The sequence below is a fragment of the Mesocricetus auratus genome, unplaced genomic scaffold, assembly GCF_017639785.1.
Source record: "Mesocricetus auratus isolate SY011 unplaced genomic scaffold, BCM_Maur_2.0 Super-Scaffold_100008, whole genome shotgun sequence".
Classification (NCBI taxonomy): domain Eukaryota; kingdom Metazoa; phylum Chordata; class Mammalia; order Rodentia; family Cricetidae; genus Mesocricetus; species Mesocricetus auratus.
Window position 1 is genome coordinate 71,020,620 of NW_024429192.1, and position 72,089 is coordinate 71,092,708.

General features: G+C 39.4%; 4 protein-coding genes across 5 annotated transcripts in view; all 4 read left to right on the plus strand.

The window, feature by feature from the left end:
- The first annotated feature begins 3,796 nt into the window (after positions 1-3,796).
- Lamp3 (lysosomal associated membrane protein 3) lies at positions 3,797-31,109 on the plus strand. 2 transcript variants are annotated; one of them, XM_005077577.4, is made up of 6 exons: positions 3,820-4,097; positions 11,721-12,415; positions 13,265-13,393; positions 17,858-17,915; positions 19,914-20,084; positions 29,405-31,109. In XM_005077577.4, exons 1-6 carry the CDS (start codon positions 4,049-4,051, stop codon positions 29,536-29,538), a joined length of 1,236 nt encoding a protein of 411 aa, XP_005077634.1. In that variant the 5' UTR covers positions 3,820-4,048; the 3' UTR covers positions 29,539-31,109. The 2 variants fall into 2 exon arrangements, with proteins under 2 accessions (XP_021087175.1, XP_005077634.1); XM_021231516.2 differs by lacking the exon at positions 13,265-13,393 and having other exon boundaries at positions 3,797-4,097.
- Positions 31,110-45,160: 14,051 nt separating this feature from the next.
- LOC121141799 (olfactory receptor 2L13-like) lies at positions 45,161-47,582 on the plus strand. The gene is made up of 2 exons (XM_040750329.1): positions 45,161-45,306; positions 45,438-47,582. Exon 2 carries the CDS (start codon positions 46,266-46,268, stop codon positions 47,202-47,204), a length of 939 nt encoding a protein of 312 aa, XP_040606263.1. The 5' UTR covers positions 45,161-45,306; positions 45,438-46,265; the 3' UTR covers positions 47,205-47,582.
- A 9,469-nt stretch (positions 47,583-57,051) lies between these two features.
- LOC121141800 (olfactory receptor 2L13-like) lies at positions 57,052-58,016 on the plus strand. The gene has a single exon (XM_040750330.1). It carries the CDS (start codon positions 57,052-57,054, stop codon positions 57,988-57,990), a length of 939 nt encoding a protein of 312 aa, XP_040606264.1. The 3' UTR covers positions 57,991-58,016.
- Positions 58,017-70,676: 12,660 nt separating this feature from the next.
- LOC101828384 (olfactory receptor 2AJ1-like) overlaps positions 70,677-72,089 on the plus strand; it is a 1,454-nt gene continuing 41 nt past the window's right edge. The window contains exon 1 of the mRNA XM_005077576.3: positions 70,677-72,089. This exon is cut by the window's right edge and continues 41 nt beyond it. Coding sequence (XP_005077633.1) covers positions 70,682-71,623 — 942 coding nt within the window. The 5' untranslated portion in view covers positions 70,677-70,681 and the 3' untranslated portion in view covers positions 71,624-72,089.

Below are 72,089 nucleotides of genomic sequence, written 5' to 3' on the forward strand. Positions count from 1 at the left end.
GTATTTGCATTGCATTACACAGTATCAGTTATATTGGAGAGATTTCTTAGGTAGAAATTGTTATCATTACTATATCACTACTGCTACTATGGTTTTCTCTAAGGAACTGGGATTCTCTGACCTTCGAAGACTTTACAAGGTTCACCCACAGAAAACTCATCTATGACCAGTGCATATTGTGGGATCATCTTTTTGTACACTGTAAAGATGTGTCTCTGCCAAGGCACCTTCTTATTGGTTTAGAAAATAGCTGTATAGCCAATAGCTAAGCAGGAGAGGATAGGCAGGACTTCCAGGTAGAGATAGGAACAATAGGGTTACAATAGAGATAAGGTTACAATCTGGCACAGTGAATTCACCAGCAAGACACAGGGGAAGCTGGATGTATAGTATGGAGGAGAGGTAACAAGACATGTGACAGAATGTAGATTAACATAAATGGATTAATTTAAATTATAAGAGCTAGTTGGTAACAAGCTTTCATAATTAATAAGTCCCCATGTCATTATTTGGGAGTTGGTAGTCCAAAGAAAATCTGACTATAATTTAATTTTTTTTTCCGAGACAGGGTTTCTCTGTATTGTTTTGGAGGCTGATCTGGAACTTGCTCTATAGACCAGGCTGGCCTTGAACTCACAGAGATTTGCCTGCCTCTGCTTCCCAAGTGCTGGGATTAAAAGCGTGCGCCACCAACACTCGGCTTTTTTTTCTTGATATAATTTAATTCTTTAGGTAATATTACGGTAGCAGAAAATTGCTGGGTCATTTTGTCTGACACTGTTTCTCAGCTAGGCAGCAAAGAACTTGAGACCAGGTACTATATGTTAGGCTGGAACTCCTCTTCAGCAATAGAACACTCTAGACTGTCAGTCCTGGTTTCATTGCTCAGCATTTTCATTTCTGTCTAAATGATCCTGGGCAACTCATTTACTTCTCTACAAAATGAGAATAGCAATGATAACAGTAGTGTCCACATAGAGTACTTGTGGGATTCAGATGAAGTAGGGAGAGTACCCAGAACATAGTTTATTGTCTGCTGAAAGAAATGACCCACAGACCAGAAAGAAGATAGTTATTTAGGCTCATATGATGAGTACAAAGCTACATTTTCAAACCTAGTACAAGTTTTGGGACAAATACTTGATTGGGTCTTTTGGTTAACAAGGTATAGAATAAAATAGCTGTGACAAAAATTTATTCAGAGAATAATGTGATTGGGTTAAAAGCTCAACATCAAGTCATCAGAAGAGCATGCCCATGCTCCTTATCCAGCCCTCAGCCCACAGTCAGACCACTGGCATCTTTTCTAGCTAATAGAGAAAGGAAAGATGTCAGGAGAAGGCTGCCTTTCAAAGACTATGGATACTTTCTGTGTCCTTGGAATGCTTGTTTTGCAAAACTGCATGTGAAAAGATGTGATTATCTTTACCATACAACACAAGAAACCGAGACTTAGAGAGTTGAGATCAGGCTGTGCCCTGCTCTAAGATACTCCAAATTGTGTAAAAGCGTGGTATTTCAAACTGTGCCTTGCTCTTGAGAGACTCCCTTTCACAAGCAGCCTTTGAGTCCATTTTCAGGATAGGTGGTGATGGCACCACCCATGTGACATAGACAGATAAATGACTTATTCCTGGGAATAGAGAGGGACCACACTACATTTATTGTGAACTGAGATGGTAGGGTCACATGGGCATACTGAAATAATATCAGGGAAATTATACCCAAGAGCTTATTTAAAAATGAGGGAAGAATTTGACTTCCTTTCCAAACTCAATAAATAGGTGAACTTGTAGCACAGGAAAAGCTCTGTCCCATCAACCTGCCATATAGCACTGTGAAGGTGCTATTGTGCTCACCTGCTGTCTGATAACCTGCTGTGTGTGTGAAGGATTGGTAAGCAGAGAACTCCCAAATGTCCCAGGCCTTCAGTTTATCTCAGTCCCCATTGTTGATATGGCTTTCTGTCTGTCCCTCTGCTTGTCCACTCCTCTGCCTGTGCTCTCTGTCCATCTCCTCATTCCTTTCTCTGGATTTGGTCCTGTCCTCTCACTTCTGTAGCTGCTCTCGACTTCTCTTCCATACCCATGACACTCTCAGCCGCCGCCGAAATGTCTCCATCTTCTTCCCTGTGTTTCAGTTGGGTCCCTGTCTTACCAATAGGGACTTTTTACATCCCTAAAATTTACATATAGTTTAGGACTTTGGTCGTTTCCGGGGTTATACAGTTTCGTTTGGATCTAGCTTTAGAGGCTTCTACCATTACCATGGAACCATCATAGACATTTAACCTAACCACAAACTCAGGATTTCTTCAGGTGTCCTGAGAACAAATTTTCTCCAAAGGTCCAGAAGGCCCACAGCCAGAAATGTTAGCAAAGGCCCGTGAAAGCTGACCCTCAACTCTAGCACCCCGCTTTCTTCCCCTCCACCAGAGCAGTGCCAGACCCAGGAAGGAAGTGCAAGAATCCTGGGTGAGGTTGAAGTGCCTTTCCCAGGGACAAGGTCTGGACATTACTGTCAGTGCAAAATGAACCTATGCAAAGGTGAAAATACTTATGTGGGTTGACAACAAAGAAGTTCGGTCTTAATGGAGACCAGAATGAAGGAGGAAGGACTCCACTCGGATGCACCTGAGCTTTTCCCTGTATCATGGGTGGGATCCTTCTGAGAATGAAAATTAAGGAAAAAGGACAGAGTCAAATTAGGCATAAATCTCGAACTGTGTTTTACCTCTGATGATGCCAAGCAGCATATGCGAAAGCTGTTTGTGAGATTAAACTGTACGGCAGTCATTTTGAATAATCTGTGTGTGAGTTCTCTGACACACTTAACTTTCTTCACCTCTCTGGTGCTGGGATCTGTTCCCAATTTGTCCCCAGTAATCTGTATGGAATCTGCAGTTTGAATGCATGTGATTTTATTATACCTTCATGTTTTTATTTGACCCAAAGAAGAACAGGTGACTTTAGAAGTATTTTGTGACTTTAGAAGCCTCAAGTTTGAGATGAAATTCAAGAACTGAAAGGATATGAATAGAATTTAGGGTAATTTTGGTTAGGAGGTAAAAAGAAAAGTATCTTATGGGATTTTGTAGTTTTCAGAAATTTGCAGTAAAGGCAGCTTTGCCATTTTAATTTTTAGTAATTAATATATAGAACTGATTAAAATGAGAAAAATCATTCACTTCCAAAAATTCTTTAACTCTGATGTGACCTCTTAGCTTTTTGTAGATATTTTGTAGTCTACACACACACACACACACACACACACACACACACACACACACACAGTGTGGTGTTTGAGTGATCTGATTTAATTTTAATAATTAAGACTGGAATAATAGAACCTGTGTTCTCTGCCAAGCAAAACTGGAGTATTTGGTAAATAGCTATCATTTGTTGTTATTTAATAGACCCTAACATCGTGAGAAAAGAGATGTGTTTGTCTATATTTTTACATTAATATACTCACAACAAAAAGTCACCAGTGTAATTTATCTGGAGAATGGCCAGAGCCAGATTCAACTCCCCGTCTCCCTAGTTCCCACAAGACAGCAAGTGCAGCAGCTATGGACATTACACCGACACGCCTCGACTCATACTCAGAGTCAGTGTTATACAACTACTGCTTAGCCCTGTACCCGAAGGTCTGGCTTACAAGGGTTTACAGAAACGGAGGGAACACAAGTTATAAGGGAAGGAGCTGCCACCTTTTTTCGAGAAATAGTTTCTGTTGCCCTTTGTCCTAGCCAGTCCCCATCCATACCTTCACCTCCCACAAACACTCCAGGAAGCGGCAAGTGTTTACTTTCCCACCGTGAGCTGCCTGTGGTTTCCCTCGCGGTGCAACACACTATTTAACTCTACTAGCTACTTCTCATCATGTAAGTGAGGTCGGCGTCTCTGCCATGAGTGGATGAAGGGCAAGGAGTTTGCTGTTCCTGAGGTTCGTGTTTCTGCTCTGAAACTGACTCCATTCCTGCAGCTCAGAAGGCCCATCTGTGCCCAGCCAAGCACACAGCAGCAGTAGACTGACCTTAACTATCATGCCTGGGCGGCTCTCTGCTGTGGCCGTGCTCTTCCTGTCCCTGGCTGGTAAGTGACATAGCCCATCTTCTGTGGTAGTCATGCTTTATCTTAAATATAAATGCTCACTTGTGCCCTGGACCTAAGGTGAGGCAGGAAGGGCTGTCGATACGGCTTCTGTTACTCCAGGTATTTAGTGTGGGGACATTTAAAACCATAAGGTTTTAATAGCTTACATAGTTGGGGACCACCTTCTATTTTCCCCAAGGACCTTCATGATTTGAATGGAATTTCTGTGTGTTAGAATGGGTATCAGCCCCAGAAGACATTGCTTCTGGCATCCTCACTAGTCTGGATACCATATATCAATGTGAGTTTATCAAAATCGCCTTAATCTAGGAGAGCTGAGTCAGGGTTTAGGAATCGTTGTCTAGTCATATACTGCCTTCTTTGTTTTTCTTAAATTTGAGTGCTGTTTATTTTATGTAAATAGTGACAATTGTAGATACACAAGCTATCATATGATCAGTTACACCATTTCACAAAGGTGTAAATTGAGGCATCCAAAAGGTTGTTAAAATACTGCTGTTGCACAATTGACTCAGAAAGGTTACCTGGGAGGTCAAGCTTAGAATAATTACTGTCTGCCTTAAGTACCTACTCTCACTTGAGAATTTCATACACAAGATATTGAGTTCTATTGGGTTGTTGTTCTGTTCTGCTAGCAAGTATACCAGTTAATTTCCAATTCCTTCTAGAGCCACTGAATTTAGTTTATGAGAGCACTGACTCAGTCTGCATGCACTGCTAAAATACTCAAGGGGAGATCACAGGTGCCTTAGTTGTTAGATTAATATTATGGAAGCTATGTGAAGGGACATGGCAGCTGCCTTAATTGAAGTAGATTTGTTTGTGCCATTCTTTCAGGATTGTAATTTCATGTTCTCAGAAGTATGGAAAAGAAATGACTTGGTTTGTGGATGTAGTGCAATAGTAGTGTTGGTTTAGCTTTGGATCCACTCACTAGCACAATGGGAAAAAACCCACAGCTTATCATTTTAAGCTAATATAAAAAGTAAAAATTTCTGCCTATGAACATACTCTCACCAAGATAGAAGTGTAAGTAGGATGAAGGATTCTTTACTCTAAAAATCACAGGTTCAGCTTACAGTCAATATTTCATTGCTGAGGAAGAAGAGACTGGATTCCATAGACATCACCTTCCCATCTTTTGCCTTGTGAACATATTAGTAAACATTTTGTCTTTATAATTACCATTTTGTTTTTCCTCTGTCTTGCTGGGTCCTATTGGAATTCCCACATCATTTCATGTTCCCTTTTCTAAGTGTTACACTGAACCCCCCCCCCCCCACATTTGTTTGCTTACATGTATACATTGTTGGCTGGTACTCACATATGAGGGATGTTTTTTCCCCAATAAATGTTTTATTTAAATTAGAAACATGCATGCTTCACATGTCAATCCCAGCTCCCTTTCCCACTCCTCCTCTCTTGCCCCTCCACCAGTCCCTCCCAACCCCCCAATCCCCACACCATTCCCCAGGGAGGGTGAGGCCCTCCATGGGGGGACATCCAGAGTCTGTCATTTCATCCAGGGCAGGACCTAGTCCCTTCCCCATGTGTCCAGGCTGAGAGAGCATCCTTCCATGTGGAATGACTCCCAAAGTTCATTTTGTATTCCATGGTAAACACTGATCTACTACCCAAGGCCCCAGAGATTGCTGAGGCCTCCTCACTGACACTATATTCAGGGAGTGTGGATCAGTCCCCTGCTGGCCTCTCAGCCAGAGGGATGGGGTTTTTATTCTTTTGAGATTGGGTGCCATCACTTTCTTCTTTTTTATTCTTTAAGACAATTTCTAAATTCAAATAAAGTTTGATCATATTCATCCCCTCCCCCAAGTCCTTCCAGATCCTCTTCCCCTTCCTACCCTACCAACGTTAAGTTCTTTCTAAAAAAACAAGCAAAAACCCCATACAACAACAACCCCCCAAACAAGTAAACAAAATAAAACCCCACCCAAAAAGAAAATAAAAGCAATAAAAACAACACCCCCCAACCGTAACCAAATATAAATAAGCACACTAAAAAACTTGTATTCCATGATATGATAGTCAACTACTCTTAAACACAAGGCCTGTCCTGGCATGGTTGATATACTCAATGTCACTCTAGAAGTGAAAACAGATTTCCTCTTTTCCAGCAGGTATAAGTAACAGTTCAGTTGTTAATATTTACCTGAATGGCTAGGTCTACATTCATTCATTAACTAAAACATATAAATATAATATATTTAGAGAAAACAAAAACTGCCACAGCAAAGTTGGACAAGATAAATCAACAGAAGGAAAAAAGCCCAAGAGAAGACACAAGAACTAGAGACCTACTTGTTTACACACTCAGGAATCCAATAAACCTGCTAAACCGGAAGTCATAGTATGAGTGCAAAGGACCTGGTGCAGATCCATGCAGGCCCTGTGCCTGCTGCTTCAGTCTCTGAGTCATATGAGCTTTGCTTGTGTTGATTTAGAGGCCTTGTTTCCTTGGTGTCCTCCATCCCCTCTGCCTCTTATACTCTTTCCATCTCCTCTTTCACAGGGGTCTCTGAGCCCTGAGGGAAGCGATTTTATGAAGCATTCCATTTAGGACTGAGTGTTCCAAGGTCTTTCACTCTCTGCATGTAGATGAGCTGTGAGTCTCTGTATTTGTTTCCATCTGCTGCAGGAGGAAGCTTCTCTCCTGATGGCTGAGCAAGGCACTGATCTTTAGTATAGCAGAATGTCATTAGGAGTAATTTTATTGTTTCTTGTTTTTTTTTTCCCTTTTGAACAGTAGTATTTGATTTTACCCTATGCTGTGTGGTATCTAGTTCTTGGTCATCCAAGAAGTGTTGGGTGTAGGCACCATTGTTTTGATATCTATCTATCTATCTGCTTTTTAAAATTATTTTAATTTTAAATAGCTTGTTTTACATGTCAATCCCAGTTCCCTCTCCCTCCCCTCCTCCTGTACCTTCCCACCATCCCTCCCAGCCTCCCACCCTATTGCCATTTCCTTCCACATAGGGGATATCTAGAGTCTGTCATTTCACTCAGGGCAGGGTCCAGGCACTCCCCTAAGAGTCCAGGCTGAGAGAGCATCCCTTTTTGTGTTATGGACACACAATGTCTGTTTGTATTCCAGGGATAAACACTGATCCACTGCTCAGGGCCCCATAGGTTGCCCAGGCCTCCTCACTGACTCTCACATTCGGGGATCTAGATCAGTCCCATGCTGGCCTCCCAGCTGTCTGGGGTCCAAGAGCTCTCCCCTGTTCAGACCAGCTGTCTCTGCTGGTTTTGCCAGCCCATTCTTTGCCAATTTGCTCACCGCTCCTCTCTCTCTGTCACTGGGTTCCTTGAGTTCAGTTCAGTGTTTAACTGTGTGTGTTTGCCTCTGCTTCCATCAGTCACTGGATGAAGTTTCCCGGATGGTTATAGACATCAAATTCATTATCAGGAATGGGCATTCGAGGTGATCTCTCCATTATTGCTTAGCTTGCCAACTGGGGTCATCCCTTTAGATCACTAGAGGTCACACTGATGCCTGATCTGTCTTCTAACCTATGATTCCCTCTTCCCCCTTACCTACCCCCCACTCAACCTTCCTGTTCCCCCATGACCTACTCTCTCTTCCTCTTCTCCCCCTCTCTTCTTCCCAGCTCCCACTCCCCCCCCCTCGCCGTGTTCCCCATCTGTTCAGAGGATCTTGCCTCATTCCTCTTCTCTTGGGTACCATGCATATCTCTTTAGGTCGTGGTGTATGGGCACCATTTTATGGAGTCGCCCTTAAGTCAAACAAGATGCTGGCTCATTACTTCCACTCACAGGCTTTATTCCACTATTCCCTACATATATTTCAGGAGGACAATTGTTGATCTAAGGGTTTGTGGCTGGATTGGCGTTTATGTTTCTTTTTTTAGTTTAGTGTGCTGAGTAGTATCTTGTACCAAAGACGCTAGCTCTTCCATGGGATGGAGGCTCTACATAGCACCAGCTTAACTTCTCCATGTTCAATTAGTTGTGCAGGTTTTGTCTTCAGCAAAGGGGCCTTGCAGTCAGTTTGCAGACAGAAATCTCTAGCCTTGACAATAGCTTAGATTTTTTGGAGTTTTCCATTGGACCCCTTTGACCAACAATTCAATCTTCATTTTGTGACAATGTCCTGTTGGGACTCTGGCTCTCCCATTATGGGTAATTTCATTCATATTGCCTTCATATATGTGTATTTTTGGAAGCTCTTATTGTACTAAGTGCCCATAATTTAAACTCTCTCTCACCAAATTCCCTCCCTTGTCCCTTTCTTCTCTCCCTCTCCCCACTTGATCCTCCTGTTCCAGCTGCCATCCATCCATCCATCCATCCATCCATCCATCCATCCATCCATCCATAACTATCCTATTTACCTTCCCTAATGAGATCTTTCTGCCCTCCTTAGTCCCTTGTTCTGTACTTATGCTCTGTGGGTCTATGGATTGTAGCTTAATTATCCCCAACTTAATAGCCAATATCTACATATAAGAATACATACCAAATTTGTCTTTCTGGGTCTGCCATACATTACTTGGGATGAGTTTTTCTAGTTACACCCATTTACCCATGAATTTCTACCCGTGACTTTCATGATTTTATCAAAAAATGCTGAATAATACTCCCGTGTGTACATGTACCACGTTTTTTATCCATTATTCTGTTGAGGGACATCTAGGTTGTTTCCGATTTCTGGCTATTATGAATAGAGTAGCAATGGCTATGGTCGAGCAAGTGTCTCTATGGTAGGATGAGGAAGAAGAACCTTTGGCTTCAAGCCACCATGTAGTAAGTGTCCAGTAATTGTGATGCTTTAAGGGTATGGAATACAGCTCAGGAGTATAATGCTTGCCTACTATAATCAAAGCCTTGAATTTGATCCTCAGTAGCATAAGCACCAAGGGTTTTGTCATTACCTATTAATGCAGAAAAATTAACCACTTAGAATGTATTGAATGGAAGACAGAAACCTAGAGATATTTATAGACTATAGTGACTGTTATGAACCTGCAGATTTCATAAGTACCAGAGTAAAGCCATGCTCTTTTTTCACTTTGCATCTTTTCTCAAGTCTCAGCCCAGAATCAACAGCTACAGCTCCTGTAAATGTCTGAGTAACTGCAATATAAACAAAGAATTTTGAAGAGACAGAGTGGTTTCCCAGCACACCCCATCAAAGAGTTTCCAAGGGCCAGTTTCAGAATTTGTCTAGTACTAGAGAGATTGCTCAGTGGCTAAGAGCACTGGCTGCTCATTCAGAGGACCTTGGTCCAATTCCCAGCACCCATATGGCAGTTCACAACTATAACTCCAAGATCTGACACCCTCACACAGACATACATGCAGGCAAAACACCAGTGCACATAAAATAAAAAAATAAATTATTTTACTTTGTTGATCCCCTATGTGAGGCCTCAGCCTTCCTGAGGAGTGAATGGAGGGTAGGATGGGAGTAATGGGAGGACAGGAGGGAGAAGGAACTGGGATTGGTGTGTAAAATAAGATTGTTTTAAATTTAAATAAAATTAATTAAAAAAGATTGGTCTTCTTTTCTGGGTTTATATGTGATTAAAAAGAGGCATGGATCCTCTGAATGGATGGCGAACACGGCGAGGGGTTGGGGGAGTGAGAGCTGGGAAGAAGAGAGGGGGGAGAAGAGGAAGAGAGAGTAGGTCATGGGGAAACAGGAAAGTTGAGTGCAGGGGGGGGGTAGAATAGGGGGAAGAGGGAATCATAGGTTATAAGACAGATCAGGTACCAGTGTGACCTCTAGTGATCTAAAGGGATGACACCAGTTGGCGAGCTAAGCAATAGTGGAGAGACCACCCCGAATGCCCATTCCTGATAATGAACTTGATGTCTATAACCATCCTGGAGCCTTCATCCAGTGACTGATGGAAGCAGAGGCAAACACCCACAATTAAGCACTGAACTGAACCCAAGGAACCCAGTGACAGAGAGAGAGGAGTGATGAGCAAATTGGCAAAGAATGGGCTGGCAAAACCAGCAGAGACAGCTGATCTGAACAGGGGAGAGCTCTTGGATCCCAGACTGACAGGGGGGAGGCCAGCATGGGACTGATCTGGACCCCCCGAATGTGAGTGTCAGTGAGAAGGCCTGGGCAACCTATGGAGCCCTGAGCAGTGGATCAGTGTTTATTCCTGGAATACAAACAGTCATCGTGTGCCCATAGCAAAAAGAGGGATGCTCTCTCAGCCTGGACTCTTAGGGGAGTGCCTGGACCTTGCCCTGAGTGAAATGACAGACTCTAGATATCCCCTATGTAGAAGGAATTGGCAATAGGGTGGGGGGCTGAGGGGGATGGGGGAGTGTGGGATGAGGGGAGGGAGAGGGAACTGGGATTGACATGTAAAACAAGCTATTTAAAAAATGAAAAAAAAAGAGGCATGGATAGAATCCGGATGAAAGAGAGGCAGAAGGCTTAAACTCCTTAAAGGATATCCTTGGAGACAATTTGTGACAACAGCAGACACTATATACCCAATGGTCCTGAAGGTTTTCACAGATACCAACTTGTTTCAGCTTTATAATAACTTTAGAATGTCTCTAAGGCTATTATCCTTCTTAACTCACTTGTCCAACTCATAACTGTTGAACACTTTCTATGCACAGGCACTTGTGGTAAAAACTGTGCACAAAATCCTCAAATTTAGACTTTTAGTCTACTGAGTAAGATGCATAACCAACACATAAACCAGCAAGTAAACATTTCTTCAAGGATGGAATTCTAATCATACTTACTGGCAATGTGATCACTAAATATTAGGATACTTTCCCCATATGTGAGTACAAGATGTGATAGATGAAGCCAAAACAATGAGATAGAGAACCATGGTGATGGGGCCATTTTATATAAGAAAAGGGAAGACACTCTGAAGAGCCAGCAGTTAAATCAAAACATGAAGGACCAGAGAAATTATACCTCGACTCTTTTCTTAGTTAATAAAGACTGTTGCTCGAAAGATTAAGCAAATAATAGAAATTGGTCTATATTTAGAAAAAATAATATGGAAGGGACTATCTTCAGAGAAAATAGTCTTTCATCACTAGGAGCAATTAAACATAGATTGTATGAATATATATTAATTAGGCACAATCTATCCACCAGATTATGCTTTAAATTAAATAGCTTGTGAGACTTATTTCAATTTGGAATTGTTTGATTTCTTGAAAAATATAAAACACTATAAATTTCTAATGCTGCTTAAGTCTATAAAATAATCACAACCACTGTTCACTCTATGTCATTTTATGACTTCTTTTTGATTTCACAGTTGAACATGGTCGCTTTGGCGTGCATTGGTACCAAAACTTATGCAGATGAAGGGGTTACATGCAGAATGTCTGACATATGGTCATAAACATACAAAGAACACATGTGCAAGTCAAAACATTACAGTGATGGCCTGGTACTAGTGTCTTTGGTGATCTTCATTTCATTGTTGAAACTTTTGAAAGGTTTCCCCAGCTATGAAACTGTGTACGCTGGTTTGCTTGTGAGCACATTAAAGTGGACATGGAGGAGGGACCTTTGAAGCATTTGGCCACTGCTTGTAACATTTCTGCTTTCTTAATTTGCAGTGATTTTACATGGCTATCAAATAAGAGAAAAAGAATTTCCAAAAAGCAGAGACTATCTTCAATATACCTCAACAGTCACAGGACAGACCACAGCAAAACCTCTCCTACAGCTGGTTAACCAAACACATCGTGTAACTTTAGCAGCAAGATCAAGGGATGGTCACATTCAAATGTCTGTTGAAGACTCCACCCCTGAAAACATAGCTCACACAACAACCAAAGCAATAATCCCAGTAACTACAAAACGCCTTCTACCCAGCATCCCAGTTAACTATACCTTTGTTACACCTAATAACTCACACGTGGCTACATTATCTACTGAAGGTACCATTGGCCCTAGCTCAGTTGCACATTTACCAGTTCATACAACTGGAACTAGTCTATCCACTGTCAACAATATAACTGGGAGAACTCCCCAACTTGGTGGTCAGACTACCTTCCACCAAACATTTTTCACAGCATTACACAAAACCACAACCAATCAGAAGCCAACTCCACCCACCTATGTTCCAGGAGCATCAGTACCTACACACAAGGTCAGCTTTGAATCTTCACCTGCCCCCATAGTTCCTGGGCCCACACTGGCAACCCAGTTATCACCAGCCAAGACGGGAACATATGAAGTCCTAAATGGAAGCAGGCTCTGTATAAAAGCAGAGATGGGACTAGAACTGATTGTTCAAGAAAAGGATTTGGTAAGTTGGGGGTCATAGGATGATAATGCTATCTTCAAAATCTGATTGGAGTTGTTTTGCTAAAATGAGCAGTTCTTGCTGGGTGGTGGTGGCACACATCTTTAATCTCAGCACTCACAAGGCAGAAAAGAGCAGTTCTCTACATCCTATCTTTAGGTGAGACAGGTATCTAGCTGTGGGTTTCTTTCTAGTGTTCTCCATAATAAAGGAATGTGTTCCGGAAGAAAAGTTAAAATAGAGAAAGCAAAGAGAACTTCAATACATACACTTCTCACTTGGAGCCAGCATTGGCAATAAAATGGATGGTGAGTGACAACAACATTGTCCTTTGCATGACTTCCCAGCCTCAATTCCTTTCTGACATGAGATGTTGGAATCTGATGTTCCCATTGTTCCAGTCCACTGTGATATTAATTCATAAATTCAAGTTAACAAGAACATTAGGTAAAGGGTTATTCAAAGCATTTAACTTTTGAGGGAGCCATCGTAAATTATTTTCTTTTTAGTTTGTAATCCACCCTCCACATATCTGTATTTGAGGCAGAAGGACTTTAGAATACAAACTCCTTCCTTATCACCTTTCAATAAATTGAACTGAACAAAAATAGATTTCCACATATTTTGCCTCCTATGATTTACCCATTAAGAAATCCCTATTATGGGGAAATTCTTTCTAAAAAGTCTTTTAAATATGTGCTTGGAAGTAAGAGAGTGCTATCCAGTAGGGGAGTTTGTGGTTTTCAAATAGGCATCCATTTATTTACTACTCATTAATGACTTGTACTGTGGGGTATCTGGCTTGAGTGTTCTCTGTTCTCTTACTGAGTGGGTCTATCTTATTTGGTTTAGGATTTTGCAACTCAGAGACACTTCAACATTGACCCCAGCCTAACCCATGCATCCGGGAAATGTGGCTCCCAAAAATCCAACCTCTTCTTGGATTTCCAAGGTGGATCAGTGAATATTACATTCATCAAGGTGAGGCATGAATTTGATCACACTGGCTCTAGCCCAGCTTGGCCTCTCCTTAATCTAGTGCTAGTATTTCAGTGTTAAATTTCAAGCTAGGGCCTGTGGCAAAAGTACCTAAGAACCTCTTGAGATGGGTTCAGATAAGAACAAAGAGCTTGGTAGGGAGAGGAAGGAAGTGTTGACATCGTGTTTGCCTTGTCCCCCTTGGCCTCCTCTGACCAGTCCAAGAAGGGCCTCAGTGTCTCTCAGGAGAGCCTTAGCTTTGTGGGGGTCTAGCCACCAGTGCCCTTTTTGTAGATTGTTCAAGGAGATAGTAGAATGGATGAAAAGATTTGTGGAAATTCCTAGTGGATGTCAGAAAAGTATGGTTATTCTAAAACCAACACTAAATACCAGAGTGGGTTCTTTCTAATCCCTCAAGGCAAAATTCACAGACTACGAGGGCTCTGAGTTTTCCTGACAGGAGATACAGACAGCCATGAAGAATGGGAAAGACTTGGGCATTGAGGTCATAGTCAGCTGTAAATTTGACTCTATCACTCATCTTTTTGTGGCACCAAGCTGGCAACCTTAATCCGTTTAACTTCTATTTTGTTACTTAAAACTGAGAAAAGGGATTATTTTTATAAAAGCATATGCATTGTAGAGAAAGTTGTGAATGTTTAACAGCTACCCACAATGAGCAGATATCTTGGGACAAGGTAAACAGATGAACCTGGTCATCCCACTGTCAAGAAAGGAACTTAGCTCACTGTGGAGTTGAAAGGAGCCAGTATTATCTGCATGTGCTCAAGCTACTTGGGGGATGTTTCTTAATCCGTAAAATGGAAATTATGAGACAAGTTACTCTGACTTTTGGCAGAATGAGAAGTATGAATGTAAACTGTTTAACACAGTATTTATGTGCACATGGAATAATTTAGCTTGGAACATAGTTATTAAAGACAAACTAAAGCTCTTAATTGGCTCTTAATTGTGATTCTGGATAGACTAACACTTAATAAGATGAACTGTTGGGATGAGCTCAGCCTTGAAGGTTAACTTGATAGAAAAGGAGGTTTGTGGGGAAAGCAGAAATAAACATAAAGCAGATTCTACATTTAAAAGTATTTTTCCTTATAAAGGTTAAAGCAGAGGGAATATTCTTATTGTGCTGGCTAACAGTGGTTACATAAGGATTTGACTCATCTCTCTCCTGATTTCTGAGCATGTCAGGTGAACCAATCTCCAACAGGACAAGTCATAGCCTCCATTCTATGTATTATGTTTAAACAGTTTCTATGAGATGCAGAAACTCTGCAAGAAGACAAAGGCTCAGAGCCTCTTTACCTCTCTCCTGTCCTGGAACCTCAGCAGATGCTTGATGAGCTCATGCTGGGGAGCTGAGTGACTGAAGATGGTTAGCCTGTGATACACCAGCAAATGAGCCAAAGCCACCCCTCCAACCACCATTGGAGAGTGCCTTTGGGATGCTGGGTGGAGACAGGAAGGACTTCTATCTCCATGCGGATCTTCATTACCTCTCAACTCATTTAGAATAAACAGAATTTGGGAGCATATAGAGTTTTTCAGAAAGGCAGTGATTCAAGACTGAGGTGGAATCTGGTCAAAATTTCCAGCCCAAAGGCATCAAAAAGAGAGGTAAGGAAGAGCTTCAAGAGAAAAATAGAGACAGACAAACACACACGAGGGAGAAGGAGAGTGAGTCTCTCACACACAAACATAGGAGAGAGAGAGAGAGAGAGAGAGAGAGAGAGAGAGAGAGAGAGAGAGAGAGAGAGAGAGAGAGAGAGAGAGAGAGAGACTGCTTAGGCCAAAAGAGTGCACTTAAATTCAAAGACTTTAGGAGCTAAGCATGGTAGAGTAGAAGATAAATGAAGATTGAAACTTACCTTTCCCAGGACTTGGAGAACTTGAACTTGATCTGACCTGTAAGTCTTCAGTTCAAGTTCTCATAGTTCCAGAAGCTGCTATGTAAGCAGCCACACAAGAAAAACAATCAATAGTGCTACCCAGCATGCAAACCCCACAATGACAAGCATAGCAAGATATCCCCAAAGAGTCTATTGTAGCACTTATATCTTGGGGTAGCCAACAGCCACTTAATTGGATTTAAGGCCTCCTCAGTTCCTACTGAAATCCGGATTCATGTGTGATGCTATAATCCTCGAGAATTAACCATGCTGGTGAGGCCGTGGAGCATCTCATGGCTAATCCCTCCGCAGACTCTCATTCTTTGCATCTTGACCAGTTGTGGGTCCCTGTGATAGCAATGATCTACCGCATAAAGAATCTTCTCTGATGAGAAGATGCACTAATTCATAGATCTGCAGTAAGTCATCAGAAGTCAGTTTAAAATCAGTAACAGGTTCTCCACCATGATCTATGATCGTCCAGCCACAGGCTCTTACCCATGATAACAATGCTAGGGCATCTATAGTGTGGACTGGTCCTCAAATCCAGCCAGAAAGTGGCTGGCCACTTCCACAAGCATTTGTGCTATGATTATGGTGGTGACTTACCTCGCCAGGCTGGCTGTAATTATATCTCTTTGAGTTTACAGCTGGGTGAGTTTGATGATTACTTTTCACTTCCAGTTGTATTCACAGCAACTACCTGTATACTATGAAAACTAGCCAATGGGGATGGTACTTCCAGGTAAGTACCAGATTGATCCTTATGTTATGACTTAAGTAGGTGTCATCATCAGAAATAGGGTCATACTGTGAAGTTCTTGAGGATAAGCTAGGACATTATCCTAAAAGCAGCATCTTTTTCACCTCACCTACAAACTATGTGAATCTGAGGAAAATGCACAACTACTGTGAACTTTCTAGTCAATCAAAAACTGGCTGATAATATTTATTGTGTTTTAGAGGGTTATTGTGAAGTTCAAATGAGGCAATCGAGTGGAAATATAGTGTACTTGGTAAACTGACATTATCCTAGAAATGCCAAACATTTACACAGAAGGTCATGATGATCCTAAAGGTAGGGGAGATTATAGAAGATTCAGAGTAGGATTGTAACCATTCTTCTACTGAGCCTTAAATTAGGCTAACACCATAACCTAAGGGAAATAAATCCTAGGTAAAGAATAACCTGAGTAGGTGGCATATGAAAGCAATACAGACAGGACTTGGGCCTCAGATACTTTTCCCTACAGCAAATAGATGATCCAAGTGTGTTGCTGAACTTGACTTTAAGAATGATGAGACTGAGTACTTCTGAGGAGACCCTGGTCTTCTGCTGGGTCCTTGAACAGTGTCTGACATGGAGTGGATGTTAAATGCAACTTAATTCTAGTTTGGGCTACTCTGTCTACCTTAGTGCTGTGGCCTCGAATAACACTCAGTCTTCATTTTTCTTCTCATAGTTGTGTGGATTAACTGGGACAAGGCATGGGATGTCTGCTGCAGTGTCTGGTACAAACTAAGAAGGCATCATGTTAGGCCAGTCAGTGAATTGCAGGATCTAGAATTCCTCTATCTTTTCAGTGGTCTTGCTAAAGTAGGTTGTACTGTGTAATGAATCATCATTTCATCTATGAATAACAGGGGTATGGGCTATAATGTGATCATAATTATTAAGTTTCTTTTGTGATTACATGTGAAACTTTTGAAAGTAATTTGATTTTATATTCTGATTTTGGTTACATTATCATTATTTTTACACCCTTCTGGTGACAACAATATAAATCACTAACTTTGAAAAATATAAAGGGGTCAAGGATATAGCTCAGTGATAGAGGATATGCTTATTATGTATGAGACCCTGGATTAAATTCTCATCACCTAACAGATACACAAATTTCCTTTTAAATTGACTCCTCTCTTGAGCATTCTGTGCCTCTAGACTTTCAAGCTGCTATAGGACTATTGTGTAGTTTCTTTTTATTTCCATAATAAAAACTTGTACATAAAATATGGGGGTAAAATGTGGACTCCAGGAAAAATGGAGTCTTCCCATTTTTGGTGGCCCACTTAACCAATCTGAAAACATGAATCTATTTATCTGTCTAGACAAATTAACCTTTTGCCAGGAAAATGCACATACAATTTTGCTTATTTAATTTTCTCTAGAGGGTTGATTAAACCATTAAACTCCACCCCATGTATTCTTGAGGATGGGTATTTAAGTTAATACCACCCGCCCATATTAGCCATTCCTCTCTGCCTTTAAGAGGTAATTGAATTTTGGAAACTTGGTAGAATTCAAATTCTTATGGTGGAAGTTTAGTTTCAGGCTCTAGCAATAAGTAAGAAATAGAGAAATCTGGATCCAGGAGCCATTCTTTACTTATTTTTTATTTATTGTGTGGTAAGCTTACCTTTGTTGAAATTTTCAAATATAATTACGACTAGAACAAACATATACCATAGTCCAGTCCTCATATAAAGGACTTAATAGCCAAGATTAAAAATGCAAAAATGGAGATTACCCAAAGGCTAATACATTGCTGTTTTACAGGAAGAAAACTCATATTATGTCAGTGAAGTGGGAGCATATTTGACTGTCTCAAATACAGGTTAGTAAGACAACAGCTGTCACATCACTGTTTTCTGGTCTTCTCATTTTCTTATCATTGATTCTGATACTCTTTGATGTTTTCTTTTTAAACAACAAGGAAGTAGTCTATACCAAAACTCTGGAGGAACTCATAACTCATATGTACTTCAGCTTATCTGATCATGGAGGATGGTGGTCTAGATTATATCAGCAATCATTATCTTTAGAAACTGCAAGTTCAGGACCTTTTTAACTTATTTGTTGTTGGTTGTTGGAATGCAATTTATTCTATGCTCTGAACTGTATATTATCCTGCAAAAATATTATATAGATAGGTACCAAGCTCTGTGCTGGAAACTGAGGAGCCATAGTTATCCAAACTGATAAGATTCTGTCATAGTGGAGCTTGCATTCCAGAAGGGAAGAACACCATACACAGCTATGTTAAACTGTATTCTTAAGTGGTAATGAGTTCTGTGAGCAAACCCAACCCAGAATGTCAGAGAATGCAGAGCTATTTCATGTACCCTTTGGGAAGCAGGAGAAAGACTGCTTTGAAATGTTAGGTTTGGTCACAGTATCTCCATTTGTGATTATCTAGTTTAGGCAACTTTTACAGATGGCATTAATGAAAAATGCGTGTATCTTAAGGAGTGAGGTTGCTAAAGTAGCTGTATTTGCTACTTTCCTATTGTGGCTAAAGTAACTTATAAAAGGAAGGCTTATTTGACTCATTGTTCCAAAGATGTAAGAGTTCATCATCATCATGGCAGAGAAGTGTGACAGCAGGCAGGCATGGTGACTAGGGCATGGGGCAAAGAACAGAGAACTTAGATCTTGATCTGTAAGCTAAGACAGACAGAGATAGAGAGAGAGAGACAGACAGAGAGAGAGAGAGACAGAGAGAGAGAGAGGGGGAACACAGAGAGAGACAGAGACACAGAGACACAGAGACACAGACAGAGTGAGAGAGTGAACACACACATTGGGAATAGCATAGCATGAAGTTTTGAAAACTTAAAGCCCAACCAAAGTGATGTACTCCCTCCAACAAGGCCACACACCACTCTGGGGTACATCCTCCATCAAACCACCACAGAAGCTAAGGAACAACAGGGTGCTAATGTGCCCTAGAGAGTGAACACACAACAGATGAGGTCCCATGAATGGCCAGTCTAGGGCATGTAGGGTCTCTGGACAGGTAAGCTGAAGACTTGAGATTTCGTTTCAAAATATATAAATATACCATAGGAAGATTTGGGTTAAGGTAATGGTGTTTCAGATTTGCACTTATGAAAGTTCACTTTGGTTCCCTTATGTAAAATTACCCACAGTGGGGCATGTTTAAAAAAATTGCGAACATTGACATTTAGAGAGATAATGCTCCTAAATAAATCTAACAAGTCTACAGAGGGCCTCAGATATTTCTCCAGAAAGTCTAGTCTTAGATAACACATTTATATTGAGCCTCTCTACTATGTCAGTTACTGCCTTGGGAATTTTCTAATTTCTTTCTTTCAAAGCGTTATCATTTGATCAGTTTAAACATTATTAATTAATGATCTCTTACTAACGAAATTTGCCAAGAAATGAAACTGTGGGGGTGAAGTCTATTTAAAATATTTGCTACATTTTATTGATGTTACTCAAGAGGATTTTTGTCAGTGATGCTGGTTAAATGTAAATAAAAATGTCACAACCGACAACTAATTTTCATATGTGTCTACTTATGCCTATTTTATCAAGACTAGAGAATAAGATTATGAGTGCTAATAGAAATTGCTTAATGTTATTCTCTAGTGATGGACCAGATTTTAGACAGTAGTAGACTTATTACTCTCAAGAAATGTGTGAAAGGACTATCAGACTACAAATTAACTTAGAGACTAAAAGATGGGGAAACCAGTTATAGGTTCATATGATCAAGAGCTCAGCATCATTAGCAGGAGAAATAGACACAGTGATGATAGTTTTCATTGTAGTGTGGTGCTGGTGCGTTTCCCTTTTTTCTCTTCAGAGAGGACTTATCAGGGAATGAAGCACAGGATGGTGATGTTTGAGACGGTTGTTGGGCATTCCTTCAAGTGTGTGAGTGAGCAGAGCATCCAGCTGTCAGCACAGCTTCAGATGAAGACAAGGAACATCCGTCTCCAAGCCTTTGATTTCGAAGGAGACTGCTTTGGAAATGGTAAGCCAGTCATCCTTTAAGTCACAAACAGCTTCCTGAACCCCAGGGGCAGTTCCTAGGTGTGCTTATTCTGAAGCTGTTAAGGAACATGACTTCCTGTATTAGAACAACCCTGTGAAGCTCCAAGTCCTGTGCTCCCCCTACACTCACTTGTGAAAACCATATGTAATATATGGTTTTATACATAACTAATGCATGTCCACTGCCTTACTCCAGCAGATTGACTCTTCAAGTGGCTAAACCATAAATGTCTCACTCATTTAAACACACACACACACACACACACACACACACACACACACACACATCAGGAAGTGGAGTGGGGGGGCACTGTGGACACTTTAATCATCTTTAGTAAGAGGTTTTTTAAAGATGTCATAATAGATTCTTCTTCATAAAGCAGGATGTACTTTGATGTCCTATTTTTTTTTACAATCAAGAAGGAAATAAGTTGTGTGGGAGTCTCTTTTCTGGAATCTAAGACATTTCATTGGACATTTCCTCACAGTCAGTTTAGTTCACAGCTGTTGTTTTCTTTGTATTTGAATCACTATACAGAGCTTATCTTGCCTGGTACTTACCAGGGTGGAAACTAGCCCTTAGATGAAGGCCAGACAAGGGAAGTCACTTTGTAGAAAAGCCCTTGTTTTTTTTGCTGAGAAGAGACACCACGACCACAGTACCTCATAAAAGAAGGCATTTGAGAGTTTCAGAGGGTTCGTCCATTATCATTGTAACGTGTAGCGTGGTGGCCCACAGGCCTGGCCCTGGAGCTGAGAACTTTACACTCTGATCCATAGGTAGCAGAGAGAGAAGAAGAGAGAACTTGGGCCTAGCATGGGCTTTTGAAACCTCCAAACCCACCCCCAGTGATATATTTCCTCCAACAAGGCCACACCTACCCCAATAAGGCCACATCTTCTCCAATAAGACTTCATTTCCTAATCCTTTTAATTCTTCTCAATAAAGCTACTCCCACGGGAGCCATTCTTATTCAAATTACAACCCTTTTTCATGTCAGAAAACAGTGTTACTAGACTTCTACATTTGACCAGAAGGATCATAAACTAAAATGTTTCTTGGAGGAACTAAAAACATATTGTAAAACACATCGTAAATAGAGAGTTTCTGTGTGAACTTCTAATATGAACCTGTTTTTACTTTGGGTTTAATTCTACAACTAAAGATGTGTCTAGAAAAAAAAATCAAAACTTCTCATTTGCCAAACAAAGAATTCAGGTGTTGTTTTTGGATCATGTGTTTTTGAAAGTTTTCTCTGAGGCTTAGAGTTTCTGCCTTTGCTTGTTGACATTGTCATAGGGTTCCTGCTAGTAGGTGTTGTGATAGCTAAGCTGTCAAAAGCTGATCTTAGGGTATCTAACTTCTAGGAGATGTCTAATTCACCATGAATATTTGAAAAACTTCTAACAGTCATGTGGTTTCGAAACAAGGCCCACACTTGCTTGTCAGCTTGTGAAGGGTCTCTGGGAAGCAGGAAAGGTCTGGTGGATAAAACCTGTCCATGTCTGGTTACCATTCTGTGCTCACAGGCAGATGTGTAAAAGAGAAGAAAAGGAAACATCATCAAAGAAAACAAGTTATCAACTGGAGAGACCCTGAGCTCCTTCCCTCTTCTGCCTCTCTCCCCTTCTCACTAAGCTCTCACAACCCCTACTGTTCTATCACCAAAACATTTCTCTTTTGGTCACTGCTTTAGCTCAAATCCATTCCTAGATCTTGTGGTTCATTTTTTAAAAATGATACTCAAGTGGAAAAATAAGTGTCATATTTTCTTTTAACCAGAAACAGCCATTTAAAAAGGAGAAAGCTATTGTGTGAATGGAATTTAAACACATATGTGCAAAGGGCCATGGGCACGCAAAGAGAGCAAGATTAACACTGTGCTGATGGTGAGGGGTGGATCAAAGACGAGAAGTTTTCTGTATTTTTCCACATTTCCACTCATTATTTTTAACAGGAAGGCCATTCAATTTGGCAACTACTTCATGGTTACTGCTTATTCATGAAGTGCACTTGGTCTTCTTGGAAGTGTCTTAGCTCTTTCTACATTCCTGAAGGGTTGAGGGAAGCATCTGAAAGACTCAAGAGAACCTGAAGAGCCCCTACACATATCTAGAGTTCTTAGAAACACCCATTTCCTCTTTAGCAGAAGGTGTTGATAGAACACTGGGTGTGAGGGCCTCGGTTTCTCCTAAGTGATTCAGGTAATAGCACACACTTGGCTTGGAGAGGTGTGATCTCCTCTGTTCTCTGTCAAACAATTTTTCTTTAGGCTCCCAGGTATGCAATGTCAAGGGCCCTTGTAAAGCTCTTCAGAGCAGAGTGGAAGATGTTGATTCAAGATGCCACTAGCCATCCTGAAGAAAACTACATTAAAGTTTAATCTGTGGATGAGAACAATAGGCAAAGTTTAAAATGAAGAATAGAGCAATGAGGTGTTTTGTAAAATTATAATTTTCATTTCTACTATCTTCAGTGAGTTCTGTCAGCTAACAGACTTGTGCTATCTATCCCCACCAACATAAACTGTCCTCCATGTTAACTTGGACTTAGAGCAGGGGTTTTGGTGCAAGAGCTAGTATACCAATAGTTGGATATGTTCATTTTTCACAGTTTTGCTTACTTCCTCCAGTACAGAGTAGAGGGTCAGCTGAGGCAGGCCCCTAACACACACCCTCTCTCTCTCTCTCTCTCTCTCTCTCTCTCTCTCTCTCTCTCTCTCTCTCTCTCTCTCTCTCTCTCTCTCTCTCTCCCTTCCCATCTACCACACACACAGACCCTCTAAAACTTAAAAATCTTTTACCAAATGAACAAAATTCTGTAGGTGCCTCCTTCTGTCTGAAATAAATAAGAGCAGTCACTTCATAGTCTTCCTTTTCAAATAAAGGATGGAAAATAGAAAGAGGGAACATAGAGACTGAAGAAAGTGAGCTGAGAACCGTACCAAACAACAGGATAACTCCAGACCGCAGCTAGCTCCACACTATATAAAGAAGAATAGGATAACTCCAGAGTATAGCTGGTTTCCAGACTATATAAAGAAGAATAGATTCCAAAATGATGAAGTATTAGTGTTATTGCTTTGCTAGGCATGCCATAGCAAAGTGCTACATATCTTAAGCAGTAGAAATTTGTGTTCTCACAGTTCTGGGAGCTAAAAGTGAAGAATAATATGTTGACAACAACAGATTCATTAAAATTTATTTTATTGAAAACAGTGTTGTTTTTCATAGAATATATTCTGAATATGGTTTATTCTCCCCCAAATCCTCCCAGTTCCTCCTCTTTCCCTTCCAAATCCACATCCTTTCTGTCTCTCCTTAGGAAAAAAATCACAGATATCTAAGGAATAATAATACAACATGATATAATATAATAATACCAGTGAAAAAAACCTAGGTTTTCATTTACAAGAGGCTATTGATTGGAGATAGATTCTGGCTTAGGGGTGGGAGTATGCCCACTTCTTTCAGCTCTAGGACCCCGTCTGGTGCAGACCCATGCAGGCCCTGAATATGCTGTCTTGGTCTCCATGAGTCCCTACGTGTATCTGTCATGCTCTGCTTGGAAGGCCTTTTTTTCCTTTGTGTTCTCCATCCCTGAGGCCTGAGGGGAGGGGCAAGGTTTTTCCAGGGCTCTCACCCTCTGGCGGAGGGTCTTTGTATTCATTTCCATCTGAGCAGGAAGAAGCATCTCTGATGATGGCTAAGCAAGGCATGGATCTATGAGTATAGAATACCATTAGGAGTAATTTTATTGTTATGTTATTTAGGTAGAATAGTGGTATTTGGTTTTCTCTTAGGTTCCTTGGCTATCTAGTCTTAAGTTCTTGGCCAGCCAAGTACCACTGGCTTCCATCTCATGGAGTGGACTTTTACTCAAATCAGATAGTGTTTGCTTACTCCCACAAGTTTTGTGCTACAATTGCACTAGTGTGTCTTGCAGTCAGGTCACTCTTGTAGATAGAAGCATTTGTAATTGGGTTGGTGTTTACCTTTCTCCTTTGGTATCATGCAGAATATTAATCTGTAGGGGTGAAAGCTCTAGGAAGGCACCAGTTTGACGTCTCTGTGTTCAATGAGTTATGTAGGTGTGTCTTCAGCAATATAACCATACAATTACTTTGTGGAGATCAACCAAATAGCCTTGGCAATAACCTGAGTGGTATGGGGGTTTCCGTGGGGCCCCATTGGCTGACAAGACAATTATGTATAATTAATTCCTGGCACTGGAAGACTCACTCGTTGACAGGAGATATGTATTCGGGGCTTTGTTTCCCCCATCTTTTGATGATTTCATTCCTCTGTGGAGAGCTGCTGTCTTAGTCACTGTTATCTTGCTGGGAAGAGCACCATGATCAAGGCAACTCTTATACAAGAAAGCATTTAATTTGGGGCTGGCTTACAGTTTCAGAGGCTTAGTTCATTATCATCATGGCAGAGATCATGATGGCAGCCAGGTATGGTGCTAGAGAAGTAGCTGAGAGGTATAACCTGATGTGAAAACGGAGAGAGCCTGGGCCTGGCATGGGCTTTTGAAACCTCAAAGCCCACTCCTAATGATGGTACTTCCTCCAAGAAGGACACACCTATTCCTTCAAGGCCATACCTTCTAGTCCTTCTTATCCTTTCAAATAGCACCACTCATTCAAATATAAGAACCAATGGGGGTCATTCTTATTCAAACAACCACAGACAACAACAGCCTTGCAAATGGCTTGGGTTGTTTTGGGGTTCCCATGGGACTCCTTTAGCTAAGAACTTGATTGGATATAAACTGTTTCTTTTTTTTTTTTCTTTTTTTGGTTTTTACGAGACAGGGTTTCTCTGTATTGTTTTGGAGGCTGTCGGTCCAGTCTGGCCTCGAACTCACAGATATCTGCCTGTCTCTGCCTCCCGAGTGCTGGGATTAAAGGCGGGCGCCACCACCGCCCGGCTAAACTGTTTCTGATACTGGAACCTTCTTCACTCGATAATTAGGGATGCCTAGTTGGAACTCTGTCTCCTTTGTTATTTGGAGTTTTCATTCCCCTTCTCTGGGGTACCATGCATATCTCTCTTAGGGCCCACCCTGTTTTGCAGAGTCTCTGGCAGTGGGATTGTAGGCTGGCACTCCCCTGCTCCATGTATAAATTCCATATATGAGTGAATACATACCATGTTTGCCTTTTTGTGACTGGGTTACCTCACTCAGATGGTTTCTTCTAGTTCCATCCATTTGCCTACAAATTTCAAGATTCCATTTTTTCCTGCTGAGTAATACTCTATTGTATAAATGTGCCACATTTTCTCTATCCATTCTTCAGTTGAGGAGCATCTAGGCTGCTTCCAGGTTCTGGCTATTGAAATTAGTGCTGCTATAAACATAGTTGAACAGATGTCCTTATTGTATGAATGTGTATCTTTTGAGTGGAATTGCTGGATCTTGTGGTAGACTGATTTCCATTTTCCTGAGAAATCTCCATACTGATTTTCAAAGTGGCTGTGTGAGTTGGCAATCCCACTAGCAGTGGAGGAGTGTTCCCCTTTTTATACATCCTCTCCAGCATAAACTGTCATTGGTGTTTTTGATTTTTAGCCATTCTGACAGCAGTAAGATGGTATCTCAGAGTTGTTTTGATTTTCATTTCCCTGATGGCTAGGGATGTTGAGCACTTTCTTAAGTGTCTGTCAGCCATTTTAGATTTCTTTATTGAGAATTCTCTATTTAGCTCTGTACCCACTTTTTAATGGGATTATTTGGTGTTTTGGAGACTAGAGGTTTCACTTCTTTTTATTTAAAATTTTCCTTTTATTGAAAGCATCTCTTTTTTCACGGATGATATCCTGATTACAGTTTTCCTTTCCTCTACTCCTCCCTGTTTCTTCCCACCTCCCCTCCCATTTGGATCCACTTCCTTTCTGTCTCTCATTAGAAAAGAACAGGCTTATCCTGGAACCTTCATCCAGGGACCGATGGAAGCAGAGACAAATACCCACAGCTAAACACTGAATTGATCTCCTGGAACCTAGTGACAGAGATGGAGGAGTGGTGAGCAAAGGGGTCAAGACCATGATGGTGAAACCCCCAAAGACAGCTGACCGGATAAGGGGGAGCTCTTGAATCCCAGACTGATGGATGAGAGGTCAACAGGGGACTGATCCAGACTCCATGAATGCAGTCTCAGTGAGGAGGCCACAGAAATCAGTGGGGCCTTGGGTAGCGTTTACCATGGATCAGTGTTTACCATGGTGTATGAATGATCTTTGGAAGCCCATTCCAAATAGAGGGATGCTCTCTCAGCCTGAACACATGGGGAAGGGCCTAGGTCCTGCCCTGGATGAAATGACAGACTTTGGAGATCCCCCCAAGGAGGGCCTCACCCTCCCTGGGGAATGATGTGGGGATTGGGTGTGGGGCTGGAGCGGCGCTGGTGGAGGGACAAGGAAGGAGGAATGGGAGAGGGAGCTGGGATTGACATGTGAAACATTCATGTTTCTAATTTAAATAAAAACATATATTGAGGGAAAAAACCAACCCCACCAAAAAATAAAAAACAGATAGAAAAGAACAGGCTTCTAAGATATAATAAAAATATAGCAAATATAGCACTCTTTCTGCCTCCTCTTCCTCAGAATTACCTGATCCCTGAGGAGAGGGATTTGGTGGGGACATCTAATTCCAGGGCTAAATGTTCCAAGGTCTCCCATTAAAAAATTCCAAAGTGTCTTTACTGTGGGCTCCACTAAAATGAAAAAATAAGTTATATACTTGATTAGTCCAGGAGGGAAGAGCCAGGGCAGAGTCACGATCAGATCAAAAGTCCAAGAGTGTGAAGCTCAGTGTCAAATGTCTAAATGCACCATCGTCTGCACTCCAGCGGTTGTGCCAAGGCACACATAGCATGTCTCGCTGGATCAGGCTGGCTCCACTGCACAGATGCTGTTGTCCTGGGTGGTCATCCAAGCATCACTAATGTGTTGAGGTATGCACTGCAGCTGGACTGCGCCGTCACCAGCAGCCTCTGCTGAGTTCTCTTCAGGGACTCAGACCTTGCCATGTGGTGCCAATCCTAGGCTGCTGTCCTTGACTCCTTCATGTCTTCAAAAACACCACCTGGAGAATCCTTTTCTTTAGTTACAATTTTTCTATTGAAAATATTTTTCATACACTATTATTTGATTTCTTTTTCTCCTCTTCAAAATCCTCTCAGACACTCCCCATCTCCTCTCCCACCCAATTCCATACCCCCTTTTCTCTCTTGCATTAGAAAACAAATAGGTATCTAAAAATAGTAATAATAAATTAAAATTAGATAAAATAAAGACAAATACACTGGGATAGGACAAAGCAAAAACAGAAGAAAAAGTGTTAAAGAAAAAGCACAAGAATCATATATAGATGCAGAGATCCATACATTTGCACATATAAAAATCTCTAAAAACACAAACCACAAAATCAGAAGCCATAATACATACACAAAAGACCTGTAAGGTGAGGAATAACAAAAAACAAAACCTCTACAATGCCACTGAGTTCATTTTGTGTTGGCTGTCTACTGCTGGGCATGAGGCCTGCCTGTAAGTGTGGTTTGTATATCCAGTGAGCCTCCATTAGAGAAACCTCATTTTTCCTTTACAAGCAATTAGAGATAGTTTCTTGGAGGAGGAGGCTGTGTCTTCTTCCTCTCTCAGTGCTGGGACCCCATCTGGCTTGGACCTGTGTGTGCTGCCTCTGTGGGTTCATATGTGTATCAATCCTGTTGTGTGTGGAAGACGCTGTTTCCTTAGAGTCATTCATCTCCTCTGGCTCTTACAGTCTTTCCATCTCCCTTTCCCTATGTAGTTCTCTGAGCCCCGAGGGGAGGGATTTGATGGAGACATCCCATGTAGTATATTTCAAGGTCCCTCTCTGCATATTGTCTGCTTGTAAGTCTCTGTGTGTGTTCCTGTCTATTGCAGGGGGAAGCTTCTCTGATGATGACTGAGAAAGTCACTGACCTATGAGTATAGCAGAGTGTTGCTAGGAGTCATTTTATTTCCACATTCCTTTAGCAGAACACTAGTATTTGGTTTCATCTAGTCTAAGGTTCTTGGCACCTGAGCAGTGTTAGGGATGGGTTCCATATCACAGAGTGGGTCTTAAATGAATCAGACATTGGTTAGTTACTCCCACAAACTTTTACACCTGGAAGACTCTTATGTTTCCAATTTAGCTGCCAGCACAAGGAGCAGCCTCCACTCCTTCTGAACCACAAATCTGTGTGCTGACCCTGAGTAAATACTCCCAAAAGATTTTTAACCTGAATGATTCTCATCTCTTTTTTTAATCACAGATGATTCTTTAGACTACTACAGATTATCCCAGGAAAGTTTTTACTTTAGTCATTATGTTTTCTTGTTAATCAGTTAAATTTTTCATCTCCAGCTGACCAAAACTACAGATTTTTAATTCAATTTTTTACATAATGTCTTTGCTTCCCTCTGAAACTTCCCAAGCCAGGCTTCTGTTGTCTGTATTGCTTTCTGATTATCTTCTAAGTTCCCAGAGCATCCTATTAAGCTCTGAACATCAGTGACTTTTCTAGCACAAAGTTCCAAACTTCTTCTACAGTCCTCCCCCAAAACAACCTGTGGCCTAGGTCTGTCACAATAGTCCATTTCGTGGTACCAATTTCTCTCTTAGTTGAATGAAAAAGAGAAACAATAAAGGAGTATATGATTGCTTCTATGTATGGTAGAGAAGGTTTATTGTAGATAAAAAGGAGAGCATAGCTGGAGGTAGGACTGGCTTATGTATCCGAGTTTTAGTCCATTATTGTCATTGTGGGAAGCACAGTGGCATTCAGAAAGATGGGTTACTAGAGAGGTTGCTGAGAGTTCTATATCCAGATCCATAGGTTCCAAAGCCCACCCCTAGTCACACACTTCCTCCACCAAGACCACACTTATTCCCATAAGGCTACATCTCCTAATAGTGCCAATTCCAATGAGCGTATGGCGGCCAATTTCACTCATATCACACAGGGTTATAGTATTTGTTATTAGTTTATGAGAACATTGTTATTACTACAAATTCTTATCTACTACAGCAGAAATTATACAACTAATCATTTAAGAAATTCCATGATTCACTTTTTATATTTAGAATTATGACAATAGATACCAGAGGGGAAAAAATATATATATATATATACATAAATATATATATATATATATATATATACATACATATTATTCATCTATTTTACATCCTTGCCACAGCTTCCCCCCATCATCACCAAATCTTACCTGCTCTATTGTATTTGTTTTCTTTTGTAGTGGATGAGTGTTTGTCTGACTACACAGTTGTGCTTCCTGTGATCGGGGCCATCGTGGTCGTCCTCTGTGTTGTGGGTCTGGCTGTCTACACAATCCGTCAAAGGCACCAGTCATTGGGATACCAGAGAATCTAATTTATAATCAAATGAAATGGGAATAATGGTGTTTAGAAAAAAATTCCAGTATTTCCAGAATGTGGGAGACCTCTCTTATTCACTAACATCTACTAAAACCAATTGAGTGATTAATGATTAAAATTAAAACAGCATATCAATTCTGAATATTTTTGCTCATCTTATCAAAGACTAAGGAAGATATTTAAGAGTATTTTCTAGCTTATGTTGGAAAATTTTAACAATTCAAATGAATATTTGAGATACATTGAATCAACATAATGTGCAAAAGTGGCAGGCATTTACAAATTATAAACCAAAATAATTGATTTTAATTAGTACTACCTGTGTTTGCCTAGAGAAATTCATTTTAACATTAATACTTTCATTTAAAATAATTTCAATGGATTTTCTTACCATCTGTGTTTATTTGAATCATGTGTGTCTGATATGGTCCTTACCTCCCTTTCCATTTAGATGTTTTTAGTTATCAAAAAGAACAACATATTTCATATTACTTAGATTTTTTACATGAAAACAATGAACTTTTTCTTCATGATTCTTGATTCATAATTAATAGAGACTAATGATGAGGGATGCCCTTCTGTATGCTGTGAATATATATTTCTCTTACTGGTTGATATATAAAGCTGTTTTGACCAATGGATAGTCAAAATTTGGCTAGACAGGAATTCCAAACAAAGAGGCAGGGAAAGAAAGACAAAAGACAGATGCCATGTAGCCAGGGAGGCAAGATCCCAGGGTTAGCAACAGCCACGTAAAAATACACAAATTAATAGAAATGGGTTAATAAGCAAGAGAGAGCCAGCGAGTAAGAAGCCTAAGTCAATGGGCAAATAGTTATGAGTATGTATTAAGTCTCTGAACAGTTATTTCTTAATTGGCTGCAGGACCCAATGGGTGGGGAGAAATCCAGTCCAGTGGGGCTGAGATAGATGGAAAAAATGTCCTTTTACATTCTGGCAGCGCAATGTGGGGCTCTCCAGTTTCCACATAAGACTTAAAAGAGCTTAGGAAAAGAGAGGGGGAATATTGTAATGCATAAATGGGGCCAAGAACAGCCTCCTGATTCTGACTCTCATGCTGGTCCCGGTACACAGACATCATGGCATTCTGGCTTGAGCACAACATGGCAGATTCATGCCACCAGAGTCTTCTAGTTGCAATGCACTGCATAGAAGATTAGCTTTTACTCAGAAAAAAAGTTTCTGGGCTGGCTGCATGCTACCTGATAGCAGCATTGGGGAAGGGAGCCTAATGCTTGTTGTTGCCCTGCCATGTTTGAAATCCAAACAGGCAGGCAGCTGCTTTAGCCCTAGCCATGCCTGCTTAACATTTTAAAAACACTGTTGGTCATAAAAGGATTTTTAGATACACAATAAGGACAGATTCAGACAAAAAAGATTTCTAAACAGGTCACGAGGTGTTTAAAGATGTACATAAGTTTGAAAGAGAGAGAGAAAAAGGAAAAAGACAGTTGCAGATTAAAAAAATAATAGGTCCTTAAAAAGAAATAAATTAATATAAGCCATGTAAAGATGGAAAATAAAGCATCTGGATTATGTACATTATTAAGTTTTTTTAATTTTTTGGCTGCAGAGAGACATTTGATTCTGGGTACTGCTATGCTAAACCAACGTACATATTTTAAAGGTATGGTGACTTCAAAATTTGACTCCAAGGATATGTTACTTAGAAAAAGAGGTTCTGCTTTTGTTTCTACAGAGGATAGGAACCTATGGATTCCTTCTAGGCTATGGTTTGATCAAGCAGGACCCCCTGAAACAATGGCCCAGGACAGCCAACATCCAAAAGGCTGAGATGATGCCACCTCACAAACTACTACAGTCAGGATTTGGTCAGGGTCCTGGGTTTTCTCAGGATCCCATTGGGACTGACAGCATTCCCCAAACAGCAGGAAGTTATTCGGAGAGAACTACACCAAAATTCCAAAATATTGTTTATAAATGTTTGTTTTCATTTAAGCAGGGTTGATTATCTTTCCAAAGGAAAAAAAGGAATATGATATAGAAATGAATACTTTGCAATGGTATGGATTTTGGTTTATTGATACAAATTTAAGGTCAATTTTGTTATATGTGTATTTCTACTCTTGTTTTGGTATTGTGCTTATAAAGCTCACTTAAAATGTAATGTATAGTTAAAATACAGAATAATCGTAATAATCCAAAATAGTCAAAACTTACAGTCACATTAGTTCGGTTTTCTACGTATACGGAGATATATTTTAAATGGATAGGTATTCTCCAAAACCTTTCAAAGACCTACAGAATATGGCATCTAAAATGGTTTATTAGGGCTTTCCATGACAATGAGACACAACTGCTCCTGGCAACACCAATTATATCAGAAATGAAAATGGGCCTCCAAGAAACTCATTATGGGGTTTGCCTTCAATGTGGCAAAACTGGTCTATTGGAAAAACAACTGTCCTGGCCTCAACTGCTGTAAGCACAATGTCCAAACTGGACAAGCAGGCTGTAAAACAAAGTGAGTGCTGAACTTGCCAAGAGACAGGATGGTCCTTCAGGGTTCCTGCTTTACAGAAGAAAGAAACTGATGAACTTTGCCAATACAAGTTTCCCATTTCATTAAAAAGTCTGCCAGACACTATGGGCTATGGGCTGAAGATGGATGCCCCAAAGTTACAGATAAACTTTGGGTGACTGTCCGGGCAGTGAGATGCTGCTGTCAATTCTAGTGTATAAATGTATTATCCTTCTTGGGTCTTTGATGGAGTTGAAGTCCGATAGTTATGGTTTTTCTTGGTTATGATAAAAGATAAGTTACACATAAAATTTTAGACTCACAAAGATAGCATAGATGATAGAATATTTTCTTTAAATTTTGCCAAATGTTAGTGGATTAAATATTGTTAACTATAGTTCTTTCTTGATAACTGTTTTGCTATATATAGTTTTACTATGTTAAAGTTAAAACTCTCATTTTTATTTAGACAGAAAAGAGGAGATGATGGGGATGTGCTTCTGTACTCTGTGAATATATGTTTCTCTTATTGGTTGATGAATAAAGATGTTTAAGCCAATAGACAGGAAGGATTTATCCAGGTGGGAACCCAAACAGGGACACAGAGAGATAGTAAGTGGAGTCCAGGAGACAACATGTAGCTACCAGGAAGGTAGGACATCCAGGCATTCTCTTGTAAGCCAAGACCACATGGAGATACATAGATCAGTAGAAAAAGGTTAATAATAAAGAGCGAGTTAGCCAATAAGAAGCCTAAGCCATCAGTCAAACAGTTTGTAATTAATAAACGCCTCTGTGTGTTTATTTGGGACTAAACAGCAGTGGGACAAGGTGGGACAGAAACTTCTGTCCACATTTTAGAGTGGGTCTTCCTACTTCCAGATGTAGTCAGATAGATAGCCAAGATTAGCCATCACAAATTTAGTCCTTGTCAACTTGACACACAGTCATGTCTCCTCATGTCAATTTTAAAATTAGTTTTTAAAATGAAAGCAACAACAGGTCATAACTCTTCCTAATGTGATATAACCCATGTTATATCAAACATGTATACAGATGAAAATGTATTATACATTTTATAATAGTTAGCAAAATCCTTTGAGGAATGCTTATTTTTGCTTTCAAATATAATAGTAATATTATTATATGTATATATAAAACATATTATCCCCAATACTATCTAATAACTATTATATTTCATGATAAAGTAGAGGAAAGAAAACACAAATACCTGCTTAGTATACATGCACGGATGCACAAACATAGTCTTTAAAAACAGGACATAAACACTCATGACAATTATAAACCTCATTTTTGGATTCCATGGTCTTAGCTGATATTTATGAGTGTGTTCCTCTATAATCCCTGTTGTATTTCACCCACCCTCAGCAAGCACATCAGTGGGTCTTGACTTTTCTGGAGGAATGGCCCATACTCTCATTCCAAGGTCTGTGCCTTTTGTCATCCTGCCTGATTTAAACTTGGTTTCCCATTGACTTTCTTCACATGGTAGCACCAAGAGACCCTAAAGGATCTCCTGTACTCCTGACATAATCTATCTTTCTCCATTGTGGAGAAGCAATCAGTTTCCCATAGTAGTCTGCATCAATCACCTCTCCTAACACTGTTATTCCTTTCTTAGCCTTTTGGCTTAAGGACATAAGAAACCCAAAGTGTCCAGATAGTATATCTGAGTTCCAGTTCAGTTAAACATTTTTTGGTGGTTCTTGTCAGGCAACAGGAAGTGACTGTTGCACTAGACCTGAATTGAGCATTTGAGGTCTCAAAGAGTGCTCCCTAATTACATACTTCCTCCAAAAAAGCCACGCCTATTCCAACAAGGCAACATCCTCCAACAGCACCACTCCCTATAGGACTATGATGGCCATTTTTATTCAAAACACAAAATCCCACACCCTGGCTCCCATAGACTTGCAGCCATATCATAATGCAAATGCATTTAGTCCAACTTCAAAAGTACCCACAGTCTATAACAGTCTAAATAGTGTTTAAATTTTCAAAGTTCAAAGTCCCTTCTGAGATTCATGCAATCTCTTAACTGTAATCTCCTGTAAAATCAGAATAAAAAAGTAGATCACATACTCTTGACATTCAGTGGTACAGGGTATACATTACCATTCCAAAAGGGAAGGAATAGTGAGGAAATACTGGACCAAAGCAAGACTGAAAACCAGCTGGGCAAACTCCAAACTGCTTCTCCATGTCTGATGTCAACATACTCTTCAGATCTTTGACTCCTTTTAGTTCTATGGACTGCAACACACTTTATTCTATTGGGCTGGTTCCACTTCCAGTTAATTGCATTCCTTGACAGGTAAACCATGCCTCGGGCACCTCCAACATTTTGGAGTTTCTAAGGCAATCCAGATTTCATCTTCACAGCTTCACACAATGACCTCTCTAGCCTTCCTTGCAGGGACGTCCCAGAAGCATGCCTGGCCTCAGTAGCTTTCCTTAGTCGGGGAGGGACTGTAACCCACTCTTCTATTCTTGACTCTAAAGCTGGAACCATGTGGCCAAAACTGCTAAGTTCTTGTACTTGCTAGGGCTGGCACAGCAGGCCTCTGCAAGTTCAATCACCATTGTCTGCCATGTTCCTACTAGGATGGCCCATTAAACTCTACTCAAAGCATTCAACTGCTTTTCTAATCCAAAGTCCACATTCCTCCAAATGAAAGCATGGTCAGGCCCATCACAATACCCCAGTCCCTGGTACTAACTTCTGTCTTAGGGTTTTTATTGCTGTGAAGGGACACCATGACCACATCAACTCTTATAAAGGAAAACATTTAATTGGGGCAGTTTACAGGTTCAGTAGTTTAGTCTGTTATCATCTGCTGCTGTAAAGACTAACTTTCAGCAGTTCAAGTGTTGAAGGGGAGACATTGAGTCAGCAGACTAATCACTTAATTGACCTTTTTATCTGAGGGAGTAAAACTTAATTCTTTGGGGCCAGAAAAAAGGGAAACTCTCTCTCTCTCTCTCTCTCTCTCTCTCTCTCTCTCCTTTAGAGTCTCTTGGTCCTCTTTATTTCTTTCTTTACCTCTTTCCTGATGTTTCTTTTTACAACTGTCCTATTGTCTTCCTTCTGTCTCTTTCCTTCTATCTTTACTTTTTCCCTTACATCTTATATATGCCAGCAAAATCTGTCACGCAATATAAAAATTATAATGTGGTTGTTAGGAATTAAGCACATGCAGGACCTTGGCAGATTCCATGGCAGGTGAGGGACAAAAATAGCAGGCAGACAGAGCTTAACTAAGAAGTTTTACTAGAAAGGGAAGGGAGGAGGAATGAAAGAGAAAAGAGGCAAAGAGACAGAGACAGAGACAGGACAGAAGAGAAGAGGGAGACAGGAAAAGTCCTGTCTTTTCCTTCAGGGGAACAATGGGAAAGAGGGTGGACGTGGTTGAGGTTTTTCTTTTCTTTTCTTTTTTTTTTTTTGGTTTTTCGAGACAGGGTTTCTCTGTGGCTTTGGAGGCTGTCCTGGAACTCGCTCTGTAGACCAGGCTGGCCTCGAACTCACAAAGATCCTCCTGCCTCTGCCTCCCGAGTGCTGGGATTAAAGGCGTGCGCCACCAACGCCCGGCGAGGTTTTTCTTTTAAAGAGCCAGGTTACATACACCTGCCATGTGCAGGTGGGTGAGAGACGGGACCAGGTTTGTTTGGATTGCAACAGTGGTTGCATTCTATTTTTCATGTGAATTATTACAATGAATACAAGCAAAAACATGTTTCCCATTTCTCTTACATGATTAAACATTTTACATATTATAACTGAAAACAAATTATTCCAAAGAACCCACAAATATTCATGTCCAAAAAACTTGTTAAAAATGAACGAAGTTTGCTTTTTGTTACTGTTGTTGTCCAAGCTTGATTGATTTCATATCATGCATAAAGGTTGGTAGGTACATCCTCCATATGCTTGATATTGAGTTTGGATCAGAGGAATGGGATGGATGGCTGGATCTGCTTGGGCTGGTGTGCAAGCTGTGCTCTCTGAGCTTTGCCTGGGAGTGTAAGGATGGCATGGGTTCTTGAGGGCTCATCTAGCTAGCCTGACATGCAGGCTCTGTGACTAAGGGTTAGAGATATAGGCAGGTAAGTTTTCAGGGACACACTAGGCTGGACTAGTGCATAAATATGTATCACAGGTGAGTCTTTGAGTTTGGATGTGGTACTGTCTGTCTTGAGTCCTATGGACTCACCATACTGATCGAGCTCACAACACGTTTGACCACAGAAAAGCCTAAAGGTTTAGCATGGCACAGGAATTTCAGGTCTGGAAGTCTCAGTAGGTCATATTGGCATACAAGTTATCAATTGTTGTCATTGAGAAGTAGAGGCAGTTTATTGAGGGCAAAGTAATATCTTTATCGCAGTATAATAAGCCAGGTTACTAAAATCAAAAGACTCCGTTGGAAAGGCCAATTGTAAATAGCCTGAGTATCACATAATTATGCAACATGCAGCAGCATCCAAATAACATAAACCCCAGTAGAACACACTTAATTTTCTGTCCTGAAGAACAAGGTCTTATAAAATAGATTTCTACATTCAATGAAACAGTACAGTTTATGGAGACATAATGTTTCATTTAGACTATGATTCCTGACAGCTTATACTGGAGTTAAACTAGATAGCCTTGGAAATGAATGTTGCCTAATCTCTGCAGACCTCCTGTTGCAGTTTGACAAATAAAATAATAGTTATAAGATTTGTGTGGGCATCCCATAATTCTAGTACTTGCAATGCTAAAACAGGAGATTGTCACAAGTTGAGTCCAGCCTGGGCTGCATAGTGAGTTCTAGGTCATCTTGAGATACTTGTCTGATAACAGGAACACATCTTGCAAGGTGTTAATTGGTTGGGGAAGTCCTCCGGTGTATATGTTTGTCTGATTGGTATAAATAAAGCACTTTTGGCCAATAGGGAAGCAAGATAGGTGGGACTAGGAGTCTAGGAGGATTCTGGGAAATGTAGTGAAGAGAGTCATCACCATGTGATCTCCTTGGAGGAAAGTACACATCAGGAGGGCATCCTCGGAAAGATAAGTCCTTATTATATATATATATATATATATATATATATATATATATATGTAATTATCGGTCAATAATTAAGTCAGAGCTAGCCAATGAGAAACAATAGCAAATGGCCAATAGCTTCATAACTAATATAGAATCTTGTGTGTTATTTGGGGGCTAAAGCAGCAATGGGACCCAGGCAGCTGGCAGGAAGAATGCACATTACATATGGTGCCCAGACTTGGGGCATGAATTTCCACTTAACAAAAGCTTGAAAGGGGATTTTTAAAAAACAAAGAACAGACAACTAGCCGAGGCCAAGGGACTGTGCATTGCGGCTCCCACCCCAGCGGGAGTCAACCCACCCAGAGACTGCCGGCATTCTGGTCCCTTTCTCTGTCCATGGGACTAGGTGGGCCTGGGCCTATCTCTGGCCTGCCTTCCAGTGCCCTATATGCAGCCAGCTGTGACCTAGGGCCTCCACACTGGGTATCCCATCACGATGGGAGTCAGCCTGCCCAGAGAATGCCAGAATCCAAGTCCCATTCTCCACCCACAGGACAGGTCAGGTAAGCATGGGTCTGTTTCCTTCCTGACTTCTGGGGCCCTGTACAGAACCATGGGAGACCTAGGGACTGCGCACTGTGTATCTCATCCCAGCAGGGTTCAGTCTACCCAAAGACTGCCAAGATCCTTGTACTAGGACTGCCTCCATCCATGGGAAGAGGAGAGCCACAAGAGTATTGAACCTGCTTGTACCCACCCACCAGAAGAGAACCGTGGTCACATACCCACCAGAAGAGGAAGAGTATCCTTATGCACCCACTGGAAGAAGTGATGGAAAGGAGACAATATAAAAACACAACCAGCAACAGAAAAACCAATATGATACTGCCAGAGTCTAGAGATTCTACACCAGCAAGACCTGAACACCTCTAGGTAGATGAAGCAGAAGACAATTACCTTAAAAACAACTTCATGAAAATGATAGAGGCCTTCAAAGAGGATATGAGAAAATCCTTTAAAGAAATGCTAGAAAAAACAAACCAAAAAATCAAAAAAATGCAAGAAAGAGAGGAAACAACAAAGCAAAAATTGCAAGAAACAATTCAAACAGTGCAAGTGTTGAAAGATGAAATAGAGACAATAAAAATAAAACACGGACTGAGGGAATGCTGGAAATACAAAAGCTGGGCAAATGGTCAGGTATTACAGATGCATAAACAACAGAATACAAGAGATGGAAGAGAGAATCTCAGGTGTTGAAGACTCACTAGAGAAAATAGATTCATTGACCAAAGAAAATCTTAAGTCCAACAAGTCCCTAACACTAAATATACAGGCAACATGGGACACCATGAAAGGTCAAACTTAAGAATAATAGGTATGAAGAAGGTGAAGAAATGTACCCCAAAGATGTAGAAAACATATTTAATAAAATCATAGAAGAAAACATATCCAACCTAAAGAAAGACATGCCTACGAAAATACAAAAAGCTTACAGAACACCAAATAGACTGGACCTAAAAAGTGTCCCCTTGCCACATAATAATCAAAACACCAAAAAATACAGAACAAAGAAAGGATATTAAGAGCACCAAAGGAAAAAGGTCAGGTAACATAAAAAACAGACCTATCAGAATTACATTTGACTTCTAAATAGAAACCCTGGAAGTCTGAAGGTTCTGGATAGATGTTCTACAAACACTAAGAGACCATGGATGCTAGCACAGACTATTATACCCAGCAAAGCTTTCAATCACTACAATGGAGAAAACAAGACAATCCATTGAGAAAACCAAATTTAAACAAAAAATATCCACAAATACAGCCCTACAAAAAGTACTGGAAGGAAAACTCCAATCCAAGGAAGTTAACTACACTCACAAAACAAGGCAATAGATAATCCCACATTACCAAAAGCCAAAAGGGGGGGAATCCACACACAATACCACCACCACCAAAATCCAAAACAAACAAGAATCAACAATTAATGGTCATTAATTCTCTCAATATCAATAGTCTTAATATGCCAATAAAAAGACAAAGGCTAACAGAATGGACACAAAGACAGAATCCATCCTTCTGCTGCATACAACAAACACACCTCAACTTCAAAGACAGACATTACCTCAGAGTAAAGGGTTGGTCAAAGATTTTCCAATAAAATGGACCTAAGAAACAAGCTGGTTTAGCATCCTTATATCTAACAACTGGACTTCAAACTAAAACTAATATAAGAGATGAAGAAGGGCATTTCATATTCATCACAGGAAATATCCATCAAGATGAAGTCTCAGTCCTAAACATGTTTGCCTGAAATACAAAGGTACTCACATCTGTAAAAGAAACATTACTAAAACTGAAATCACACTAAAACCCCACACACTTATAGTGGGAGACTTCAACACCCCACTCTCACATTGGACAGGACTACCAAACAAAAACTTAACAAAGAAATAAAGGAACTAACAGAGGTGATGACCCAGTTGGGTTTAACAGACATCTATAGAACATTCCATTCAAATACAAAGAATATACCTTCTTCTTAGTGCCACATGGAACCTTCTTTAAAATGGACCACATACTCAGCAACAAAGCAAACCTCAGCAGATACAAAAAATTTAGAATAACCCCCTGTATCTTATCAAATCACCATGGTTTAAAGTCAAAGTTAAACAACATCACAAATCACAGAAAGCTTTCAGACTCAAGGAAATTGAACAATGCTCAATTGCATCACACCTGGGTCAAAGAAGAAACAAAAAAATTAAAGACTTCCTTGAAGGGACACTTAGAAAGCAGTGCTAAGAGGAAAGTTCATAGTGCTAAGTGCCCACATTAAAAAAACTGGAGAATACTCATAATAGAGACTTAACAGTACACCCAAAAGCTCTAGAACAAAAAGAAGCAAACTCACCTAGGAGGAGTAAATGCCAGGAAATAATCAAATTGAGGGCTCAAATCAATAAAGTAGAAAGAAAGAAAACAATACAAAGAATCGAAACAAAGAGTTGGTTCTTCAAGAAAATAAACAGGATTGGCCAACCTTTATCCAAACTAATCAAAAGGCAGACAGAGAATATGCAAATTAGCAAAATCAGAAATGAAAAGGGGGACATAACAATGGACATTGAGGAAATCCAGAGAATCATAAGGTCATATTTTGAAAATCTGTACTCCACAAAACTGGAAAATTGAAAGGAAATTGATAATTTTCTGGATAGATAGCACTTGCCAAAATTAAATCAAGAGCAGCTAAGCAATTTAAATAGACCTATAACTGCTGATGAAATAGAAGCAGTCATCCAAAGTCTCCCAATCAAAAAAGTCTAGGGTCTGATGGTTTCAGTGCAGAATTCTACCAGAAATTTAATGAAGTGCTTATACCAATACTCATCAAATTGTTCCACACAATAGAAGCAAAAGGATCATTGGAAAACTCTTTTAACAAGGCTACAATTACCCTGGTACCCAACCCACACAAAGACACAACTAAGAAAGAGAACTACAGATCAACAAAATACTGGCAAATAAAGTCCAAGAACACATTAGAAAAATCATCTGCCATGACCAAGTAGACTTCATCCCAGAGATACAGGAATGGTTCAACATATGAGAATCTGTCAATGTAATCCACCATATAAACAAACTTAAAAAAGAAATCCACATGATCATCTCACTAGATGCTGAAAAAGCATTTGTCAAAATCCAATTCCCCTTTATGATAGAAGTCTTGGAGAGATCAGGGACATTATGAACATGCCTAAACATAGTCAAGGCAATATACAGCATGCTAACAGCCAACATCAAACTTAAAGGAGAGAAACTCAATGTAATTCCTCTAAAATTAGGAATAAGACAAAGTTGTCCACTCTCTCCACATCTCTTTAATATTGTACTTGAAGTTCTAGCTAGAACAATAAGAAAGCAAAAGGAGATCAAGGGGATACAAGTTGGAAAAAGAAGTCAAGCTTTCACTATTTGCAGATGATATGATAGCATACATAAGTGACACCAAAAATTCTACCAGGGAACTCCTATGACTTATAAACACCTTCAGTAATGTAGCAGGATACAAGATTAACTAAAAAAATCAGTAGCCCTCCTAAATACAGATAATAAACAGGATGAGAAAGAAATCAGAGAAACACTGCCCTTCCCAAAAAGCATAAAATATGTTGGGGTAATACTAACCAAACAAGTGAAAGATCTATATGACAAGTACTTTAAATCTTCAATGAACAAAATTGAAGAAAACATCAGAAAATGGAAAGATCTCCCATGCTCTTGGATAGGTAGGATCGACATAGTAAAAATGTCGATTTTACCAAAAGCAATCTACAGATTCAATGCAATCCCCATAAAAATCCCAGCACAATACTTCATAGACCTTGAAAGAACAATACTCAACTTTATATGGAAAAACAAAAGACCCTGGATAGCTCAAACAACCCTGTACAATAAAGGAACTTCTGCAGGTATTAGGCCACAGTATTTCATTTGTCTTAAAATTTGAGCCAATTGTTTTTTTAATCAGTGGCGGGTCTGTCAGCCTGTGTGACCCTAAGTCTGAATATCCACTTTACAAGACTATGAATAAAGTAGAATTTCTATCTAGAGCATTTTTCCAGTATATCCATTTGTACTCCTTTGGGACCCAACTTTTAAAAATGAGGGGCATTATTAGCTATCGACTAACATCCCTTACAAGTTGCAAGTCGTATTCTAGAATAATACAGTCACCATCCTTAGTGTATTCTCAGGCATCCTGTGAATCCAGGAGTGGTGGCTGCCATGTATTTATTTCTGTAAGTCCAGATCTGAGCTACCTCTGAGCAGCCAAGTCAGGAGAAATGGCCAAGGCTATGTCTCTGTAGATTTAGACATGAGGGATCAATTAGAGAAAAAGGAGGAACACCTAAGGCTTGATGATCCAAGGTTGTGCATATAAAATAAAGCATTTGCTATTCTGTCTTTCAGTAATATATTCTATGGGAAATAAATTCAAGATATATCTTGTATTTCACTTAAAAATAATTAGTAAGAGGTGACATTTTATCTGAGCAATGAACTTATACATATTTCACATATTTCAGGAGGGTTCGTGATGTTCTCTTGGTTTCATAGTGAATAAGACACATTTTCATCCTTCAATTGGGGCTACTTCATAGGGAGATGATCTTATGAGGTACCTGGCAGGGGATGTGAACAAACAAGGGAACTGAAGACTTCTGAAGACTCACAGGGTCTGAAGGGAGTGGATTTATTCTAAAGGTATTTTTTCTCACAAGTTTAAACACTAGTATAAGATCCTTGTATAAGCCTAACCCAGAAGATGTTGTAGCGCACAGTTGGCTTGGGTTAGAATAACTAGGGGAGATTCTGGAGGTATGGTTTTCATGTTAGTTTAAAATAACAAGATAATTGATGTAAACATGTTTGAATTCTTCAGTGTGCTGCTTTTAAAGGTTGTGACCATAAATAAGTGACTGAATTTTTGTGGTCTTGAGGCTTCTCAAAAGCTAAAATGTGGAATGGAGGAAAGAGATGGACACTTCTGGGGGACCTAGTATATGTTGAATGCAGACAACTCAATGAGTTTCATGTTCTCCAGAGTCCCATAGAGTTTTTAAGACTAAGCAGAGAGGCTGGTGTTTAATTTCTTGTTTGGCTTTGTGCTCTCTGTAGAGCTTTTGCTAACCGTGCATATCTGTTGTGTTTATACATCTGTAACTTTGGCAAAATTAATCTAGCATCCTGCATTTGTATCAGTCCTGTATAATAGGACTCTTCATGACAGCTTTAAGCAAGTCTACACTATTTATGTCTTTTGGAATAATCAAGGGGCACACTAACGTTACATCTGCCTTGAGCCACTGGAAGATTTTAAAGTTAAAACATGATCAAAATACAATTCTTTCTGTGACTTTGTATTAAGTAAAGTCCATAGCAAATACTTAATAATTCCAGGTATCTGCCCTCTTGAAAATAGCTGTGTTGTAACATTACCTGCCAAAATGGCAGTTTCTAAACATTGGAAACAAAATAATTTCTGCTGTAACTCTTCACAATGCATATTTATGAACCAGTGAGAAATGATCTGAGACCATTACCCATGTGTATTCATTTTACAGAAAGTGAATGTGTAAAATGAAAGTGCAGATTTCATGTTCAAAGATAACTGTTAGAAACATCTTCTGAGAGGACATATAGAATTTTCCTTCCTCTACAGTGAAATCTTTGTTCAAGGATGTAAAAAAAAGATGTTGTAAGATGTTCTTCTTTATTCACAAGGCACGATGATGAAGACGGTATTTTAAAAAATGGTTTTGGCAGCTTTGCCAGTATGAACAATTGTAATCTATCATCTCTAAGAATAATGTTTTATTCATTTCAACAGTCACACTTGTTGAGAGTCTGCTGTAAGTAAGTGCTGTGCCAGGGAGTAGACAGACAGTGGTGAATTATCAGGCAGGAGTCTATGTCTATCTAGGTAGACAGCCCAGTGTCCTAATGTGCCCAGTGGTTTGTGGTTTTGTGTCAGTGGTTTTGTGGTATTTGTGGCTCTGTTCTTAAGTCCAGATCAGTCACCAGACATTCTTATTCCATCTAATTAGTATTCTCTGTATGGTCTCCATATCAGGTCCCTTCTGGATGTGTACATGTTGGATAGGATCGAGAAACATAGCTAAGATTCATTACTCCCCCTGTTCTAGCATCTTATCAGATCAAAATCCAAGTCCTTCTCCTCTGTACAGTTGCCTTGGCTTTGCTCCTTACAAACATTCTTGTTGTTTTGTCCTTGTTGACTTTTCCTACCAGTCCTTTTCCTTGTTTATCTCTTAGAGAAGTAGACTTCACATAGGCCTACTTACATGGAGCCTACACCTATTGGCTTAGGCAGGCTCCAATCAAGCTGTCCCTTTTCCTTTGTGTACTATGTTTCTCTCATTTGAGGACTTACGTAACATCTGGTAATTTGTTTTGGCTTGTTTGTCTATTACTGGCATCGCCTTTTAATTTGTGATACAGATCACACGGTATTGCATGACTTAACAGACAAATCATGCAGGTACCTAGGAACAGGGAAAGTGTTTTGAAGGTATAAAATAAAGCTGGTGATTGTGGTTTCCATTTATACTTCATGTTTATTGGACAGCTTATAAGCATTTATATTTGAAAGGTAATAAGGAAGCAGAGGATTCTTCTGGTCTCATTTTTACTCGATGCCAAGCAGTTCTGGGCATCTGCCATGTTCTTGCATATGTGTTCCCCAATGTCACTATCTCTTTATCAGATAACCATAAAAGTACGTTACTATTTTTCTATGACAAGCTCTGTTTTACAATTGTTTTTGTGCTCACCACAAGCATATAGAATGCTGAGTGATTTATTAACACATGCAAATAATTTTTACAGAGTACCATTTGCTGTTCTTTAGTGTTGAAATTTACCAGTAATCCAGCATTAGTACCCAGGTCAGTAACCTTCTCAGGACATGTCTTCAGAATTTCTCCTAGGTACAAGGGCACACACATGTAAAGCATAAACTCTTATACAGAGGACAGGTAAGAGAAGAAAGAAAATGTGTGTTGGAGATATGACACATCATAATTATGGATTTTGAATGTTTGGAGCGGGTGGAGAAAAATCAGGTGACACATAACAGCAACAGGAGACGCCATTACTAATGCAAATCCTACACCAAAGACTGGCCATAGAAAACTAGGAGTCATTATCCCAGTTATTCTTTTTAGATAACATTGCTATGTTTCAGATTATAATATAGTCATATCAAGTCCACTTTTTTATTTCCTCTATCCAGGCTCTACTGTGTATTCTTCTATGTCTCTTGAAAATTCAATTTATTATTCAATATCAAATGATCATTCTTGCAAACACATATACTGCACCACTATACAGAGTGAAAGTGTTTATGTATATACATGTGCACACACATACATATATGTACCAAACAATTATTAATGTTATTTTTGTTTTAATTCACTTATTTTAAATATGGCTAATACTTTTGTTTTATTTTTTCTCAGTTGAGTAAGTCTAAAGTCTGCACGTAAAATATATGTGACACAAACAATAAAGCAAGACATTACTTTGTTATTTGGGCTGATGAGAAGGCAACTGAAGACGCTTGCCTCTAACCTGATGATCTGACTCTCCCAATGGTATTCTATCTTCCATACAGGTAACCTTGCATGGCATGCATATACCCCACAAATACCCATAAATAAATGAAAAAAATGTAACAATATTTAAAATATTTGTGAGTAGAAAGTCAAGAATTTACTATTTCACATTTTCTTCCCCAATGAACAGGTTTTGAAGGGAGTCTCACTCCTGCCAATGGAGTACAAAAAAACCCAGAGATTTAAAGTAAGAGGAGAAAGCAATGCATACAAGCAACACTTATACTTTGTGAACATATTTGTACATTATTTGCAATTGTAAAGTGTAACAAAATACACATCAGGCAATGTGTATAATTTATTGTGTTTATTGCGTAAACACTTTCATTGTGAGTGTGTGTTCTATTGACATCTGTAAAATCTACACAAACCAAATCATCCCTGTGGAAGTGAGTACACACAAGTAGCATCCTACTATTAGTGTTGATCTGAGCACACAGAAAGCCTTTTAGTTCCAGAACAGTGACTTGTGAGTGGAGAACATTTTAAGCAAAGGGAAAGATTCATTAGAGAATTTGAGAATTTGATCTGTACCAAGGAGCAGATCCCAGGGATCTGTCTACAGTATGGCCAGTTATGAGAAGAGGGTCAAAAAGCAAGTGATGCAAAAGGTAGAGGCTTTCTTAGTTTTGAAGGTGGGTTGAACATCTTCAGTTATGGCCGCACATGGAGTTATCTAGGAGGAAATGTTTGACCTATGTTATTTATGTTGCCAGTCTTGATTTAAAAATGACAATACAGGTATCTGAATTGATAACTTGGTCAGAGGCAAGAGGGAAGAAACATTCAGCTCAGATTTCAAGATAAGTTCAACAGAAGGACGGCATTGCAGGAAGAACAATTCAGTGCAAGTATTCATTACTAGCCAGTTCCTCTTTCTTCTCCTGTTCTATTTCATATGATAGGTGTATTTTGCTTTTAGGTTCCCTTTCCAAGAAAGATAAAGAAATAACTTTTCATGGAGAAATGGAACCAGAGCTCAAGTGATTTCACTTTGTTAGGGTTGTTTCCACAAAACCAGACAGGCCTTCTGCTTTTGCTGCTCATCATCTTTGTCTTCTCTCTGGCCTTGGTTGGCAACTCAACAATGATCTACCTCATTCGTGTGGATCCCAGGCTGCACACCCCCATGTACTTTCTCCTCAGTCAACTCTCTCTCATGGACCTGATGGATGTCTCTACCATTGTTCCTAAAATGGCATTCAACTTCCTCTCTGGCCTGAAAAGCATTACCTTACTGAGCTGTGCAGTTCAAGCCTTTTTCTTTATGACCATGGCAGGATCTGAGGGCTTGCTCCTAGCCTCCATGGCCTATGACCGTTTTGTTGCCATCTGCCACCCCCTTCATTATCCCATTCGCATGAGCAAAATGATGTGTCTGAAGATGATCATAGGGTCCTGGACATTAGGCTCCATCAACTCTTTAGCACATACAGTCTATGCCTTTCACATTCCTTACTGCCATTCGAGGTCCATTAACCATTTCTTTTGTGATGTCCCAGCCATGTTGCCCCTGGCCTGTATGGACACTTGGGTTTATGAGTACATGGTGTTTGTGAGCACAAGCCTGTTTCTCCCACTTCCTTTCCTTGGCATCACAGTTTCTTATGGACGGGTCCTCTTTGCTATCTTCCATATGCACTCAAAAGAGGGAAAGAAAAAGGCTTTCACCACGTGTTCAACTCACTTAACTGTGGTGACATTTTACTATGCACCTTTTGCTTATACTTACCTTCGGCCGAGGAGTCTCCGTACACCCACAGAAGATAAGATTCTGGCTGTCTTCTATACTATCCTCACCCCTATGCTCAATCCCATCATCTACAGCCTGAGGAATAAGGAGGTCCTGGGGGCCATGTCAAGAGTCTTTGGGATGTTCTCTTTCGTGAAAACTTGATATTTTCTTCACTGCTCCTCCTTCACTTCTGGAGTAGTGCTATGTATTGGAAATATAATGTGTGCCACACACGTCATAACTTTCTGGTGATTCATTAGTAGTTAAGATTAAACAATATGTTCATCATTGCATGCTGGTATAATTATTCACATTTTTAGTTCACAACATTACAATAAATGATTTTAATGACAGATTTTATATAGTACAGTACTATACTACTACAACCTGAGATATATTTTATGAATGTACTGTAATATGGATATGATTTGTCCTGATCATGACATGTTGTTTCTACAAAATTAACATGAATTAACTGCTTTATTCAATTGTTTTGCCTTCAGTCTATTCATTATTAAAAGCCAATATATTGAATATTTACAACTCATTCAAGTGTTTGCTACTCTCAGTGGAAAAAAATGATGGAATCTTGAAATTTGCAGCAAATGGATGGCACTAGAAGAAACTATCCTGAGTGAGGTAACCCAGTCACAAAAAAACAAGTGTGGTGTGTACTCACTCATATATGGATTTGGGCATGAAACGGGGGAGTGCCAGCTTAGAATCCCACAGCCAGAGAGTCTGGGAAACAGGGAGGACCCTAAGAGAGATATGCATGGTAACCCAGAGAAGGGGAACAGGACAAAATCTTCTGAGGGTACTAGATGACACCAACTGGCAATCTAACAAATAGTGGAGAGACTACCTTAAATACCCTTCCCTGATAATGTTATTGACGACTTCCTTGTATACCATCCTTCATCCAGTGGCTGAAGGAAGCAGAGGCAGACACCCACAGCTAAACACTGAACTAAACTCCTGGAACCCAGTTGCAGAGAAGGAGGAGTGATAAAGTGGTTAGGACTTGGTGGGTCAAACCCACAGAAACAGCTGACCTGAACAAGAGGGAGCTCATAGACCCCAGACTGATGACTGAGAGGCTAGCATGGGGATCATCGAGACCCCCTGAATATGGGTGTCAGTGAGGAGGCCTCAGAATTCTTTGGGGCCTCAAGCAATAGATCAGCATTTAGCCTTGTCATCCAGATGGACTTTGGGAGCCCATTCCACGTGAAGGGATGCTGTCTCCACCTGGACACATGGGGGAGGGGCTAGGCCCGTCCCCAGATCATATGACAGACTCTCAAGATCCCCCATGAAGGGCCTTGCCCTCCTTGGACAGTGGAGTGGGGATTGGGGGAAGGATGGGGGGATTGAAGTAAGGTGGGAGAGGAAGGGAGGGAGAGGGAGTTGGGATTGATATATAAGTTTGCTTCTTGGAAATTCTTTTTCCAACCATTTACTCTGATATAATACCTATCTTTGATGTTAAGGTGTGTTTCTTGTATGCAGCAAAAGGATGAATTCTGTGTTTTCATACATTTTCTTAGTCTGTGTCTTTTTAGTGGTGATTGAGTCCATTGATATTGAGATATATCAATGATAAATAATTAATTCCTATAATTTTGTCATTGTTGCTGGTGTGTGCTTGCTTCTTTTCATTTGGTTTTGTTGGTGTGAGATGATTTATTTCTTGTGTTTTCGTGGATGTAGTTAACCTCTTTGGGTTAAAGTTTTCTTTCTAGTATTTTATATAGAGGGGGAAGAGGGAATCATAGGTTAGAAGACAGATCAGGCACCAGAGTGGCCTCTAGTGATCTAAAGGGATGACACCAATTGGCAAGCTAAGCAATAGTGGAGAGACCACCTCGAATGCCCATTCCTGATAATGAACTTGATGTCTATAACCATCCTGGAGCCTTCATCCAGTGACTGATGGAAGCAGAGGCAAACACCCACAATTAAGCACTGAACTGAACCCAAGGAACCCAGTGACAGAGAGAGAGGAGTGATGAGCAAATTGGCAAAGAATGTGCTGGCAAAACCAGCAGAGACAGCTGATCTGAACAGGGGAGAGCTCTTGGACCCCAGACAGACAGCGGGGAGGCCAGCATGGGACTGATCTGGACCCCCCCCAAATGTGAGTGTCAGTGAGAACGCCTGGGCAACCTATGGCGCCCTGAGCAGTGGATCAGTGTCTATCCTTGGAATACAAACAGTCATCGTGTGCCCATAGCACAAAGAGTGATGATCTCTCAGCCTGGACTCTTAGGGGAGTGCCTGGACCCTACCCTGAGTGAAATGACAAACTCTAGATATCCCCTATGTGGAAAGAATTGGCAATAGGATGGGAGGCTGGGGGAGGTATGGGGGAGTGCGGGAGGAGGGGGGGAGAGGGAACTGGGATTGACATGTATAAAGAAAAAAAGAAGAAAAATAGGGCTGCATTTAAAGATACATAATGTTTAAATTTGATTTTGTCATGAAATGTCTTGTTTTCTCCATCTACTGTGATTAAAAGTTTTGCTGACTATACAAGTCTGTATCTGTATTTGTGATCTCCTAGAATCTATAGGACATCTATCCAGGTCCTTGTGGCTTTTATAGACTATATTGAGAAGTTGGATGTAGCTATAATATGTCTATTTTTATAAGTTACTGGTCCTTTTCCCTTTGCAGGTTCTAATATTTTTCTTCATTTTGTATGTTTAGTGTTTTGATTATTATGTAGTGATGGGACTTTATTATCTGTTCCAATCTATTTGGTGTTCTATAAGCTTCTTGTACCTCTGTAGTCAACTCCTCCTTTGGGCTGGGAAAAATTCTCTTCTATTATTTTGTTGAAAATATTTTCAGTGCCTCTGAATAGGGGTTATTCTTCTACTCCTATTTTTCTTAGGTTTGGTAGTTTCATAGTGTCAGGATTTTTCTTTTTTGATTTAATAGTTTCATTGACTATTGTATCCATTTATTTTATCATATCTCCAATGCCTGACATTCTGTATTCTTTCTCGTTTATTTTTCTGGTGAATCTTGGGTCTGTAATACCTATTTCCATTTTCTGGTCTTGAACAGTTTGAGTATTTTGTGATATTTCTCCTCTTGTTTAGATATTATGTTTGTATAACTCATTTAAAAATGTAATGTAGATAGTTACCTATAATAGTCAAAACTTACTGCTCAGTTAGGTTTTTCTAAATATACACCTATGAACACCTGATTTCTGACAAAGAAGCAAAAACTATACAATGGAAAAAGAAAGCATCTTCAAGAAATGGTGGTGGCATAACTGAATGTGTACATGTAGAAGAGTGCAGATAGATTCATATCTATTGTCATGCATAAAACTTAAGTCCAAATGGATCAAAGGCCTCAACATAAATCTAGCCACACTTAACCTCTTAGAAGAGAAAGTGGTACCCTTGAATGAATTGGTACAGGCTATCACTTCATGAACATAACTACTAGCACAGACACTGAGATTGACAATTAATAAATGGGACAACTGAGAAGCATCTGTAAGGCAAAGGACACATTCAACAAGACAAAAAGGCAGCTTACACATTGGGAAGATATCTTCACCAACTCTCCATCTGACAGAGGGCTTATTTCCAAAATATACAAAGAACTTAATAAGGTAGTCACCAAAACATCAAACAATTCAATTAAAACTGGGGTTCAGAACTAAATAGATAATTCTCAATAGAGGAATCTAAAATGGTTGAAAGATACTTAAGAAAGTGTTCAGTATCCTTAGCTAATAGGGAAAGGCAAATCAAAACAACTCTGAGATACCATCTTATACTGGCCAGAATGACTAAAATCAAAAACACCAATGGCAGTCTGTGTTGGAGAGGATGTGGAGAAAGGGGAACACTCCTCCATTGCTTGTTGGAGTGCAAACTTGTGGGGCTACTTTGGAAATCAGTATAGCAGTTACTTAGGAAAATGGTAATCAATCTGCCTCATGATCCAGCAATTCCAGTCTTGCTCATATACCCAAAGAATGCATATTCATACAAGGACATATGTTCACCTATGTTCATAGCAGCATTGTTTGTAATAGCAAGAACCTGGAAGCAACATAGATGCCCCTCAACTGAAGAATGGATGGAGAAAATGTGGTACATTTACACAATGGAATATTACTCAGAAGAAAAAAAAACAATGAAATCTTGAAATTGGCAGCCAAATGGATGGAAGTGGAATAAACCATCCCGAGTGAGGTAACCCAGTTACTGAAAGACAAACATTGGATGTACTCACTCGTATATGGATATTAGACATAGAACAAAGGACTACCAGCCTACAGTCCACACTGCCAGAGAAACTAGGAAACAAGGAGGACCCCAAGAGGGACCATAAATGGTCCCTCAAAGAAGGGGAAAGGGACAAGAACTCCTGAGCAAATTGGGAGAATGTGGCGGGAAGGAGGAGAGAGAGGTAGTAAAAAGAGAAGGGGAGAAGAGGAGGGGGGGGAACAAGAGGGATCAGGAAGACTGAAACAGGGGAGGAATAGAAGAGAGCTAGAAAAGAGATACCTTAATAGGGTGAGTCAGTATAGGTTTAAAGAGAAATCTGGCACTAGGTAAATGTTCAGAGATCCACAAAGATGACCCCAACTCAGAATCTATGTAGTAGTGGCGTGGTTTCTTTTGATGCCCTTCCCCTATAATGAGATTGATGACTACCTTAATTGCCATCCTAGAGCTTTTATCCAGTAACTGATGGAAGCATAAGCAGGCACCCACAGGTAAACACTGTGCCATACTCCTGGAATCCAGTTGTAGAAAGGGAGGAGGGATAAACAAAGGAGTTAAGACAGTGCTGGAGAAACCTACACAACCAGGTGACCTGACCTAGTCATAGTACAGGGACCCTAGTCATAAAGCTGGAGAACCAGCATTGGACTGAACCAAACCCTCTGAATGTGGGTGCCTGTTAGGAGGCCTGGGCAGTACATGGGACCTCTAACAGTGGAACAAGTATTTATCCCTAGTGCACAAATGAACTTCTGGTGGCCCATTCCCTATGGAAGGATACTATTTCAGCCCAGATACAGGGAGGAGGGCCTAGGCCCACCCCCAAATTATGTGACAGAATTTGATGATCCCCCATGGAAGGCCTCACCATACTTGGGGAGCAGGTTGTGGTGGATTGGGGACAGTTGGTAGGGGGCATGGGAGGATGTGAGGGAGAGGGAATAGGACAATTTATATGTAAAATGATTGTTTCTAACTAAAAAAAATAGCAAGCTCTCCTCTATTTATATATGGAGACTCAGGGAAAATATGATAAATATTCTAAATATTCAATAATATACTTAATTGTGGATTGAGTAACATAGTAGGGCTACGTTTCCTCATTTATGCTTCTATATAGCCATTCCACATGCAACTGGCATACATCCCCCTAGTAGCTCCTGGAACATCCTTCAAACTGTAGCAAATTTAAACATTAGGCCACAATTTTTTATTTATTTTGAAATTTGGTGAATTTATTTTTCTTAGCAGTGGTTTATCTGTCACCTTGGATGGCCTTAAGTCACTTTACAACAGGTCCTGTGCATCAACCTATGACTAAAATAGAATTTCTGCCTAGATCAGTGTTTTAGAGCTGACCTCTTGGGCCAGTTTTTAAAAATGAGAGACATTAATACATATTTACTAAAGTCACTTAAAGATTTCACGTCATATTCTGGAATAATGCAGTCACTTTTCTTTGTCAATGTTCAGGCATCCTGTGATTTCAGGAGTGGCGGTTGCTGTGTATTTGTTTCTGTAAGTGCAGAACTGAGGTACATTAGGGAAACCATGCCAGGAGAAATGACCAAGGTTTTGTCTCTGTAGATTTAGACATGAGGGATCAATTAGAGGACAAGAAGGAACATCTAAGGCTTGCTGATCCAAGTTTGTGCATATAAAATACAGAATTTACCATCCTGTCTTTCACTGATTTAGTCTGTGGAAAATGAATCTAAAAATGTCTCTTGTGTTTCATTTAAAAATAATTAGCAAAGAATGTTTTAGCTGATCAATGAACTTGTATGTATTTCAGGAGGGTTACTGATGTTCTCTTGGTTTCATCGTGAATAAGATGATAGTTGGTAATTCTTGACAGTTTCTTTCCTGTTATTTTGCTGGAAGAAGTGACTCTTGTGTGAGAAGCAGATTTTCAGCCTTCAATTGGGGCTGCTGCAAGGGAGATGATCTTGTGGCAGGGAATGTGAAGAAAGAGGGAAAGGTGTAAACTTCTCAAGACCAACAGACAGTACACATGGAACGGCTGTATTGTAAAGGTAATTTTTCTCACAAATACGAACACAAGTATAAGATCATTGGATGAACTAAGTCCAGAAGATTCTATCAAGCACAGTTGGTTTCGTTTAGAATAGCTAAAACAGATGTATGCTTTTCATGTTAGTCTAAAATACAAAGAGAATTGATGTAAACATGCATGATTTTTACAATATGATATTTTTAAATAAGAGGCTGATTTTTTTTGGTCTTGAGGTACCTAAAAAGCTAAGATGTGGAATGGAGGAAGCAGACAGATACTTCTAGAGGACCTAGTATATATTGGCTGCAGACAGCTCAATGAAGTTCATGATCTCCAGAGTCCCATTGTGTTTTTAAGACTATGTGGAGATGCTGATGTTCAATTACTTGCATGGTCTTGTGCTCTCTAGATTTCTTGCTGTGTGTCTCTCTGTGTTTAGATACCTATAGCTTTGGCAAAATTAATCGAATATCCTGAATTTTTAGCAGCCCTGTATAATAGAACTCCTCATGATGGAGCTTTAAGTAGTCCTATGATTTTTATAACTTTCAGCATGATCAAGGGGCACACTAACATTTTATCTTTCTGGCTGACAATATCATATAAAAATCAGTCTTATGCATAATGATTTGTGAATAAAGAGGAGCCTCTTAGGTGCATTTGCTTTTATATCCTTTATCACAAGCTGGAGAGGAAGCAACATTGCTGCCATTCCATGAGGAGGTGTTTCCAGTTTCCAGCCTAGATCACAGAGTCTGTACTAAACTTACACTTTAAGTCTGGTTTCCATAAAAGGAACACACAGGTGTATGCTCTCAGATCACTTCTCAGTGGTTCATAAACATTCTTTGGGGACAGTTACTGCAGTAATGCTTTATTTCCAATGTTTAGAAACTATCATTCTGGCAGGAAATATCACAGAACAAATAGATCTGTGATAAAAATGATGTTGGCACTTTTGTCAGTACAAACAATTGTAATTCATCAACTCTAACAATAATATTCTATTCATTTCAACAGGCATACAGTTTGATATTAGTCTGCTGTATGTAAGTGCTGTGCCGGTGTGTAGACATCACTGAATCATCAGACAGGATCCTATATCGAAGTGAGCATCCCACTCTCCTATTGTACTCAGGCATCAGTTGTATTGTAAGATGTGACTGCTTTTAAATCCACATAAGTTATCAGATATTCTTAATTCTTCTAAGTAGTCTTCCCTGCACAGTCCCGACAGCAGCTACATTATGAAGAGCATCCAATATGAGGTCAAGAAATCTAAGAGCACATCACTCTCCCTGTTCTAGCGTCTTATCCAGATCACATTCCAAGTCCTTTTCTCCATACTCAACTTACCACACACCAGCCCTTTACAATCAGCATTCTCATTATTTTTGTTCTCATTGACTTTCCTTCCCAACTCTGTTCCTTGTTCATTAGTAGGCATCACAAAGACCTGCTTACATAGAACCAAACACCCAGTGGCTCAGGACAGGCTCCAATCAAGCTGTCTCTTTTACTTTTTGTACCATGCTTTTTCTCATATGAATACTAATTATATGAAATTGGATCATATGAGTTTATTGATCTGTTCTTTTATTCATCATCTTAATTTGTTCTGTAGATTACATAATCATGTTTGAGTCAATGAACAGGGTATGCAAATGTCTGGGAACAGGGAAGATACTTTTTAAGGTATAAAATATAGCTGGTGATTGTGGTTTTTATTTACACTTCAGGCTTATTGGTCAGCTTATAACCACTTGTTTTCAAAAGGTAGTAAGGAAGCACAGGATTCTTCTTGTCCCATATTTACTCTATGCCAAGTGGTCCTATGCATCTGCCATGCTCTTGTATATGTATATCTCATTGTCAATATCTCTTGGTTAGATAAGTATAAAATTGTATCCCCACTGAATGTGACAATCTCTAGTTTGCAATTGCTTTTTGTGCTAACCACATACATATGGAATGCTAAATGATTTGTTACCACATGTGAATAATTTTCACAAAGTACCATTTGCTGTTCTTTAGTATTGAAATTTAATCAGTAATCCAACATTAGTACCCAGGCCAGTAACCTTCTCTGGCCATGTCTTAACTATTTCTCCCAGATATAAGGGCACACACAGGTAAAGCATGAACCCTTATGCCGAGGACAGGTGAGAGAAGAAAGAAAACATGTATTGGAGATATAATAAATTGTAATTATGGATTTTGCATGCTTGGTAGTGGATGGAGAAGAGTCAGGTGAAATAGTACTGAATAGTAGGAGACACCATTACTGAGATAATCACATCCTGATGGCTGGCCATAGAAAATAGGAAACATCATCCTGGCAGAACACTGATTCATTTCACTTTTTAAGATAATATTTTAAATTTTGGAATTATAAGATAGTCATATAATATCCACTTTTCCACTTCCTCATCCAGGCTCTTGCTTCTTGCTCTCTTGCAAATTCAGTTAGTTATGATTCAATACCAAATGATCATTCTTGAAATGTATCCATGCCTGTAACATGATACAGACTAAAGATATTGCATTTGTATATTCAGGAATATATAAATATGCACATGCATATATGTAATAATTATCAATTTTATTTTTGTTTTAATTTATTTGTTCTTAATATGGCTAATGATTTTGTTTTATTTCCCCCAGTTGAATAAGTCTAAAGTGTGTAAGTAAAATATATGTGGCACAAAAATTAATTATTTGGGCTGCTGAGATGGCCCTGGCCTCCAACCTGATGATCTGAGTTTGATACTCAGGAAAGAAGGAGGAAACTGATTCTACCAGTGGTACTCTACCTTCCATACAAGTCCATATAAATAAACAAGCAATTTTAAAATATTGGGGAGCAGAGTAAATAATGCACAGCAACACATTTCTTCCCCAATGAACAGGTTTTTAAGGGCTTCTCACTCCTGCCAATGGAGGACAAAAACCAGAACTTCAGAGTAAGGGAGGAAAGCAATGCATAAAACAACACTTAAACACTATTTGAATATATTTGTATAATATTTACAATTGTAAAATATAACAAAATATGCATTAGTCAATGAATATCAGTTATTATGTCTTACTTATGAAATGTTTCATTGTATTCAGTTAATATCTATAAAATTCATACAAACCGATCATTGATTATGGAGTTTATGGAATGAGTAAACACAAATAGTATCTTATGATTGGTGTGGATATGAGCACACCCAAAACATTTTAGTTCTAGGAAAGTGAATTGGGATGTTAGTCTCGGCAAAAGCAAGGATTCATTAGAGAGTTTGAGAGGCAATACACCTAGGAGCAGATCCCTGGGATCTGTCTGCTGTATGGCAAGTTATGGGAAAACAGCCAGGAAGGAAGTCATGCAGAAGAAAGAGGCTTTCGTAGTTTTGTAAGGTGAGTTGATGATCTTCAGTGATGGTCTTGCATAGAGTTATCTGGGAGGAAATGTCTGAGATGTCTTACTCCATTGTTACGCTTGATTTGATAAAGCCATGTAGGTGTCTCTAAATTGAGAACTTGGCCAGAGGGAAGAGGGAAGAAAAATTTAGCTCAGATTTCAAAATAAGTTCAGCAGAAGGATGGTATTACATGATGAATGATTCAGTGCAAGTATTCATAACAATCGAGTTTCTCTTTATTTTCCTGTTCTACTTCATATGATAGGTGTATTTTGCTTTCAGGTCACTTTTTTTCACAAAAGATAAAGCAATAACTTTTCATGGAGAAATGGAACCAGAGCTCAAGTGATTTCACTTTGTTAGGGTTGTTTCCACAAAACCAGACAGGCCTTCTGCTTTTGCTGCTCATCATCTTTGTCTTCTCTATGGCCTTGGTTGGCAACTCAACAATGATCCACCTCATTCGTGTGGATCCCAGGCTCCATACCCCCATGTACTTTCTCCTAAGTCAGCTCTCTCTCATGGACCTGATGGATGTCTCAACCACTGTTCCCAAGATGGCATTCAACTTCCTCTCTGGTCAGAAAAGCATTTCTTTACTGGGCTGTGGAGTGCAATCCTTTTTCTTTCTGACCATGGCAGGTTCTGAGGGCTTGCTCTTAGCCTCCATGGCCTATGACCGTTTTGTTGCCATCTGCCACCCTCTTCATTATCCCATTCGTATGAGTAAAATGATGTGTCTGAAGATGATCATAGGGTCCTGGACATTAGGCTCCATCAACTCTTTAGCACATACAGTCTATGCCCTTCATATTCCTTACTGTCATTCGAGGTCCATTAACCATTTCTTCTGTGATGTCCCAGCCATGTTGCCCCTGGCCTGTATGGACACTTGGGTTTATGAGTACATGGTGTTTGTGAGCACAAGCCTGTTTCTCCTATTTCCTTTCTTTGGCATCACAGCTTCCTATGGACGGGTCCTTTTTGCTGTCTTCCATATGCGCTCAAAAGAGGGAAAGAAAAAGGCTTTCACCACGTGTTCAACTCACTTAACTGTGGTGACATTTTACTATGCACCTTTTGTCTACACTTATCTTCGACCGAGGAGTCTCCGTTCCCCCGCAGAAGATAAGATTCTGGCTGTCTTCTACACTATCCTCACCCCCATGCTCAACCCCATCATCTACAGCCTGAGAAATAAGGAAGTCCTGGGGGCCGTGAAAAGAGTCTTTGGGACATTCTCTTCTGCAAAATCATGATCATTTCTTCTCTACTCATCTTTCAGTTTCCCCGTAGAATGTCACACAGCAGGCCTGTCTATTGGATATGTAATGTGTTCCATACACATGTTACACCTTTCTGGTGATTCATTGCTAGTTAAGATTCAATACTATTATCATTATAACATGCTAGTATAATTATTTACATATTTAATTCACATTACAGTCAATGATTTTAATGACAGATATTAGACAAGGAATTACTATAACAAAAGAACATGAGATATACTTTATGAGTATACTGTAATATGACTGCTTATGCTGATATTTACTTGTTTCTACAAAATTAACATGTATTAATTGTGTTGCTCAAATATTTTTCCTTATTAAAAACCCATGTATCAGCCGGGTGTTAGTGGCGCACGCCTTTAATCCCAGCACTCGGGAGGTAGAAGCAGGTGTATCTCTGTGAGTTCGAGGCCAGCCTGGTCTACAGAGTGAGTTCCAGGACAGTCTATAAAGAAATACAGAGAAACCTTGTCTCGAAAAATAAAAAAACCCATTTATATTGAATATTTACAACATATTACATTTTGGACTTTGCCAATTCATGTATCCAATATTAACATGGGGCCAGTGTCTATTATGGAGGAAAATAGGACAATCTCAGAGTCTTGAAATGTTTTAAGATCATCCAATTTTACTACAACAAAGTGTTTCCTCACCCCAGGTCAGATGGTTGTTATAAAAAAGATAGTCTGCTTATCTATCTATCTATCTATCTATCTATCTATCTATCTATCTATCTGTCTATCTATCTATCTAATATTTTATTTATTTTACATATTGACTACAACTTTCCCTCCCTCTTCCTTTCCCATTCCCTGCATAGCCTCCCATTTACCCCTCCCTCCATCCACTCTTCTGTTTCCATTCCTAACGGTGTAGGCATCCCATGACTTGAACAAAGCCTGGAATATCAATTTGAGGCAGGGCTGAGCTGAGATAGATAATTCAGTATGGGGTTCCCCAAAACCAGCTAAGTATCAGGAACAGGTCCTCTCTTACTGCTAGGTGCCTTACAAACAGGCTAAGCTACAGAACTCTCACAAATGTGCAAAGGATATAGTTTGGTTTTATGCAGGCTCCCTTGCTGTTGGTCTAGAGTTGGTGAGATTCCAAAAGCTCAGGTCAGTTGTCTCTGTGGGTTCCCCATTATGACCTTTACCACCACCACCACCTTCCACCCCCAGCTCATAAATCCCTCCTCCCTCCTCCCTCCTCTGGTTACCCCAGTGCTCAGTTATGGGTTTCTATATCTGCTTCCATCAGTTACTGGATAAAGACTCTCTGATGGCAATTAGGATAGCCATTTCAGGCATCCTCTCCACTATTGCTAGGGGTCTTAGCTGGGGTTATCCTTGTAGATTCCTGGGAATTTCACTGGCAGAAGGTTTCTCCCTAACTCAGAAATGTCCTTTCATCAACACATCTCTTTCCTTACTCTCCCCCTCCTTCCCATGCCCAACCCACCCAACCTCCCTCCTCAAGTTCCCATTTTCAAACCTTCAGGCCTTCAATCTACCCAGGAGATCTCTTTTATTTCCCCTTCAAAGAAAAAGCCATGTACTCTTCTTTGGGCCCTCCTTATTATCTAGCCACTCTGGGGCTATGGATTGTAGGTTGGTTATCCTATTCTTTATTTATAATATTCACTTATGAGTGACTACATACCATGTTTGTCTTTCTGGATCTGGGTTACTTCACTGAGAATAATTTTTTTAGTCCCATTGTCTGCAAATTTCATGAGGTCATTGTTTTTTTACAGCTGAGTGATACTCCATTGTGCAAATGAATCCCTTTTTTCAGTTGATGGGCATCTGTGTTGTTTTCAGGTTCTGGCTATTACAAATAGTGCTGCTATGAATGTAGTTGAGCAAGTGTCCTTGGGTATGATTGAACATCCTTTTTGTATATGACCAAGATCGGCATAGCTGGATCTTAAGGCAGATTGATACCCAATTTTCTTAGAAACTGCCATATTGATTTCCAAAGTGGCTGTACAACTTTGTGCTCCCACCAGTAGTGGAGGAGTGTTTCTCTTGCTCTACATCCTCACCAACATAAGCTGTCATCAGTGTTTTTTTTTTAATTTTATTTTCCAGTTTAAATTTAGATAAGAAACGAGGTTGCTTCACAAGTCAGTTCCAGGTCCCTCTCCCATTCCCTCCCCTCCTCCTGTGCCCTCCCCCCAACCCCCCCGTTATCCCCTCATTTCCCCAGGGAGGGTGAGGCCCTCCATGGGGGTGTGCATAGTCTGTCATTTCATATAGGACAGGGCCTAGACCCTTCCCCAAGAGTTCAGGGTGAAGAGTACACCTCACATTGTTCTATGGGAGTCCAAAGTCCATGTGTATACTTGGGATGGGTACTGATCTGCTGCCCAAGGCTCAATAGATTCCCTAGGCCTCTTCACTGACACCCAGATTCAGGGGTTCTTGATCAGTTCCATGCTGGATTCCCAGGCTTATGCCTGGGATTCAAGAGTTAACCTTTGTCTGGTCAGCTGTTTCTGGAGGTTAAACCAGCCCAGTCTTAATCCCTTTGATCATCAGTCCTCCCTCTCTGTTACTGGCTTTCTTGAGTTCAGCTCAGTACTTAACCAAGGGAGTCTGCCTCTTCTTCGATCAGCCACTAAATAAAGTTTCTGTTTCCCAGACTCTCTGGCCATAGGATTGTAGGCTGGCACTCCCCAGATCTATGTCTAAAATCCATATATGAGAGAGTACATGCCATGTTTCTCTTTTTGTGACTGGGTTACCTCACTCAGGATGGTTTCTTCTAGTGTCATCCATTTGCCTGCGAATCTCATGATTCCATTATTTTTTTCTGCTGAATAGTACTCCATTGTGTAGATGTACCACATTTTCTCTATCCACTCTTCGGGTGAGGGACATCTAGGTTGCTTCCAAGTTCTGGCTATTACAAATAAAGCTGCTATGAACATAGTGGAACAGACATCTTTGTTGTATGAATGGGCATCTTTTGGATATATGCCTAAGAGTGGAGTTGCTGGGTCTTGTGGTAGGTTTATTCCCATTTTTCTGAGGAATCTCCATACTGATTTCCAAAGTGGCTGAACCAGTTGGCACTCCCACCAGCAATGGAGGAGTGTCCCCCTTTCACCATATCCTCTCCAGCATAAATTGTCATTGGTGTTTTTGATTTTAGCCATTCTGACAGGAGTGAGATGGTATCTCAGAGTTGTTTTGATTTGCATTTCCCGGATGGCTAAGGATGTTGAGCACTTTCTCAAGTGCCTCTCAGCCATTTTAGATTCCTCTATTGAAAACTCTCTATTTAGTTCTGCAGCCCACTTTTTAATTGGGTCCTTTGCTGTTTTGGAGACTTGCTTCTTGAGTTCTTTGTAAATTTTGGAGATCAACCCTCTGTCAGATGTGGGATTAGTGAATATTTTTCCCATTCTGTGGGCTGCCTTTTTGTCTTGCTGACTGTGTCCTTTGCCTAACAGAAGCTTCTCAGTTTCAGTAGGTCCCATTTATTAATTGTTGATCTCATTGTCTGTGCTACTGGTGTTATGTTCAGGAAGCTGTCTCCTGTACCAATTCGTTCAAGGGTACCACCCACTTTCTCTTCTAAGAGGTTCAGTGTGGCTGGATTTATGTTGAGGTCTTTGATCCATTTGGACTTAAGTTTTGTGCATGGCGATAAACATGAATCAATCCGCATTCTTCTACATGCCAGTCTCCAATTATGCCAGCACCATTTGTTGAAGATGCTTTTTTCAGTGTTTTTGATCTTAGCCATTTTGACAGGTGGAAGATGATATCATCTCAAAATCACTTTGATTTCCATATCCTTGATGACAAATTATATTGAACTATTCTTTAAGTTTATTTTGGTCACTTGAGAGTCTTCTGTTCAGGATTCTTTTTTTTTAGATCTGTACCTGATTTTTAAATTGGATTATTTGGTATTTTGGTGTCTAGTTGAGTTCTTTATATCATTTGGAGATCAGTCCTCCTTCAGATGTGGGGTTGCTGATGATCCTCTCCCATTCTCTATGCTGCTGTTTTGCCTTATTGACAGTGTCCTTTGCCTTACAGAAGCTTTTCAGTTTCAGGAGGTCCCATTTATTAATTGTTGCTCTCAGTGTCTGAACTATTGGTATTATATTTAGGAAGTGGTCTTCTGTGCCAATGCACTCAAGGCTATTTCCCACTTTATCTTCAATCAGGTTCAGTGGAACTGGATTTATATTGAAGTCTTTGATCCACTTGGACTTGAGTTTTGTGCAGTTTAATAGATGTGGATCTGTGTTGACACCAGTTATGCTTGCACCATTTGTTGAAGATGCTTTCTTTTTTTCATTGTATATTTTTTACTTCTTTGTCAAAATTCAGGTGTTCATAGGTATGTGGATTAATATGAGTGTCTTCAATATGAAGTCAGGGATGTGATGTCTCTAGAAGTTCCTTTATTGTACAGGATTGTTTTTTTTAGCTCTCCTGGGTTTTTTGATTTTCTTTTGAGAAATGTGAAGAATTGTGTTGGGATTTTGATGGGTAAATCATTGAATTTGTAGATTGCTTTTGGTAATATTGCCCTTTTCACTATGTTAATCCTACTAATTCGTGAGCATAGATCTTTTTATTTTCTGATATCTTCTTCAGTTTCTCTCTTCAAAGATTTACAATTTTTGTCCTTCACTTGTTTGGTTAGAGTTACCCCAAGATATTTTATGTTATTTGTAACTATTGTAAATGGTGATGTTTCTGTGCTTTCTTTCTCAGCCTGTTTATCATTTGCATATAGGAGAGCTACTGATTTATTTTGAGTTATAGGAGCCTTTTGAATATATTCCAAGGAGAAGCATAGACCTATGATAGATAATGTTTTTATGACTTCCCCCATAGTGATATCCACAGTAGTTATACTAGTCTGTATTCTCAGGAACAATGATTAAGTGCTTCCTTTCCCTTACATCCACATTAGCATTTATCAAGATATATTGCTTTGAATGTTAGTTCATGGGGTAAGATGAAATCTCAATGTTATTGGAATTCTCGTTTCCCCAGATGTTAAGGATGTGGAATACTTTTCAGTTATTTCCTAGTCATTTTTAATTTTTTCTTTTAACAACTCTATGTTCAGATCCATGGGCTAGTTTTTAGTTGGCTCATTTGTTTTCTTAAATTTTTTGGGGGGGTGGAAGCAGGCTTTGTTTGGTTGATTCTGTCTCCTGAGTTCTTTGTATAGTCTGAATATTAATCTGCTACTATTTCAATCTCCTTTTTTGTTATGTCAGTTTGAGTGGTTGATTACTTTTCACTAAATCTGGTGGTTTTGGATTAAACTAGAAGTTAATCCGTTTCCATACCACCCTGAACGCGCCCGATTTCGTCCTTTAGATTTTCTAACTCACTGGAGTGCAAGTTTTTTAAGTATTCATTTTTAGTACTCTGGATGTTTTTATTGTTTCCATTTTCACATCTGATTTTATTAATTTGGGAAATCCCTTTCTTCCTTTTGGTTAATTCATTTAAGTGTCTGTCAAATTTCTTTATATTTTCTCAGAATCATCTCTTACATTTATTAAAAATTTGAACTATTTTTGTCTTTGTTGTTTCTATTGCATTAATGTTTCCATGATTTTTTATTATTTTTCTGTGTTCCGAATATGGATTTGCTTTGTTCTTTATTTTCAGTTCTCTTAAATTATGTCATTACGCCATTTATTTTTAATTTTTTGATGTTTTCAATGTATGCATCTCCAGTTATAAATTTTTCTAAATGACTGCTTTTAATGTGTGTTATAGGTTTATTTTTACCTTTTTATAGCAATTTTAGATTTCCATTTGATTTCTTTGATTCATTTATCATTCAGTAGTGTCTTCTTTAGTCTTCATCAGTCTAAATTTCATACAGATTCTTTTGTGTAGGTGGAGTTTCTGTTTTGCCTGGTCCCACAGCTGATTAGCCCCAAATAAACACATAGAGACATATTAAATATAAACTCTGTTTCCAATGGCTTAGGCTTCTTTCTGGATAGCTCTCTCTCAATTATTAGCCCAGAACTATTAATTTATGTATTTCTACATGGCCTTATCTTATCAGAGAACACCTTGTGCATCCTATCTTCTTGGTAGATACATAGTGTCTCTCCGGTGGCTTCTTTCTACCTTCCTCTCCACAGAATTCTCCTTGTCTCTTAATCTCTCCTATACTTTCTGTATAGTGTTTATTCATCACCCAGTAAGATATATATTTATACACACACACACACACACACACACACGCACCATAACTTTCGCTGTTGATTTCTAATTGTGGCGAAGGGGTTTTTACAAATTTTCTGTAGTTATTGTGATTTTTTTGTGTTTTTATATTTTACAGAAATTTCCATATGCTGACAAATGTAGTGTCTATTCTTAAGTGTTTGGGTGGAATAAGCTTTATTAATCTCTTAGCCAATTCAGTATAGTGTATCCTTTAAATATATTGTTTCTCAGTTAATTATTTTCTATTTTGCTTGTCAGTTGGAAAAAGTGGGTGTTTTAGTTAGGGTTCCTCTTGCTAATGGAAGACACCATGACCTTATAAAGGAAAACATTTATTTAGGCTTACTTACAGTTTCAGAAGGTTAATCCATTATCATCATGGCAGGAAGCATGGCAGTGTGTAGGCAGACATGGTGCTAAGGAGGTAGCTGAGAGATGTACATCTTGATCTGCAGGTAACAGGAAGTCGACTGTCTCTCACACTGGGCACAGCTTGAGCATATGGTGTTCAAAACCACCCCACATTGACATGCTTCCTCCAACAAGGCTACGTCTACTCCAACAAGGCCATACCTTCTAATGATTCTATTCCCAATATGCCAATAGTTGAAACACAAGAGTATGGGAGACACACCTATTCAAATCATCACATATTGATGATATTGATGTCAACTACTGATTTGGAGTTAGTATGAATCTTAAAGTTTATTATTATTCCTTTTATAGAATTCAGTATGCCAGAGGTTGGTTTATAAATGTCTGAGATTATAATATTTTATTGCTTAGAATCAAACATCTCTCTTTATGTGTTATGTTAATTTTTGTTTGAGTTCTACTTTTTAAAAGATATTAGGACAGTTATGCTTATTCCTTTCTTCTGTCTGAAGTCTTGACTCCATTTTTATCTATAGGAATGTTTGGGTGAATGTGAATTCTTTCAGCTTGTTTATAACATAGGCAGTTTATTGTCTCCTTTAGTATGGCAGATGGTTGTGTTGGGTAAAGTAGTCTGGATTGACATTTGTCATCTTTTGGGAACTGGATCATATTGTTCCAATATTTCAAGGTTTACTGTTTTCCTGAGAAAAGTGTTATTTTGATGGCTTTACCCTTACAGTCACTTGTGTTTTTTATTATGTCTTTCAATACAATTCATTTGTTTTGTGTCTTTAGAGTTTTAACTCTACTATGCTATGTGGTGCTTCTTTTTTTTTTGGTCATATCTATTTTATGTTCTGTGTACTTCCTCTCTATAGGGAATGCATTTCTTTTGGGTGGAGTTTTCTTCTATGAAGATGATAATATCCAATCTGTGTCTTTTTTGAAGGCCCCATAGCATAATTTTTATAATTAATCATTTGATATCCAATCTTCTTGGCCTTAAATTATGAGCCCACATCACAATTATGGGACTCTATCCAAAGTTGGAGGACTGTATTTCCATTAGGGACCATAAGTAAGACTGATGGGTGATACCAACCCAAGAAAATTTGTATACCTCCTAGATCTGGACATCTTTCTAAACACCATGTACAGGATTTCTCTTCTCTGTTATCATGAAATCTTTACTCTTCTTTCCATTTTCAGGTACCACTATTCTATTTAAAGGTGGCAAAATAATGGAAGTTTAATTTGTGACTTCACAATTAGTAGCTGTCATGGGAAGCTAGATCAATGGGCAGTTATAGTTATGCTCAAATTCCTACATATTAGAATTATTTTAGTTACCTGTATAACAAAAAGAAGCCTTTAATCAAGTAGATTACCTTATAATTCTTTTATAACCAGGGAATATTATACATTTAGTCATTCTAAAACCCTTAAACATTTGTAGTAGTGTGTGTGTGTGTGTGTGTGTGTGTGTGTGTGTGTGTGTGTGTGTGTGTATGTAAAGCTTGGAATTGATTGAAATCATGATCTGATACATGTTTATCTGGTGTTCTACTGATGTTGTCCACCCTTAGCCTTAAACACCAGGTTGTGTTTCTTCAATTTTGGTTCTTTTTAATAACTGTTTAAATTCATGAACAATCTTAGCAAAACCTTTCCCTTAATATGTCTTTATTTATGTGCTGTCATCATGTCATCAATACTTTTAGATGTCATCTACATGGTCTGTGCAGCTTAGATTAGCTCTGCTGTTGACAGCATTTCTAATATGGGTTATGTATAATCCAATGTAGTAGGTCTTTCTTTTCAGACTTTCTATAGGATTGCTGGATTTTGTAGGAGACATAACATCTTTCCCTTTTATATTTTTATCTGTTTATGTAATGGTACATTGTCATATGGACTTCTTTAACTGGTTGTATGCCTGATGTGAGATTATAGGCTGCTTCCACTGAGTGGAACTTTGCCCTTTGTTGCTGTCTAAACTTGATTAATTTTAGATCATGTATAAGGAATTGGTTATTCCATTCTTCAGATGATTGGCATAGAGTTTGGATTAGAGGAATGGGACAAATAGCTGGATATGCTCGGGTTGATGTGCAAACTTTGCTAAGTGAGTTTTGCCTGGTAGAATGAGGATGGCATGGATAGACTAGGTTCTTGGGGTCTTGCTTGGCAAGATGGGCATGCATGCCATGCATGAGGCTGTGTCTGAGGGCTAGGAGCATAGGCAGGTAAGTTTCCATGAACAGCACATAGATATGTCTCCCTGGTGAGTCTTTGAATTTGACTGTGGAACAGTCTCTCTATACTGGTCAAACTCACAACATGTTCGATATTAGAATAGCCTAAAGAGTTAGCAAGGCACAGGTAAGCTCAGGTCTGGCAGAGTCAGCAGGCTGCATTGGCACACATTCATTAATTATTATCATTAAAATGGAGAGCAGTTTATTGGGGGCTGAAATTAAAAGGCTTTCCTTTGGAAAAGACTAATTGTAATAGCCTGAACAACACTTATCTGTTCAACATGTAGCAACATCCATGCAATATGCACCTGAATAGAAAGATTACTCTGTTCCAAGATACAATGTGATACAAAATGGATTGCTTTGTTGAATGATTCAGTGAAGTTTTGGGGACATGATGTTTCATTTAGATTATTTCATTTGAAAAATGAAATAATGGTTTCAAAATTCTATGTGGATATCTGTTACTTGTCATGCCGAGGCAGGAGATTGTCACAATCTGGGTCTGACCTGGGTTATGTAGTATGATCTAGGTAACCTTGGGCTACATTTCTCACAATAACAAATCCTGTAAGATTTTAATAAGCAAGAGTTGTTAATAATCTTGCTTGAAATTCTAAAATGCTTAACAAAGTTTGGTCATATCTATTATGACTACATCAATGATATTACCAGAGTTATATACCAATTAATGTATTTAGTTTATTTTGTGATGATGTAATACGCAGACCCCTCTGTTTTGCTATAGGGAATGCTACAGTGTATACATTATCCCCACACAAGCCACTTCTGTGTGGTCAGCCTACTCTCAGGGAATTCAAATCCCAGCTCCCCAATCAAAACATGGCTTACTTCTCACTCAGAAGCCACACAACAAGAACTTCAAGGAGACTGCATATGTTCCATATTTTCTATCTTGCTTCCAAAATGCATTGCTCAGTTGTAGCTGATCTGAAGGAGTTGCTGGAATTGAGGCATCTTTTGTTGTGAATATAGATGTATTATTAATACCATAAGCAAGTGCTTATCATCCTGAGTGAAGGGAAGGGGCCCCTTATCCTGCTGAACCTACAGGATAAACTGTGCTTTGTAGGATAAATCAGGTATGATCTGATGTGGTGATTAATGAGGGCACGAGGGAAGATTGGGTCCTGCAGAAATGCATGGGTTGATTCACCATTTTCTGGATATGCTGTGTTAAGTCCCAGTCCTGGTCTGCATGTAAACCCTTTACCTACTGCCTATGTATCATGTCCTGAGGAAGTTGGCTGATTCTGAATGGAGCAGTCATCTTCTCTGAAGAAAGCATGAAGCCTATGGGGAGAGAGATTTCAATTGTATACTTATTTGGAGGAAAACGTTGAAATCTTTGGAATTATTAGGGTAAAGAGTTTTTGTGAAAGTAATGAAATTAGGGGAAAGACAGGAAATAGACTAAGTTGTGTAAATACAAGTAACTCACAGGAAATAGTGAATAAAGATCAGAGTTTTCATGATTTTCTTTAATATGGGATGTGACAAACCACATTTGCATACTCAAAAACAAAGAAATTACTGTTGAGTTAGGACTAAACATGTGGAGAATCTAGAGACAGGGAATTCACTTTATAATACAAAATCTTTAATTTCTCTGTTATGCAAAATGTGAATTATATGGTACAATAGACTAGAATGACAACAATCGGGAAACTACAAAAGTATACAAGCTAATGCAAGTGTTCAGAGGAGCAAGCAATTCTAATAGGTGCTGGTAGTCTCTTTCTTCTTTTCTTTCAACCAAGTTTGCTGTATGAGGAAATACTTCAAAGATACTGTAACTTGGAGTTACCAGGTTCTCTCATCAGTGAGACAGGCAGGTAATTAATATAAAAAAGATTTTTAATTTATTTAAAAAGAAATAGGTGTTTCTGTTGACAACCTGGGACAGGTGCTATCATTGAGAATGTATTCATTTGACTGCGAGTAGACACACAGTTTTGTGCTCCTATAATCCATCCATTTTAATCTGTTCATAATAATGTGCTGAAACCTAGTATAAGGGAAGTGAGGAAGGTAGGCTGTTTTAGTTTCCACCCTCCTGGACTATAACTGCAGAGCAGCATCAGTTAGTTACATTCTGTTGGGTTCAGAAAGAATGAGAAACACAGGATTACATGTGTGGAGTTCAATTTGTGTAAAACCTCGTTAAATATAAATACATGTGAGGAGTGTACCTTTATAATCACCATTTCTACACATAGAACATAGAATCTCTGAGGACATACTACATGAACACCATTCCAGAGGCAGAACTTGTGGAAATATGATTTGTGTATAGGTGTGTAGAAGAGGATAGAGGCAAGAAAATTGGAGATTTTCCAACTGCAAAATGGGCACAATTATGAAGCCATGAGCTCTAGAGTTATAAATGCTCATTCATGGGATTGTTGCGGGAAAGATATTGGAGAAAAGTTAGTCTAATAACTCACTACCTGGCATTATGCATTTGAGGACACCGTGAGATGAATGATTCATTAAATCTGCTGACAATAAAAAGTATAGATACATGATCACTCTTCAGTGACTGCATGTAGCAAGACTCTAGTTATGAGAGTGTTAAAAGGACACACACACCCACAAAGAGAGAGAGAGAGAGAGAGAGAGAGAGAGAGAGAGAGAGAGAGAGAGAGAGAGAGAACAAAATTAATTTGTGAACAGCTCACTGGCTTACTCCACCCAATATATTGAATTCTTTCTCCTCTAAGCATCACTCAAACTCCCTTAATTAGACAGGGAGTGATAATGCTTAAGTTATTGTGGCAGCATTAAATCTTTCTATCTTCATCCATAGTCTCCAAGGCTCTCCCACTGTCTACCTTTTCCTCAAAGTGTATTTAGTGGCACATTGTTCAGTAATGAGCTATATATAACCTGAATCACCAAGTGGGTAAGAACAATGAATCATGTATGGGGATTCCAATGTAGAAATCTTCTAAGCCACTTGCTCAGGCCAGCTGTGTTAACATTGACTATGTCAGTTAAAGAGCCTTAAAAACCTATCATGTAAAAATTTGAAGATATAGAGAATCTTGTCTCCATCTCTGCCCCTCTCTCTGTCTCTCTCTCTGTCTCTGTCTCTGTCTCTCTCTCTTTGTCTCTCTCTCTCTCAGACACACACACACACACACACACACACACACACACTTATGTTTAGCTAGAGTTGTTTGAAAAAAGTATTAATGTTTGGAAAACTAATGGAGGGAAAGTTCCCTTCCTTGTATTAAACTCGGCATAAAATCAGCTACACCTGATTTATCCTTTGTTCCTTTCTTTTGTAGCTGGAGCCTACTTTTTTCCCTAAAGATGTTAGGGTTGTACAGGATGCAAAAGAACAGGAAAGTCTGGGTTTCAGTTAATTAATGAATAATTTTGCAATGCCCAGGTTCTAGGGAGAACTCCAGCAGAGAACCCTGCTCACAGGAATCCCCAGTGGAGCTTATAAGTGGTGTGCAGATGTAAAATGTGTATTTGAGAAATGACTGGACTTCAGTAAAGCATATACAAATAATTTCAGTTATGAAATCTAAAATATAAAAGGCTCCATTCCACATTAAATATTATAATTTGTTGAAACAGATAAAAATATACCTTGTGTTATATATACATTCAGAGACCCTCTATGAGACACTTAATGGTGAATACAAATTATATAGCAGATCACTTTATTATGTAAACATATATAAGTGAGTCCAAGATTTTGTGACATTTTCCTAATGAAATAACCATCTTTTTGTAGGTAAAATAAGAGGAGACATGATGGGACATGAGAACCACACTTTAAGCAGTGACTTTATCCTTTTAGGACTGTTCTCTTCTTCCCACACAAGCCTGGTGTCTTTCTCATTTATATTTTTCATCTTTATTATGACTATAACAGAAAATGCTCTCATGATCCTCCTAACCCACAGGGATTCTCGACTCCATACGCCAATGTATTTTCTGCTCAGCCATCTCTCCTTCATGGATATCTTGCACATTTCCAACATTGTGCCTAAAATGATTGCTGACTATTTGTCAGGCAGCAGGACTATTTCCTTTGCGGGCTGTGGTTTCCAGGTATTTCTATCCCTCACCTTGCTGGGTGGTGAGTGCCTTCTCCTGGCAGCCATGTCCTATGATCGATATGTGGCCATCTGCCACCCACTTCGCTACCCTGTGCTGATGAGGGACAACTCCAGTGGGCTCATGGCTGCAGGTTCCTGGCTTGTGGGGATCCTTAACTCCATAGTTCACACGTCTTTTGCACTCCACTTTCCTTTCTGTCACTCGAGGGCCATTGATCACTTTTTCTGTGAAGTCCCTGCCATGTTGAAGTTGTCTTGTGTAGACACATCACGCTATGAGCGAGGAGTCTATGTGAGTGGCATTATTTTCCTACTGATCCCGTTTTCCATGATCTCTGTATCTTATGTGCAAATTCTCCTCACTGTCTTCCAAATGCAATCAGGGGCCCGGCAGAAGTCTCTGTCCACTTGCTCTTTCCACATGGTAGTGGTCATAATGTACTATGGGCCATTCATCTTCACATATATGAGACCTCGCTCATACCATACTCCAGGCCAGGACAAGTTCCTGGCGATATTCTACACCATCTTGACACCCACCCTCAACCCTATAATCTACAGCTTTAGGAATAAAGATGTACTGATGGCTGTGAAAAACATCCTCCAAAATAATTTTCTGAGTAAAAAATGAATTGAAAAAGCCTGCATATTTTTGTGGCTTTTCTAAACTCACTTTAGAGCATGGTTCACACATTTACTTGAGTATGATGTGTGATTGTACAGAGGTACATATCTATATCCACATTTGGATGCCCCATGGTAAAGTTATGCTCTGCTGTCCTACAGTAACAATAAAATATCTAAGATGACTTTGAAAAAGCTGTTAATGTGTATATACGTTTAATACATATTATAGAATTATGTGTGCAAACTATTCTAGCAATTCTCTGAAACAGTGCAAAGGAACAAATATTCCTATTAAAATGGATTTATTCATTTTACAAGTAGCAATGCAGTAGACACAATATTTAATTGGGAAACTTTAACCATATCAAATCCAATATATTGAATAATTGTTGTTGCATGAATAATGTACAATAAGTAATTTAAAAGAAATTCCTCCTTCATGTTATTTACTTTTTTTGTGAAGACCTCAG

Excerpts from the sequence above, each read along its gene's own strand:
- Lamp3 (XM_005077577.4), top strand. The coding sequence starts at position 4,049 with ATGCCTGGGCGGCTCTCTGCTGTGGCCGTGCTCTTCCTGTCCCTGGCT. Across the intron at positions 13,394-17,857 it reads TGAATATTACATTCATCAAG|GAAGAAAACTCATATTATGT; the intron begins GTGAGGCATGAA and ends GCTGTTTTACAG. Across the intron at positions 20,085-29,404 it reads AGGAGACTGCTTTGGAAATG|TGGATGAGTGTTTGTCTGAC; the intron begins GTAAGCCAGTCA and ends TTTCTTTTGTAG.
- LOC121141799 (XM_040750329.1), top strand. The coding sequence starts at position 46,266 with ATGGAGAAATGGAACCAGAGCTCAAGTGATTTCACTTTGTTAGGGTTG.
- LOC121141800 (XM_040750330.1), top strand. The coding sequence starts at position 57,052 with ATGGAGAAATGGAACCAGAGCTCAAGTGATTTCACTTTGTTAGGGTTG.